The sequence below is a fragment of the Rhinolophus sinicus genome, linkage group LG01, assembly GCF_036562045.2.
Source record: "Rhinolophus sinicus isolate RSC01 linkage group LG01, ASM3656204v1, whole genome shotgun sequence".
NCBI lineage: Eukaryota > Metazoa > Chordata > Mammalia > Chiroptera > Rhinolophidae > Rhinolophus > Rhinolophus sinicus.
Genome location: NC_133751.1, coordinates 207,179,008 through 207,239,955, shown reverse-complemented (window position 1 = coordinate 207,239,955; position 60,948 = coordinate 207,179,008). Strand labels below are relative to the sequence as shown.

Below are 60,948 nucleotides of genomic sequence, written 5' to 3'. Positions count from 1 at the left end.
GCGAGTGTCACTGTGGTCCCAGGACAGAGACCCCTCCATATGGGACTTCAGTCCACCCCCACCACGACCCTGGGTGTGGGCAGGCCAGCATGGCACCCATTTTACAGATGAGGACGTGGAGGCTCTATGGGGCTCTGGTGGACCTCTCAGTGGAGCTGAGGACTTGGGCCTTGGTGCCCATCCAGAGCTGGGCCCCTCTCTGGGCACAGGCGGTTCTCCCCGGCGACAACGAGCACAAGTGTGAAGGCAGCCAGAATTACGTCTTTATTTAGCAAACTCTTATCCTCCCTTCCCAGCTCTGGCAGTCCCCGCCGGCTGACACCCCCAGCTTTGTATCTCCCCGAGTGTTCCTCCCTGTGGGACCCCAGTCGGTTGGCTGGGAGGACTCTGTGTGCCATTCAACAATGTGCCTGCCAGCTTCCAAGCTCTGCAGGTGGGTGGGGTCACGCCTGTCCCAAGAGGCCTGGCTGCAGGGAGGCAGTGGCCAGAAGATTCCTGAAGCTTCCTCCCCACACACTGTCTGTTGGGGCCATCACACAGCTGCAGGACACCCGCCCCCACAACCCCCTGGACTCTGGGCCCACCCTTCTCGGCCCCACAGCCTGGGTGGGGCCAATCCTCCTGGCTGCTGCAGTGGCTGGGACAAGCCAGATGCCACGGCCCGCCGTTCGGGACTCCATCCCCAGAAACTGTCCACGAGACACTGTGCAGCGCTGGAGGCTCTAAGGGAGTGTCCATGCCGTCCTCAGTCCCTTGTGGAGAAAGAGGTGGGTGACATCCGAGTGACCACAGGAAGTGGCCGTCCCTCATGGTCTGGCTTCGTGTACCCCCATCCCTGCTACAAGTTCTCCTCTGGGTCTGGCAGCTCACTTTTGAGGGCAGGGTGGTGGCCCCCTCCGCTCAGAGTCCCCTTTCAGCCACGGCCTCTCTCACCGACGGCCCTGATGCCATAAGCCTGCAGGTGGGGCCCTGCTCCGGCCTCCGCTGTGTGGCCTGAGAGGGGGCTGCTCAGCTGATCTCCCACAGGGAGCCTTCTCTTTGGGGACCAGATCCCCTGGAATGCCTTGGGGGGCAATCTCACAGCGTGACAGCAGAACACGTCTGTCAGTGGGTCGCTGCCTGTGCCCATCCGTGTGCCCATCTCCCCGACCGGAGAATTCGGGAGGGCCGTCCAGTCTGAGAGGAAGACCTCTTGCCTGTCGCACCCCGTTTTCTCCCAGCGCCTGGGAGGTGAAGGGGCATGGCCTAAGGTCACCAGAAGAAACTGAGGCGGGACCAGTGGGGGGCAGATGGAGGCTCTGGACAGGCTGGGACCACCAGCACCGGAGAAACTGAGGGACAGGACACCTAGGCTCTGGAAGGAGGGTCCACGGGAAACACAGGCTGGCAGGCTTCCCAGATGCCCAGGGACAACCAGGCAGAGGGATCTGGGGCTGGGACGGCAAGTGGTCAACATCGGGGCCGAATGAGACTGAGAGGGCTTCTTGGGTTTGGTGGTGAGAAGGATTCTGATGCTGCGTGGAGAGCCGAGGAGGAAACTGTGTCAGGGGCAGAGCTGGAGGACACAGTTAGCATGGGAGGGTCTGCTGGCCTGGCCTCGGGGCTCAACTGGCCACCAGGTGGGTGAAAAGGACAGAGAAGAGAAAGAACCCCAACCACCCCCAACCCCCTTTGGGAAGGCAGGCTGCCAGCCCATCTCAGTCTCCAAAGCTGAACATCTCAGCTTCTTTCTCCTTCCAGAAGGCGAAGCTCCGGTCTATGTAGCCACAGATGTCCTCGCCGTTGAAGCTGCCCCACTGGGAGCCGGGCCCGAGCTGCTGCGGCTGTGCTGCGGGCTCGGGGCCACCGCTGGGGGCAGTGGCGTGGGGCAGGGGCCCAAGCGGGGTCAGGCCTGACTTGCGGCCCGGCTCCGTGTCCCAGGCGGGACCGCGGCCGGAGCTGAAGAAGCGGGCTTTGATGTCCTCGAAGCCGTCGGTCCAGGCGCGGCGGCCAGCGGCCACCTCATCGGTCACGGCCTTGTGGAAAGCCCGTGCAGCCTCCCAGCCGTGGGTGCCCAGGTGCTCGAAGACCTCGAAGCACAGCAGGTGGCGTACCTTGCGCTCCTCAGCGGGCAGCTCGCACTCCAGGAGCTGGAAGTAGCCCAGCATGAAGAGGTCCAGCGTAAGGCTGCCGTAGGGCACGGGCGCCCCATCCACATGGGGCAGGAACTGCTCGGGGGACAGGAGGCCGCGGGGACGCCGGCTCAGTCGCCGCAGCTGCCGGGCGGGCACATGGGCCATGATGGCCTTCCAGTGACCCAGCAGGTGGGTGATGATGTTCCTCTGTTGCCACAGGTGGCCAAGCCGGGGGCCCTCGCAGGGCGGTGGGGAGGGTGGCCTCAGGCCCCTGGATGCCTCCTGCCCCCTGGGCCCAGCACGCCGGGCCTCCAAGGTCCTGCAGGCAGCTGTCTTGAGGGCAGGCGTGTAGGCCGACTTCTTCCAGTGGCTGAGAAACAGCATGACGATACGCTCCTTGCGCAGGTTGGCCAGGTCGGGACCATGCCCGGCACCCATCTCCGATGGCACCTCCTCGCAGCTGATGCCCGAGTCACTGGCCTCCTCTGTGTCGCCCGGCCCAGGCTCCCCGCCCATCCGGTCACCACGGGGCTGTGGGGAGGCTAGCCAGCAGCCTCTCGGGCACTGCCCGGGCTGGGCCCCCACCTCACAGGGCCCCGCGTTTGGGGCGCAGGGCAGGCCAGGGGCCGACTCGAAGTTGCCACGTAGCGTCCGCACGGACACCCCACACTCCTGGATCTCGCGCTGCGCCTCGCTCTGCAGGGGGCTGGCCGGGGCCTCAGCAGCGGCCTCCTGCAGGGGCCCGGGTGCCGGCCCCTCCTCAGCCTGCACCAGCCCGTTTACGCCCTTCAGCAGCAGGGACATACTGCGCACCAGCCGAGCCACGTGGCTGCACCAGAAGGGCAGGGGCTGCCCGCCGGGCACGGGCACCACGGCGCCCTCGGAGCCCTCGGGCTGGGGCTCCGGGCTGGGGGCCTCCTCGCCCTCCAGGCCAGGCGCCCGGGGCAGGAAGTGGCTGTTGACAGTGATGCTGACGAGGGGTGCGGGCAGCAGGGCCTGCAGCTCGGCTGCCAGCTGGCCCAGCTGGCTCTCGTACTCCTGGCAGCGGCGCCTCAGCTGGAGGTCAGCGATCTGCTTCTCCAGGTACACCAGGTCATCCTCCGTCAGCAGCTCTCCGAAGGGGCCCAGGATGGCCTGGTGGGTCTGCGAGTACCGCCAGGCCGCTTGCTCTGTGGGGCCCGCGCTCCCGCTGTCGTCCTGGGCACGGGGAGGGCAGGTCAGTGGGGCAGCGGGAGATGGCCTGTTCCTGCCGGATGCAAGCTCCTCGCAGGGGCCTGACTAGGTGCCCCCAGGCACCCCAGACCAGCCTTGGACGCCAGCTGGCCCTTGCCTGGACTTAGAGAGTAAACAGGGGGTTTGGCCAGCCCGTTCCAGGACTGAGGTTCTGGGGCCGGGGTGCCTCTGCTCTGCCACCCTCTTTCCTTCCCCCTCATCTCCTCAATGTTTAATCCAAAAGCTCTCTCCCCTGAGAGCCCTCCCTCCCCCACCAGCCCCCAGAACCTTCTTTGGGGGGAAGGCGGCCCTGGAGGAGGGGCAGCCTCAGCCACTGGTCTCAAGGTTCTTCAGATGTTCACCCCAGAACACCCCCGGGCTCGTCCTGCACTAGAGACAGCCCTGCCCCCCAGTGCTCACTGTCTGTGGGGGGACAGACACGGAGGGACCCTGAGCAGGGCTCGCTCCGGGCCCCGGCTCTGTGCCAGCCTGATGACGTCTTAGAGCCCCGAGGGAGGTGCCCACTTCACAGGGGAGGGCACCCAGTCACCTCCTGGTTGCCAAGAGGCCTGGGGTAGTCTGGTGCCAGGCGTTGCTCTGCACTGAGTTCTGATTCCTTGTCCCCGCAGGCCCAGGGCAGGGAGAAGATTTGGGGGGACAGCTGCTGTCCTAGGCAGTGCCCAGCCCACGAGGGGCCTGGGGGTGGGCACAGGGACGCGAAGCGTTTGGCCAGGCTGTGACAGCCAATCCCCTTCTGCCCATCCTCCCTCCATTCCCTGAGTTCTCCGCGTCTCCACCCACGCGCCAGCCTCCTCTCAGGGCTTCCTGGCTGTGCAGGAGGCCCGCCCCACCCCTGCCTTGTTCTGCCCTCAACCCTGCGCTCTTCCAGCCCAAGAGTGGAGGTCAGGCTGTGCCATTAGACCAGCACTGTCCAAAACTTCTGCGACATGGAGATGGCATGTCGCCACGACACACCTATGGCTGTGGAACTGAAACGTGGCTATTGCAACTGAGGAGGGGTTGACTTTTAATTTTATATTAATTAACTTAAATAGCCACATGTGGCTGGCATGATTGTAATATATTGGACAGAGCCTCTCTAGACCAAGGGCTGCAGAACACCTACCTCATTCAGACAAAATCGTACCCCGTTAGGGTAAGACTCTAGAACTACAGTCCACATGGCAGCTAGAGGGAGCCTGGTAAAATCCAACTCAAATTGCAGCCCTTCTCTGCTCCGATTTTCAGTCCTGTTGACTGCCTGTCCCTTCTCTGACCTCACTTCTACCCATCACCCCTCATTCACTCCTCTCCAGCTGCCTCCCAGTTCTCCCTTGGGCCAGCTACTCTGCCTCAGGACCTTTGCACTTGCTGTTTTCTCGGCTTGGAATCACTTGTCCCACATTCCCAGAGACCCTCTCTCACTTCTTTCTGGCCCCTGCTCAAGGTCACCTCCCTAGACAGCTGCCCTGAGCACCCCTAAGGAATAGCCCCTCCCCTTTTCACGGCTTTGCACATGGAATGGCCCTTTCCGCCCCCACACACAGCGCCGTTGTCTATCCACCCGTGTTCCCTGCTGGCATACAGGCACCAGTGAGGCAGGGATGGTCCCCTTCACTGCAGGGAACAGGGCTTTGGCACAGGGTCAGGGTGACACACAGCTCGCTAGATCAAAGAACATGTGGCAATCACACTTCTAGCACAGGTGAAAGGGCACTGCTCACAGCCCTCTGATCTGGTTCAACTTCATCCTCTGGCAGAAGAGGAAGCTGAGGCCACACGGGCACGCAGTGGGGTGCCTGGGTCTCAGGACTCGAGGTGTGGGCTCAGGGCCCCCAGCTTCCATACCCACCCGCCAGAACCAAGCTCCCCTGCCCTCCCCGCCGCCCCCCCTCCACCCTCTGGCCCCACCCCTCCCCATCTGGCCACGCCCCCACCTGCTACACTAAGCCCGGAGGGCCCCTCCCCGACCCCCACACTGGGCCCCACCTGAGCCTCTGGCGCAGGGTCTGCTCCCAGGCGAGCCTGCAGCTTCCGTACCATCACCTGCCGCTTCCACTCGGGGATGGGCCGGCCGCGCTCGTCCCGCGTGGGCACCAGCCCATCGAGGTCACCCGAGGGCAACCCATCCAACCGCATCACAGCCAGGCCCTCCTGGGCGTCCCCTGCTGCTGTCTCCCCCGCCTGTGCAGACGCAGGAAGGTCACTCAGGGCCCCAAAGGGATCCCACCCCGGAGAGAAGGGGTAGGTCTGCCATCCAGGGCCAGCACAGACCAGGCAGGAGGGGCGGTGGGGGCCGGCCAGGGAGGGTGGGGGAGACCATGGACAGGAACCCCAGCCTGTTAAGTTTGAGCTTTCTGAGGGCAGGGACCCAGTGTCCCCTGTGGGACTCGTGTGTGTGTGTGTGTGTGTGTGTGTGTGTGTGTGTGTGTGTGGTGGGGGGGGTACGGATTGCTAGCTGAGAGGCAACGAGATTCCTCCCTTTCTGCTGTATCTGCTGGGGAAGAGGTGGCCCAGGACATGCCATATAGATGGGGACAGTTGCGTAGAGAAAGTCTGGTGGCCAATTCTGGACTGCAGGACTTGTCAGAGCCTTTAACGTGCATTGCGCACTGTAACTCTGCAAGAGGGGCAACACTGTGCGGCATTTCCCAAACTTGCACAGAAAATCTCAGCAGCTGAGAGTTCCTGGGACCCATTCAAGGAAAGATTGGGCTGGGAGTTGTAGGGGCCTCATGCCCAGAGAGAGGAAAATGGAAGTGCACCTCCTTCTGTGGGTCCTGGGCTGGCTGGGAGCCCCCAAGGAGGGCAGCGGGCTGCCAGGCCCACCCTCCCCCATGGACTCCTGCTTCCTCTGAGGAGGGGCAGGAAGCATCCTGAGTTCAGAGCTCAGGAGGAGGGGCTTGGCATTCCCTGGAATGAAAGAAGGGACCCATGTCTTCTAAGCTGCTTGTGGCCCTGAAATTCCAATGTCCTCAGAACTCAGGGGTGTCCTCCAGAGCCAGTCTGTCCCCCCAGGACCTGCCTGACATCCAGGCGCAGGGAAGGTGCTGGCTACCCTGGAAGTGACCTGGCCTGGGTCCACATAGGAGAACATGGTGAGAGGGCAGCTGGGCTGAGGGTGGGCCTTGGGAGATAGTGATGTGGAGAGTGGGGACACACCGTGGCACTGGTGGCGACCCTCGGGGGTGCTGTGTGGGTCTTCTGCTCCCTCGGAAGAGGCTGGTCAGGCCGGCCAGGCCAGGTAGAGCTGCGAGACGCTGCTGCTGGGAGGAAGCGGGAGGTGGGTTCAGAGGGGCTTCCAGAAGGGACAAGGGCTGGGAGCAGAAGACTCTGCACCTGGGACAGAACCAGCCTTCCTGAAGGACCGCTGGACTTGGGGCGAGACCCAGCCAGCCCCCCACCAAGTGCCCAGGGTCTGGGCAAACTCATTCATCCCTCGGGCATCCATGGGTGTGCAGAGCCTGGCGGGCTGGGGAGTCTGCATTTTACCCCCCTCACCCCGTCCCAAGCCCATCCCACGCCCCCTTGCCACCCCCACCTCAAGCCTGGAAGGAGCTAAGAAGGGCATCGTGTTCAGTGGTCCGCAGACCTGATGGATGCAGCCCATCGGACCACAGAGCCCGTCCTTTTATCGCCCCAACGCCCCGTCCCGACCACGGACACACATCGCAGGGCCACACCCCGAGTGAGAAGCAGGTTCTGCGTGACACCGGACACACAGTCCTGCGTATGCCACATAACTACCATGCAGCCCACCGACCAGCGCTTACCCTCACTACGTAGGGGGCCTGCGGACCGTGTTCATGCCACTCCCTTCCATTTGGATAAATACTGCTGCTCACGGTCCCCTAATGGGTGGTGACCTGCAGTTTGAGGACAGTGCCTGGCGTCCCGCCAGCCCCTGGGTGCCCCACCTGCTGGAACCCCAGAGAGCAGCAGCACATCGGGAGGGGCCTGGGCCCAGGGCCCTGACCTGCCATGCACCTCTGGACAAGCGGGGGCCCAGAGGGGGGATGAGGCTGCCCAAGCTGGCACTGAGCTGTGCCAGGCAGGAGGGCCAGGCTCCAGGGGCTCAGCTCACAGAGGGTCACTGAGGGCTGGGCAGGAGGCTGCTTGACTGAGACTGTTAAGTGCCCATCGTGGAAAATGTTGATTTCACTTTAAAGTAACAAAGACAAGAAAGGAAATCTGGAAGAGCTGGGGGGCTGGGTGATGGGAGGGGTGACCCCAGCCCTGTTCTGAGTGTCCTGAGTGTGCCACTGTCTGCAGTCAGCTACTCCCCCTCCATCCCCTCAAAGGACCTCGGGGGCGAGGCCCACAGGGCCCACTCCTGTCACCCATGGCCCAGGCCAGTCCTCCCTGGAGACGTGTACTCACAGGTGGGGCTTCCAAGACCTGAGCCCCCTCTTCCATCCTCCAGGGTGCACCTGGCAGCTGAAAGCGGAGGTGGGGGAAACGGCGGGGGCGGGGGCGTCATCAGGAGCGGCACCTGGGGGTGGACAGGCCTGGTCAGTGGGAGGCCCAGGTGGGCCTAGACTTGGGCTGCCCCTCCCACCTGGTGGGAGTGTGGGGTGTCCAGCGGGCTAGCCCCACCCCATCTTACAGCAGTGGGGAGGGGCAGTGCATCCCGGAACAGGGTCTGCAGAGGGTCAAGTATGCAGGCGTGCAGGGCAGTGCCCCTCCAGGTTCTGTCCGTGTCTCTCCACCCCTCTGCACTAGGTGTCTAGGGCTCCCAACACCCCAAGCCACTGAGGGCCACCACTCGCTGTGCCCCCAATGCCACCGCCACCAGGTGACCCCCCATCTTAAGGCTTGGCTCACGGGCTCCCTCAGGAGGCAGTGTAACCGGCATCTCCGGGCGCTGGGTTAGGGGGTGTCCAGCTTGTGTTCACCAATTTGGCCTTACGAGAGGGTGTGCATACACACATGCACCCGTGCACCCATGTACACACACACGCACACGTGTAAACACATACACACACATACACATGCACAGACATGTATGCACACATGCACACACCCCCTCCCTGCCCCCGACTTCTGTGCTGAGATGAGCCACCTGGACGGCCCCCTCTCAGAGCAGGGCAGGTGCCTGGCCCCTGGGAATAGGGGAAAACCTCAAGGAACCTGGCACTCTTCTCAGCCCCATAAGCAGGAACTGTGTGGCTGTGACCCCATCTCAGTGAGGTGGCACTGCACCCAGGACCCATCATGCAGTGTCCATCCAGGTCAGCCTCCCCAGGACCTCTGGGAACAGAGCGCTGAGATTGGCCTGTGGGGCCTGGGGTCAGGGAATCCATGGTGGGGCCTGCAGGGGCACCACACTTCACTCCCACACCCGCCCCACATCTGCGGTAAGGCACAGGTGGGCCTTGACCACCTCTCCTGCCCCCAAGCAATGACAGGTGTGCAGCCAGGAGTCTTGACCTGGACATGTCCCCCCAACTCAGCCCTGCTTGGCCTCAGCCTTTGCACCTGACCAGCGCAAGCCAAGACTCCTGGCCCGGCAGACACACAGGGCTGGCCGAGCAGGGGACATGAGGCTGCTCTGACACCGCCGGCGTGGTCACCAGCAGGCTGTGCTCACCTCCCTGCCTCCACCTGTTCCTCTTTAGGTGGCAGAGACACTCTCCAGGAGGACACCTGGGGTGTCCTCCCAGGACCCCAGAGCCAGGCCTGCTACCTTGTGGTTTAAAGCTGGAAGTTGAAGGCTGTCTGACCCTGCCTTGCAGATGGCAGATGCCTGGGCTCCCGGTGGGCCAGTGGGCCTTGAGGCCCGTCTGACACATAGCCACCCCGGTTCCCATCTCAGCTTGTTCCCTCTGAGCACCCACCCTGGCCGGCGGCCCGAAGCTCCTCGCCCTCCTCTCCAGTGGGCGCCCCAGGTTGGCGCTGGGGAGCCCTCAGCAGAACAGAGGACCTGGTTCAAATCAGCCCCCTGCCGGGTATGTGGCCTGGGGCCAGGGCCACATCAGGATTGTGGGGCCTGGGCCGCAGCTTGGTGCAGTGCTCTGCTGTCTCTGCCTTGAAATGCTGAATTGTTTTTGAACAAGAAGCCTGTTTTCATTTTGCACAGGGCCCTGCACGTGAGGCTGTCAGTCCAGCTGGGGCCAGCCCCTCGACCACCCTGAGTGTCCCCTTGCTCATCCATAAGGTGGGCCAGTCCCACCTCCCACCAACGAGGTGGACACCCTAGCTGGCCATGCCAGCCTGGGCGTGCCCTCAGGTGAACCCTGGGTCTGCATCCACCACCTCTGGCCCCAGCCACCCTCCTGTCCAGGACCCTCCACCCGTGGAAGCCACTAGAAAGGAACACAGCCTGAAACCCCGTCTGCCGGCCACCACGCACCTCACACCTCGCTCTTGCGGGAATCCGTGCCGAGAGCCCAGGAGCCCCAGCACACAGGCCTGGGGAGCTTCTGCTGGCCCCCTGGCCCAGGAGGACCTGCGGAAGCAGAGGCTAGGCTGCAAGCATAGGGAGCTGCGGCCGACCTGGGCTGTTGGGGGCTGTCACAGCTGCTGCCCCTGGGAGTGGGAGGTGTCACATTAATATTTGAAAGCAGAGGTGTCAGGTGGCCAGGCGGGCTTGAGCTGGGTGTGGGATCTCTTACCTCATGCCTTAACCTTCCACAGTGCAGAGCCCAGGGGAATGGACCCTCTGGGGTGGTGGGGGAGACCTGAGATCCCAGGTCACAAGAGGGAGAGAACATCTAGAGAAATGCCCCAGTACAGCACTTCCACACCCAATGCAGCCCCACGGTGCAATGGGGAAACCAAAGCTCAGAGAGAGCAAGGGGCTTTCTCAAGGTCCCACAGCTGGGAATAGGCGGAGCTGGGATCAGAATCACTCGAGACCCCAGTCCTTACTCCTGCCAGGACTGGGAGCCGCTCCTTTGTGGAGCAGGGCCACCCTGATTAAGGAGGCATAGCTCTGGCTGCTCTTTACCTGGTGTTTCTCAAGGCGGTGTCTGCAGGGAGGGACCTGAAAGGACGGGCAGGCAGCTTACTGCTCGCTATAAAAAGCAGGATTCCCAGCTCTGTAGTCCTTGGCTGCGACACAAACTTCCTGTGTGAGCAGCAGCCATCTGTGGTGTGGCCCATGTCACATCATTCTGGGACTTGGCGGGCAAGGGGATCCAACCAAACATGATGCCTGCTCTCTGTGGTGTGTCTCATACCTAAGAGTCTCGTGTCTTCTTCCAGCGACCACATACGCAGACATAGCTTGGCTTAGGTGTTTTCAATATGGTCAAGTCTGAGCCCAGACCCCGCAGCATGGCAAGAGAAGCTGCCACTGACAGTCTGACAGGGAGCCCTCACTTCAGGGCCACCCCAATGCCCCGGGTCCCCACCAAGCCAGGACAGGGCTGTGGGCCCTGCTCCCTGCCCCCGCCGGGGAGCCCTCAACCTCTCCCCCCATGGAATCTGCTCTCAGGGGAGACGGGCAAGAATCTCCCGTCTGTGGGCAGAGGGGGCAGTTCAGCTGGGGTGGAAGCAGCCCCAGGGAGGCGGAGACAGAAGAGGCAAGAAGTTGGTCTGGGGCTCAGAGGAATGGACTTTGGCCCCAGGGCAGCACCTGCAGCCTGGGGGACCTCCTGCCACCGGGTCCCTAGGGTGGAATCCTGCTCCACTGCACCACAGAGAAGCCCTGGACCTCGGTTTCCTCGCCTGTAAGTCAGGGAAACTGCGGTTGTGGAGAAGATGAGGGACTATGGAGACAGATCATGGGACACAGCCCATCGCTGCAGGGTCACGAGGATCTCTGAAGTTCAGCCGGGAGTCTGCAGTGGGGTTTCCCTGGTGACAAGAGTACCCTTGTTCCCGTGTCCCTCGCTTAGGCCTTGGACACTAAGCAACCCCACAGGACTGCAAGGAGGTGTTGGGTCCCAACCTTTGGGGTCCTGACATGAGCGTGTGCTGCCCCCACATCGGGCAGTTGCCCCGAGGTTGGCACCCTTCCCATGGCCTGCAGTCCCTTTTCCTGTGTTTTTGGTGAGATTTGAGCGGTGCCATGCCTGCCATGCATTATACATTGAGGACAGCTGTGTCGAGCTGGGTTACAAGCCTGTAATGCCACCCGGGCCGAGAAAATCATGACCCACAGATGGGTGCCGGACACTGGTCACCACAGCTGAGATTCGGTTACTGGCTACATGGCCAGGCCTACCCCTCCCTTGAGGAGGAGGCTTCCCAGGGGACAGGGGAGTCCCTTGCCCTCTCTGGGCCTCAGTTTCCCCATCTGTCAAATGAAGGTGTCCTAGGGCCATTCTGGACCTGGGGGAGGGGAGAGTTAGCACCTGCTGGGTACTCAATGGGTGTTTCCTTTATTCTCCAACTAGGTTCTTCAATCCCACTTTACAGATGAGAAAATCGAGGCTCAAAGATGCTCAGAACTTGCCCCACAGCTCGGTGGGAGTCAGTACCAGGGTAGGGCAAGTAAGACAGCCCCCATGCCATGGAAGATGCTGGGGACTAAGCCCCCTGCTTGGGGGCCATGCTCACCATCCTGGCTGCAGTTCCTAACTGCTTCTGCCTGGCCAGGATCTCACTCAAACCCGACCCTCAGCCAGGAGCCCAGCTAGTTGCCCAGCCCACTGCAGGAGGGAGTTGGGGTGCCGGGGCCCCCTCTCGCCCCTGCCCCAACCAGAGCAGAGAATCCTAGCCCCTCACTGTGCAGAGGGGGTGCCCAATCCCTAGGGAACAGAAGGACTTGGCCAAGGTCAGGGTGGGGAGACCGAGGCAGGGCCTGGACTTCCTAAGCTGCATGCATGGCCTGCACTGGACAGGCCCCCCGGTGTCCTGCAGACCCGCCTACAAAGGGGACACCTCCCACAGGCCAGATGTTGCCACTACCTGTCCAGTCTCATCCCCCAGGCTTTCTGTCATGGGATGCGGTGACTACTTAGGTGTGGGTGCAGGCTGCCGTGCGGCAGGGAAAATGATGGCTTTCACCACCTTCTCGGAGCCCGACAGGGGAAGAGGCCAGCGCAGGTGACCTCTGGATATTGCGTTTCCATCAATATTGCATCAGCCACACAGCCTCCCGGCCTCGGCCCCCAGCTGACAGCCTGCCCTCCCACGGAGCCAAGCCTCGGAATGTGAGGCAGGTGGCCTGGGGGAGGGGGGATCGCTCCAGCTGGTGGTGAGAGGCTGGCACCCCCTGCTGCCCAGGGCGCTCACTGAGGGAGAAAGAGGCAGAGGCTGCAGCCCGACTCCCGAGGCCCAAAGGGGTTCCTGAAGCTCACTGGACACACTAGCCTGACAGGCTGTGGAGGGTGTGGACAAGCCCCCACCCTCCACCACCACAGGCGGGGCAAGTGGACGGGCTGGTGGGAAGGCTGCACACACAGCCCAGGCCGGCTTGGGGCATCCTGAATGAAGGGGACACTGCCTTGAATCCTGGGGTGACACCAAGAAGATAGCCAGGACCAGAAGAACCCCCAGGAAACCTCAGGAGTCAGGAGAGCCCTTGGAATCCCTGTCCACCTAAGAGAGTTGGGCACAGTGGCTGGCGGGGCTGACACACATACAGGGCAAAGGATGGAAGACAGCCCTCAAGGTCAAGGGCACGGGGGGGTGGCTGGGCTGGGGTCGGGCCAGAGACCCCAGCCAGAGGCTGGGTAGAACCTGGCAGCCAAGGAGCCGCTCAGCCCGTGTCCTAATCTCAGCTGCCGGCCCGACCCCGGTGACCACCCAGAGGCCTGGTAGGGACCCAGGTGGCCGAGGCATCCCTAGACTGTGAAGCTGTGTCCACTATACCAGGAACCAGCTGAGTTCCACCAGCTTTTCAAACCCAAGCCAGCAAGACAACCTTTCACCAAACAATACCCAAACGTTTAGTAAATAAACAGTAAATAAATTACTTCAGCAGTAACGGTAGTTCTTGTTTCTGAAACTGTGACATCAGGACAAACCAGGACACTGGTGTGTGCCCCAGAGCCTCTGAGCAGCCCCTGAGTCATGGCAGGTACTGTGGGCTTCAGGCCGTGGTGACAGGGGCTCTTTGCGGTGGCTGGGTGAGGACTGTCCCGCAGGCCCAGGGCCAGGACGGACTGCAGGTCTGCCTCAGCTGGGCCTGGACGCCCCTGAGACCTGGAGGCACAGCAGCCTCGTGGGGAGACCAGTGTGGGGGCACCTCTCCTCTCTGAGCTGAAAATGGGTCCAGCCATCCCTGGGACAATTTCTGAAGGGGTGAACACTAGAGAGAACTGGCAGGTTGGGACGAATCTTTCACGGTAACTGCCTTGGGCCTAGAATAGGGAGGGGACCACAGGAGGGCTCAGGGAGCCTGGCTCCCGGCTGACCAAAGAGCAGACTCCACCAACCTGCACAGCCGTCCACCTACCCACTTGTCTGTCTGTCCATCCACCATTTGCTCACCCTCTGTCCGCTCCTCCATTCATGCAAACACTTGCAGCCTGTCACGTGCTGGAGTCTGGGGCCAGCAGGGCAAAGCCCTGTCCTTACAGACGGGGAAACGGCTCGCTGAGAGGAGAGCAGGGCTGAAACCTGCCGCTTCTGGACTGGTGGGGCTGACGGGGCCTCGTCAGGTCACCTCACTGAGAACCCATGGCCCTGTTCCCACCCCTGGGTAACCTCAGGCTGACATAACATCACCTTGGGAGCCATGGCCATCGGGGTCCCAAGTCATAAGCAGGGTGCAGCCCAGGTGGATGGCAGGCCTTGGCCAAGGCCCAGCCACAAGCCACCCCAGTCCCTGTCACAGCCCCGGCCCTGTCACAGCCCTGGCCCGTCACAGCCCCTGCCACAGGCCCAGTCTAAGCCCCAGTGACAGCCTGTGGCTTAGCCCTGGCCCAGGCCCCCTGTGCTGCAAATGACATGGTGTACACAGTGAGCTTTCTAGCTCACTCAGCAGTCAGGGCAGCAGGGAGCCCTGCCACCCCAGCTCCCCAGGAGGGACAGGGACCACAAGGCTTACCCGCCGGGCCGTCTCCCGCAGGTACTGGGCGCAGTCCTGGTGTCCGTGGTACTCCGCCAGGTCTGCCGCCGTGTAACCATCCTCATCCCGCAGAGAGGGGTCCACATGGTGGGAGACCAGGGTCTGGCAGCACTGTAGGGAGTGGGCACGTGGGACGGGTGCACGCCCGTGCCCACAGCACCCCCCAGGTGACGATGGGGGGCAGGCACCGTGCACACAGGTCACTCTGCCCCATCTCCCAGGTGGGGACTGAGGCTGCTGCCAGCTGGGGGACCTGCCCAAGGCCCTGCACTGTTCTATGCAGGGAGGGGCTGAGTCCCCGAGCCTCACCCCTGCGGCCCTGTCCTGCATGGGAACTCATGAGGTAAGGAACTCGCCAAGGGCTCAGCTGGTCCCTCAAGGATCCCGGCCTAGAGCCTGACTCTGGCCTGGCCCTTGTAGCCCAGGTCCTGGGCTTTAACTACAGAACCAGTTTCCATTTTCATGGCCACTCTCAGAGCTGTGTGTCATTTCCACGTGAAGAAACCGGTGCAGAATGATGGCCCGACCACTGCTGGGACTGGGAGCAGAGGGCAGTGGTTCTAGATGACTGAGGCTGCCGTCTGGAAATCCGGGAGGTAGCCGTGCCATGGCAGAAAGAGCTGGGCAGGTGGATGCACGTCAGGGAGTGACAGAGCCAGGCGGGTTACACCCAGCCACTCTCACATCGCCGTGAAAAACAGACTAGACGTAAAAGTTCCCTTCCTAAAGCATCACAGAGGTGACAAATGAGGGATTCCCAGGCTAAGCTCAGGAGACAAGGACACTTCGTGGGGATAAGCCTGCCACTCAGAGTCCTTCTGCGTTAACACATTGCGTACGGATTATGAGAATCTTCACAAGGGATTTAAACCCCGCCGTACGCAACGTGTTAAGAGCGCACAGATGTAGGAGAAACGATCGTGACCTGGGTGTTTCTTTCTCAGCCTCCTAGGACCAGGGAGACCATCAAAAGCCACGGGTGCTCCAAAGATGAGACTCTGATTCCCCACCTCCCACTGTGCGCCAAGCGCTCCAGCCTCAGAGAGATGGTACCCGAAGCCAACCAGCCCACTGATCTGGGTCACACGGGGGCTCCAGGGGCCCTCGTGCCTACAGTGTGAACTAAGTGACCCTGGGCTCGCAGGTCTCACGTGTACCTGACAGGCAGAAGCAAAGAAGACCCCATTCAAAGCCTCGATGATGTCTACGAATCATTTTTCAAATATAGTGCGCACCAGACAGTCAAAGAAAACCAAGAATACAAGGAAATGAGACCAGAAATGAGACCGGGAGATGCAACACACAAACAAACAGACACCCAAAGACAGAACGTGCAGACTGTAATGTAACCATGCTAACCACTTTCAAAGAAATAAAAACCAAGCTGGGAAATTCAGGCGTGGAGTGATAAACTATAAAAAGCGACACACAGATTTGAAAAATGACTAAGTAGAGGAGGTTGAGACCATAAACACAGGAACCAAGTTAAAAACTGAAGCTGAAACATCAGTAAACAGAAAACGGGTCAGAAGAAGTAATCCAATTACGGCACAGTCCGTCAAAAAGATGACAAAAGGAAATCAGTAGCTACAGTCGGAACCACTATTAATCCCAGAAGGAGAGAGAGACAGAACGGATGCATAGGTCGTACCTGAAGAGAGAACAGCTGAGAATCTGACAGAACACATTAAGAACACCAAAGCACAAACTCAGGAAGTCCGACCAGTCCTGAGTAAGCTGGATAAAAAGGCATCCGTGATTCCGTATGGAAAGCCTTGAGATACCAAGAGGAACGAAGAGGGGAAAAGGGGTAAATTTGTGGATATGGTTGAATTAAGTCTATTCATTGGCTGAATGAAAAAGAACGATTTTTCTACATATTTGTAGAAACTGTAGAAATAACATATTAAAAATGGTCACCTCATTCCATTGGGCCTCACCCCCAATCCCTCTGCTCCCCTCTCTCCAGCCACAGCAGCCTCTAGGCTGTGCCTTGGAAAGCCCAAGGCCATGCCGGGAGTCAGGGCTGTTGGCACCATCACGCTGACCAGGTGAAGAGATGAGGTAGGGAGGCCTTCCCATGTGCCCTCACTGTGCCAGGCACCGTCTGGGCTGGCACGTGGACCACTTCGTCCGACCTCACCAGCCACCCTGTGAGGTTTATTATCAGGCCTGTGTTACACAGGAGATGAGGCACGCAGAAGTACCAGAGGCCCCTGCAAGGTTGAAACACTCGAAGTGGGCAGCCTGGATCCAAAGCCATGGCGCTAAGAGCGCAAGACCTAACCTCCACCTCGGACCACAGCGCGTCACAGGATGAGAGGCTGGCAGGCGCCTCGGAGCTGAGCCCGTCCAGGGACCTCCATTCCATCAGACCCAATGCCCTCTTTTTACTGCAAATATTTCCTGACACCTCACTCACCGTTCCCACATGAACTCCATAGATGCTATAAGGGACCTGCACACACAGTTTTTAAGTAATTAGCATTCCACTCTAAGTCCAAGATCTGGGAGGAAAGAGAAATAACTTATAACGTGAAAAACATGCACTGTAAAATGTGCGAGAGTGCTGACGCTGAGGACGCAATTCCACGGGGGACTCTGGAAAAATGAGAAAGGCACTGAAACGGTCAAAATGGTCATGACTGAGTGTCCTGTGCAGCACACGTTTCTGCTTTTCCTTCACTGCCTTCGACCCAACAACTCTGTAAGTTGTAAAAACACCTGCTGTACCACAAATGACTTGTCCAGAGAAAGGCAAAATGTCTGTGTCTGGGGAGTGCGGTCGCTTATTTCCCTGTCAGTATTGACTGGTTTGCATCCCTCAGTCTATTTGTAAACTCACCTCCTCGTTCCTTACTTGTGTGTGTTGTGAATTACTGGTTTCCTCACTAATTAACGCGTTCAGTAAAAACCCCACCAAGCTGCCTTACCTCCGTCTGCCCGTTCTCTGCTGCATCATGCAGGGGGGTCCCACCCCAGGAGTCTCTCATGATGGGGGCGCCCATCAGCAGCAGCCGGTCGAGGATGGGTGTGTGACCGCCTCGAGCTGCAAAGTGGAGGGCTGTGGCCCCCTCATTATCACGAGCTGTCAGGCCGATGTCGGTGAAGGTGACCTGGGGAAGGAGGAGGGAGAGAGACAGAGCAACTGAGGTCCTAGGAAGGAGGACATGGGGGGAGTCGCATGTGGAAAGCCTTTCTGGCCCTGGGACCCCCTGCCCCCTGCTCCTCCCCTGGGATGAGCCCCTACGGTGCTTCGTGGGGCTTGCCGGACCGTCTTCCCTCCTGCCGACCCCTGGTACCACCTTGGACACCCCGCACTGCTCTGACTGTGTCTTCTCCCCCTGCACAGCCCACCCACTCGCTTCCATATGCCGAGCACCTGCAGCCAGAGGACGCCAGGGTCCCAGTGCGGGGACAGGCACATTTCTGGGGGGCTGAGGTCTGAAGCAGACAGGGTTAGAACTACAGGACAGGGTATGGGCTGACGACTGGAGAGCAGGAACAGGGTTTTGTCCTGGAAGAGAGGCCACTTTGTCATGAGGAGCCCAGGAGGGGATACGGCCTGAGCAAAGGTGTGGCGATGGTGGGTGCCTCAGGGGTGAGGGGCCAGCCTGGGAGATGCACCGGCAAAGGGATGCGGCCGGCAAATGCTGGCGGCCTGCGAGGCCTAGGTGAGCACCTGGACTTCACCCGGGGCTGGCGGAAATCATTTGTTCCTTCATTCATTCACTCACTAAACATCTTGCTGAGTGCCAGGCATGGGGAATGCAGCCCCTTCCACTCTGGGGCGGAAATGGACAACCAGCAAATGAAGTCAAATGCACAGTCTGTCAGGTGTTGGGGCCATGGAGGGAAGAGAGCAGGAGAGCAGGATGGACTGCTGGACGGGTGGCTGCCATCCTAACCAGGTGGGCAGGGAAGGCAGTGGGGGGTCACCTGGGGAGCTGCCTGCCAAGCAGAGGGTACAGCACGTACAGAGGCCCTTGGGGAGTGGGGCCAGCCTGCTGGAGGAAGGGCTGGAAGAGAAGGTCCCCCAAGAAGTGGGAGGTTCTGAGTCTGGAAGGGCTCTCCCTTCTCCACCAGAGGCCAGCCTGACCTTCAGTAGCTCCCAGCGCCCTCAGAAAAGAGCTCTGGTCCTCGCGGAGCCTCTGTCTGCCTTTCCCACCTCACCCCACCCGCGGCCAGGGGATCCCCAGTGCTGATGAGCTATGCCCCTTCCAGGAACTTGTTTCGGCCCCACCCTTTGCCCTGCCACCTCCCGTCCCTCCTCAGAGAGACCTCCTTGCTCTGACTCCATCAGGTTTCTGATGGACCCATAGAGCTCGCGGAGACCCCACTTGGTCTGGTTTTCTGTGGTGGAGGTAGGAAGTCCCCAGCCCACCCCAGAAGAAGGCATCCCCCACCCCCACCCAGGCCACTTTATGCTCCAGGGTCTCAGGGCTTCCTTCAGGAAAGAGGCCTAAATGACCCCTGCGTGGGTCCAGAAGGGGAGAGGGGTGGGGATTAACCCTGCTCTGAGGCAGCTTGGCATGAACAAGTGGCCAAATGACCAGGGCCAGGCACTGCAGGTGACAGGTACTGACTGGTGACAGGGCACCTGGGTGCCACCAACCCTGAGAGCACCCAGGAGATGCAGTAGGACTCCTGGGGGAGGGGCAGGAGAGCCTCAGGGGTAGGTGCGGCAGGTCCCCACAGCCTTGCAGGGGCTCTGACGTCCATCCAGGCCATGGCCAGCCACAGCCAGTTAGAGCTGTGAACGCCCGGCTGCACCCCGGCCCGGCCTGGCCCTGGCGACCACGGGTGCTTGAAACGATGGGCGGGTACATCCAATCCCCAACGACCCTTCTGGTCCCCAGTTCTCCGGAGGGCAAACAGACCCATGGGTGGAGCGCCCACCACAGCCAGGCCCTGCTTGCTCGGAAGGACTCTGGGCGTAGGCAGGACCTTGCGGGTCCTCCCCTCCCCCACCCTCCACGCCCACTTACCAGCCAGACGACTAGCGAGTAGTGGCCGCGGGCTGCGGCAGCGTGCAGCGCGCTCATGCCGTCCAGGGCACGCAGGTGCACGTCGGCGCCGCAGTCCTTCACCAGGAACTGGGCCAAGTGCAGGTGGCCTTCTTGGCAGGCCAGGTAGAGTGGGGAGGCGCCGCTGCGCGTCCTACGGTTCACGCTGCTGCGGGGGAGGAAGGGGTGCAGAAAGCGATTGGCCGGGGTCGTGAGGGTGGGGACTGTTGTAGCCAAGGGCCCAGATCGAGGGGAGGGGCGGCTCGGCAGCTGGCCTGTCTTTTGCGGCCACTCTCCCTTGCCGGCTGAGGGGCCCCAGCCGGTCACCTGTAGTGTCGCACAGGTTGCGCACCGCCTAAATGCACCAGCTTGGGGGACGGGAAGGGGCAGGGGAATGGGGAACGCTGGCCGCAGGCATCCTACTCCGCCTACTCTCTATCAAGCTGTGCGCGCTGCCGGTGCTTGCCGGCAGGGGGCGCTTCGTAGGGGGTGGCTAGTCCAGTGGCCCGCAGTGGGCAGGTCAGTGAACTCCAGAGCAGGAGCCTGCACTGCAAAAAGGGGCGTTGTGAGCAGGCCGCTAGGCGGTCGGTGGGCGCGCAGGCTGGCGTTCGTGCAGGTGTGCATGGACTGGAGCAAGGTCCTGCGACTTCCCACATCTGCTCTGCCTCCACGGGCTGTAGGGCCAGGTGACTTCTTGGTCCCTAGTGACCTGCTGCAGGGAGGCGTGGTCCCCTACCCAGAGCCAACTGACCCCATCCCCAGATGACACAGACTTCATTTCTGGCTCTTGCAGTAGGTGCCAGGTGGAAAAGTGGGCCCCGGGGCACGGAACCTTCGTGTGTGTGTGTGTGTGTGTGTGTGTGTGTGTGTGTGTGTTAATGTGAAGTCTCCAGTTTTCAAATGGCAGAAACCAATTTATAAAGCTGCGGGTCTGTGAGACACTCTGGCCCCCAGGCCCGGGCAGCCAGTGGGCACACTCTGGGAAGCTCTTCAGAGGCAAGTCCCAAAAGCCTTGGCCAAAGGGCGGGATAGGGGACCAGGAACAACGCACGCTGTTCCACAGCTGAGCTGTCAGGCTTGTTGGGAACACGCATGGGCCAGCGGGACAGCAGGCTGGCCCCGCCCCATCCTGTCACCGTGCATCTGCACTGCAAGGCCCACCTCAAAGGCCACCAGCCCATTGTCCTCTGCCCCCGGGGCCAGTGCCCTGGACTCCAGCTCCTCACCTGCTGTGGGCAGCCGTCAAGAGCTTCAAGCAGGTCAGGTCCCCGCTGACGGAGGCATGGTGCAGCGGCAAGGCCCCCTCCAGCGTCTCCAGCGTGGCCGCGTGGCCCTCTCGGAGAAGCCACTCCACCAGCACGGGGTGGGAGAAGCGGGCGGCCAGGTGCAGTGGGGACACGCCCGAGGCGTCTTGGTCCTACCGTGGCACAGGCAGGGCAGTGAGGGGGCGGCAGGCCCAGACTCACTCCTGCTGGGCAGCACCAGGTGGGCCAGGGCCAGCCTTGGGGTTCACACTGCGGGGAACCCCACCTGCCTGACAACTCCTGCTCCTCCCCCTCCCCTCCCCCACTGCTGTTTGCTCCATCGTGGAGGGAGGCCCTCAGGCTGAGTGAGGCCACCTGTTCAAGGTAAGGCCATCTGCTTCCGGGTCCAGGTCTTTTGGGCCCAATTCTGAGACGCTGCCACATCTTGGGTCCCCTTGCCTGAGCGCAGTCATGCCCCTTGCCAATCTCTGCTCAGTCAGAAAGGCTTCCACTTGCCCAATAGTGCCCACGCTGGGCTTGGCGGCCAGCTGCATGTCCTGGAACACTGACTCCTGGCTTTGGCCCCCACCCCCACTGAGTACCTATCTATCTACCAGCCACACATCCTCGCGGGGGCATTTCCCCCAGGGGATTGGCAGACCTGGGCATTCCCCGTCACAGAGACGGCACCACTCTGCCCAGCAGCCTCTTGGGGTTGTGGAAAGGGCTGATGAGGACAGCGGAGCTGAGGCCATGGCACTCCCAGGCTGTGACTGGTGAGTCTCCATCTCCTGGGGCCCAGCGGGTTCCCCTGACGCCCACCCAGCTGTCAGAGCTTGCTCACTGTCCTCCCAGTTCTTTGCCCACACAAAGGGGCATGAGGAATGGGGAGAGTGTGGGTCCTGGTAGAAATGCCCCGACAAGCCCTGGACACCCGTCTCTATCAAGGCTGCCGGCCCAATGCCCCCCAGAGCTGGGCCTGTGCTGTCACCCACCGGGGCCCCCAGCTCCTGAGCCCACGTGCCCACTGCACTTATTCTTTGCTGGACCCTTTGGGAAACAGGCCCCAGGGATCAGGCCCGATGAGAACACTGGCAGGCCCCCCACCAGCAAGACCAGGCGCTCCTGTGGGGCGAGAGAGCCGAGTGGCTGCTCTGTGCACTGGGGGAGACCAGGTGGTTTATGAGGTGGCCTTGGCTTTCAAGAGCTTTGTGTTGCTTTGGGGGGGGGGGCACAGAGACATATGGCAGAGACCTAGCCGTGGGGTTTGCGTGGTGGGTCCCTAAGAGAAAAAGAAAGAGCCCGGGGCCGAGGACCTTCTGGCTCATGGCTCCCGCCTCCCTTGAGGCACATGGACAGCGGCTCTGCGTGTTGTCCCCACTCACTCAGCTGCTGTCCCCACTCACCTGGAGCCCGCAGCCCCCTTCGCGTACCAGCCAGCACAGCTCGGCCAGGCTGCCGGTGGCAGCAGCGTCATGTACCGGTGTCGCCCCGTTGTGGGCCCGTTGGTTGCTGGGCAGCTTGGCCCGTTGCACCAGGAACTTGACACAGGCTAGGTGGCCAGCCCGGGTGGCGTGGTGCACCAGGCCAGCCCCCAGGGCATCGACAATGCCTGGGCCCAGGGCACCAGCCTCTAGCAGCCGCTCCAAGGTGGCCAGGTCCCCGTCCTTGGCGGCCGCGAGCGCCCGTTGCTCCTCCATCCTCAGGCCCGGCCAAGCGGCCGGCTCTCAGGGCTCAGGCACAGGCCTGGCTTCCTGTTTCAGGTGTGGACGCAGCTCTGGGCTCCGGTTACCCGATAAGCAACACACAGGGCAGATGGGAGGCGGCGGGGTTGGGGGGCCGGGCCCTGCAGCCTCGCCCGAGCCACTCCTGCGGTGCTGCACTGTGGTGGGCAGAGGGTGCAGGGGAAGGGCCCACACCGGGCCCAGGTTGGTGTGGGTGCCAGCCAGTGGACACTGCCCCGCAGCTGGACCGTGCCTGTTCCTCCCGTGGTGAGGGCTGAGGAGATGCGTGTGTGTCTCAGCCTGAGTCAGACTTCCCACATCCAGTGGGTGTTTACAGTTACAAGTGTCCTTTCAAGAAAGTAGCAGGCTCTTCAGCGTCTGCTTCCCCCAGTCTGGGCAGCGGCCCTGAGGCCCCTGCTGGCCTGTGGGGAGGTCACCTGGAAGGGTAGACCCATCCACAGTGGGGCTCTTTCAGGGAACTTAACCACCAGGTGTGTGGCAGTCTAAATGTTTGGCTATGTCGTCCCACAGGGAGCCAAGGGCCCATCTCCCTCTGGGAAACCTACGCTGGATCCTGGCCCTCAGCTGGCCTGAGGCTTTGGAAGGCCAGTGATGGGCGCAGGGCCTGACACTGGACGGGGGCCTCGGAGGTGAGAGTGCGGGTCTCGAGCCCCACGTCAGCCCACCCTCCAACCACAGCGACTGAGTCTGTGGGGCTGCGGCTAAAGGTCCCAAGTGCATTTTCCAGACTGTTCTCTTTAGTGGGGCTGGACACCCACAGGTCTTTGCTGGGGAAACCGGGATTGTAGCCTGAGCCTGGAAGCCACAGGGCACTGCAGGTTGGGGACCTGCTTTCTAGGGGCTTCCAGAGACACAACCTCAAGCTGAACTTCTTGAGCTAAAGCGTGATGTGTCGGGGTTGCTGCACAGCCGCCAAATCCACCCCCTCGCCGCTCACACACACTGGTGCCGCTGAGAGAAGCAGCCACTAGAAAAGCCTCAAAACATCCAACACAGCGCTGAAATCTTTTATTAGTTCATTTAATTTCTCATAATTGTTTCTTCAATATCATCGTGTAGCTTTTTGCACCTTAAAACAACACAATAAATGTTATTCAATTAAAAAGTCATTCCTATGTAAGTGACATCTGATGTGTGTGCCACAAGCATTTGTCACGATAAAAATTCTTCTGCAGATAAAATCAAGGTGAAGGCCGAGTCAGGGGTGAACTGGCTTTCCACCTCAGGAACGGCCCAGAGCCACCTGGGCAGCGGCCACCCCAGACTCAGTGCCGTCTGGGCCGAGAACCTGAGTAAATGATCAAAGGGGAAAAGACAGGAGGGGCCTGGAGACTCTGGGTGGGGAAAGCGGTGTGACCCACAGCCTGAGAGAGGGGCAGGGCCAGGAAGTGGGGGACACTGAGCAGAGAGCAGGGCCTGTCTGGAAAGAGCGTGAGGAGGGCCCAGAGGGGAGGGCGCAGGGGCAAACCGACCGCCCTGCGACATTTACAGGGAGGCTGTGAACGAAGCCAAAAGTTGGGGTTCCTGTTTTCATGATAGCAGCTGGCAACTGATTATAAATACTAAGATTTTATCTTCAGGATAAAACCACCACATCCCAGAAAGGGGGTGCTGATGACAGGTTCAGCCTACTTCCTGGAGGGCAGCGCGGTCACATTCCACTTCAGCCTATGCTACTGGGCAGCAGTAACAGTGACAGTCCATGCAGGCATTTGTGTCCTGGACCTATAAGCACCTCTGGGGTCTGTGTGCCCAGCAGACCCACTCCCCACTGACCCGCATATGGGGGTGGGGGAAGCCCAGAGTACACACAAACCACCAGTCACTGCACTCAGACACTCCAGGACAAAATGAAGACATGGACGAAGGAAGGAGCGTCACCCTGGCACAGCCCCCGGAAGGGCTTCCTGCGAGGCGGCCGGGGCGCTAGGCCTGGCCCTCCAGCCGGGCCACCGCCTGCTTCAGGTCCTGCACCACGAGATCCACCTCGGCCAGGGTGGTGCTACGGCCCACGCTGAGCCGGAGCGCATTCCTGGCCACCTCAGCGGGGATGCCACAGCTCAGCAACACCGGGGACGGCCTGCAGGGGTGAGCGGAAGTCAGCCGTCACGGAGAAAGGCACAGGACGGGGCACGGCCCCTGCTGCTCTCGCCAGTGCCCGATCTCCCCTCTGCAGACACGGCCCTGAGCCCACACTTCTTCCAGGCCTCCTCGTTCTCCCCGCCCTGGTCCTTTCTAGCTGGGAAGTCCTACACGGCACTGTGGCCTCTCCCGGCACAGACCATCTGTGCAGAGCACGGACAGACCTCTAGTGGTTGTGTCCAGTGAGGCCAACCCTGGGATACAGGGGCTTCCAGGTCTCAGAAGGAACACACACACACACACACACACACACACACACACACACACACAGCAGAGTGTCTTGCCTCCAAGCACAGCATTTGAGGCCGTGGTGTGCCCAGGCCTGTTTCGGGCTTTTCACAGCACCCATCACAGAACTTTGCATACTCAGGGTCCCGGCCCATATTTACTGCCTGAAGGGGGCTCTGAAGCTGGGCCCCATGCGGCTCAGCCCCATCCTCAAATCCACAAGCAGGGTCCGTATTCAAGGTCCGTCCTCCCAAGCGGCCCACAGGCCAGGGGCTGAAACGGCCTGGCAGACTCTGCTGTCAGACTACAGCCCCTTAAAACTGCCAAGATAAATGCCCTTCGTGTCCAGGGGTAGATGAAAGGGAGTGCACTTCATCACCTCCAGTCACCAAGTGTCAGAGCTGGAAGCCCCTGCAGTCCATCCTGTCACAGGTGAGAGAGCAGGACAGACTGGGCAGTGACACCGCCGACAGCTCTCAGCCCCTGTCCTGTACCCCCCCTCCCCCCCGCTGAGTGATCTCACTTCCTAATCGAGGAGGCACCACCAGAGGGGCAGCCCCATCTCCCACAGGGCAGTGAGCGCCTGCCTCTGCCCCCCTGTCCCCCCCTCGCAGGGGCCACACTGGATACTGGTCCCTCTGAGCTGTGCTGCCAGCCCTCCTCATCCCCTCCACCTGCACTGCCACCCCTCCCTTTCCCACTTCTGTGGCCCTTATGGTTGCAGAGTGCACCTGCCAGCGTGACCACTCTGCGTCAGTTTCCTTGTCCTAGAAATGGGCTACTCAGATCCTCCCGGAGGTGGTGGTGAGCATTCTGCGAGCGATGGCACACCTGAGTGCTCCGTAAGGGACAGCCCCCATGTGCCGTTTCTCTGCGCTCCAGGCTGGCCTGGCTTCACTGCACCTGATGGTGACTCTGGCTGTCACATCTGGTCTGCTGGCCCCAACTGCCCTCCACAGCTGCAGGGCGCTAAGGCCTTGAGGAGCGGCCTCCTGCAGGCCACAGGCACGGCCCCAGCCCGCTCTGGACAGCCGTCCATTCCCATCCACGTCGGCTCTCTCCGAAGCCAGGCGCTTCATCCAGCTCCACTTCCCAGCTCTGCAGCCCCACACTCACAGCAAACCAGAAACCGAGCCCCTTCTCCTCCTCCAGGTGCCTGATGCCCGAGCCCCAGTCGCCTTGTGCCTCTGCCTGGTTCTACCCATCATCACCATCTGCCTGGGCGGCTATCCCATAACCCCTCCTGTACGCGGCAGGGAAAAGCAGTTATCTGAAACCCAAACTTCATTGTGTCACACCCCTTCAGGAGCCCCCATTTTCTTGAGGACAAAGTGAGCACGCTGCAGTCCGCCCCTGCCCCTTCAGCCCCGCCCTCCAGGCCCCGCCCCTGCTCCTTCAGCCCCGCCCTCCAGGCCCCGCCCCTGCTCCTTCAGCCCCGCCCTCCAGGCCCCGCCCCTGCACCTTCAGCCCCGCCCTCCAGGCCCCGCCCCTGCTCCTCCAGTCCCGCCCTCCCGGCCCAGCCCCTGTTCCTCCAAGCCCATTTGACACTAAAAGTCTCCTGGTCACTTGCGAGCCCTGCTTTAGGCTGCAGCTTCCACCCTCCTCTCCCACAGAGGGGACTTCACAGGACACAGCGTCAGCCCCTGGCCCTGAAATGTCTGGTCACTTTCTATGTCCCCACCAGGCTGCACAGCTCCGTGAAGGCCAGGCCCAGCGCCTGGACAGCACTTACCGGTCCCCCTGGTCCGAATGGCACGCAGCCCCCACGCTGGCCAGCAGTGTCCTGCACTGTCCCAGCACCAAGCGGCCTGAGGAGACAGCACACGGCCCCTGAGGTGGCAATTCCAGGCAGGGCTCACCTGTCCCGCCCCCGCTGCCTCTTCTGTGCTGCGAGTCTTGAGGCTCCCTTCATCGTGCCGCCTGGCGGAACCCCGAGCACAGGTGACAGAAAGTGCAGCAGGACCCAGAGAAAATGCTTGCTCTCTTCCTGGGATGCAGAAAAGCAGGCACTATTCGCTTAGAACTGGCCTTGAAATCGTTATTTCCAATAGGCTGTCTAGTGCGACACCCAGAATTCCGATTGGCTGCCTCACTTAATATAAACGTACAAGGGCGTTTCCCAAAGGTAGAGGCACGTGGCAGCTGTCTTTATGAAGCCAGAAGGCACGCCCAGGCCTCTCACCCGCAGACAGAGAGTAAAACAATAAACCCACGACCGCAGGTTTAAATAAAAGGGGACTCTGCCTCATTTAGGTTAACGCCAGTCATCACTGAATACAAAGTCCGCCCCCATTAAAAGGGGGAAGGAGGACAGGAACTGAGCTTCCCACGACAAGGACACGCTGCTTCCGCCCCAGTGAGGACGCTGCAGCCCGAGGATGCGCTAAGCGATATGCTGCCCGCTGCTCAGTCCGTGACCCAGGACGACCAACCAAGCCCCACCGGGTCTTCGAAGGCAAATGTGATCTGCAGAGGAGGATCACGCGGGCTCGCGAGGCCAAGGGAATGTCCTCGCGGGAAAACACGGCAGGTCACGTCCTGGACGCGGGCCCCAGGGACTCAGGACGAGCCGTTTTCCCAACAGCTTCCTGCGTGGGAGGCGGCTGTCGCAGGAACAGGGAAAACGCACAGCTCTACACTTCGTCCTTACCCTGAGCCCGTTTTTGAAGTTGGCTGCCTCTACTTTCCCTTACCCTCATAAAATATTTTGTAAACATGGCTGACAAAAATAGACCAACTAGCCTAAATGCATTGAATTTGATTGCCCTCCCTAATAGCTTTCGGGTGGGCGCACCGGCTGGTGGAGCGCTGGGCACTAGGTCATCGAGCTGGGGGGGCGTGGGCAGAGCCGTCACGGAGCCCCGCCCACCACAGGACACCACCCACTTCTGCTCCCCGAGCCGTGGTCCCCCCCACAGCAGGCGTCCTGCCAGCCCCGCCACACCATGGGGAGACCAGGAGGAGACAGTCATCACCTTGGAGCTGGGGTCCCCGGATGGAGAAGTTACACGTGTTCGGGAGTCGCTCAGTCCCTGGAAACTGGCTGTTGAGATGGATTTTCTTATCAAATTCAGCCTGAAAAACCAATGAAATATTCAGTAACGGCTTCAAAGTCCCTCGCTCATGAATTTTAGACTTCTGGGAAACAAAACCTCAACCTCAACCTCAACACATAAAATAGTGATCCATACGCATCTACCTACAATAGGGGACTATAGAAAGCACAATTAGGAGAAAAATTCAGAGTATCTATGGATCTTCCACACAGTCATTAAATGTACCGTCTCCGGTGTGTCTGTATCCCGAGTCTGAAAAGATAATCCACTGGGTTTGAACTCCGTCTTTGGGGGTTTCTGACTCCAGCTTACGTCTAGCCATTTAATTCTTCCCTCTCCGCTCATGACCTTGGTTGTTTCCAGAGCCCCTGGGCAGTGGGTTCCAGCCAACACAGCTCCTTTCGTCCAGTGCAGTCAAACCCCATGTCCTGCCTGCCCTCTGGGGTCACGGGTCCCCTTCCTCACTGCTCACTGGCAGAGGAAACCACTAGGCCCGACAGACAGCCGGCTGCCCCTCAGCTGACCGCCACTCACCACCAGCCTCGTCTCCAGGTAGTCGCGAACGGCTCTCATGTGGGCCTCATAAGCCTCGCAGTTCTCCGTCACCAGCTCGGCGGCCTACGGACACAGGAAGGTGACAGTGCAAGAAAGCATCCAACTATTGTCAAGCAAAGGAGAGCCAGGAGCTGTGAGTAATGGAGGTGATGATTCCTGATGGGACAGAGATGACATTCCTCAAACTGCTCATTTTCTAGAACATCATAAATAGTACTTCCCAAGTGACCTGTGACAGGGGCCATGATAAGTGTTATCTGCACTTTTCCGCAGAAATTTACTTTATCGGGCACTTCCTGATATCTCCAGGCACGAGATACCACAGCCCTTAAGACCAAAAAGAATCCCAGTCCTCGAGGAACATTTTGGTTCCAGAGAGTGAGGAGGGATACACAAGGGAAGAGGTGAACCGCCTCCTGCCAGCGCTCTGCAGAGCCCGAGGCACATGGAGAGAGTGCCCCACAGTGAGGGAGGGGACAGGGCCCAGAGGCCCTGGTGACAGGTGGGACCTGAGCCTATGTGCAACCAGCATGGGATCCAAATGCCCTTGGATTCTGAGAAAGGGGCAGATGATCCGATCTGCGTGCTTCACCATCATTCTGGACACTGTGTGGAGAATGGGAGAGCCTGGCAGGTGTCCACAAAAGATGGGATGACCTGGCCGAATTGGTGGCCGTGGAAATGGACAAGATCCTGCATATGTCATGGATACAGTAGAGCCCTGGCTGGTGCGTCAGGTGAAGGGGACAAGGGTGGTGTCAAGGGCACCTCCTAGATGTTGGAAGTGAGAACCTGGATGGCGGGAGGCACCCCAGAGAAAGAAGGGATGATGAAGGAGAGAGTGGAACACTTTGTGGACCAAGAGGAAATGTCAAATAAGCAGGTGGGGACATGGGTCTCCCGGGAGGAAAGTCAGGACCTGCCGTGAGATGTCCAAGACCTGAGCACAGGCTGGCGTTAGAGCTCCAAGGGAGCTGCTGTGGAGAGGAGGCTGGGATGGTCCTGGGGGCCCGAGGACAGGTGACAAGGCACAGGGGGAACAAGCCAGGGAGGAGTGTCCCAGCAGCAGCCATGCAAAAAAGCTGCCGGGAGGCGGACGAGGACATGACAACATGGCTCAGCCAGTGTCAGGGCCCAGAACAGGCAGAGACTGTGTCAGGATGGGAGGTGGGGTGAGCAGGCCACTCCTGGGGCAGAGGAACCCAGGAGTTGGGGTGTGGGCCAGAGCACAGTTTCAAAGACTGGGGGAATATTCTGGAAGAGGGACATGATGGGACACAGAGGCGACAACAGCAGGGGCTCTCTGGGCAACAGGGAAGGCTGGAAGGCCGGGAGCGACCTTGATCTTGATGTGGCCTGGGTGGCGAAGATGTCCTCCAGGGAAGACAGGGCCTGTGCCAGGTTCAGACTGCATTGAGTCCAGGCTGGACATGGAGGGAGCGTGGAGGGGATGGCGGTTTGTCCCCGAGTGGATGATAGATCAGAAGATCTGGGCACAGGTACAAGCCAGGAGTAGGGAAAGGGTCACCACAGGGCTAGGGGCCCCCAGTTGGGGCACCAGCATTCAGGTGAGCCCCCATCTAATCATCAGGAGAAATCTCTTTAGGAAGCTGCTACCACAACCCCCATCCTGCAGGCAGGACGGCCAGGGCTCAGGGAGGTGGAGCCACTTGACTGAGGGGACCCAGCAAACCTGCAGCCTGACCTTTCTCTGCTGTGATGACATCACTGCATTTCTTTCATGAGAAGACTCGGAAAAAGAGCTTTTCCCTGTAAATGCCCAGCATGTGAAACCCACTTCACAGATCCCAAGAACACCTCCTGGTTGAAACAGAAAATTGGAGGGTTTTCCTTGCATGTGTCACTTGTGGGGGTTGTGACCATGACCTCCATAAAGCGCTGATGCCTGGGAAAGCAGGACTGACGTGAGACGACAGGACAGGTGTGTGGACTCTGCCGGTTCTGGCAGAGCTCCTGAAAGCCTCTGAATTCTAAGGTGTAGGAGCACCTGGGTCTATTGTTCTAGTACTTGGTCTTTGGCTCCTAAATCCCTTGGAATAAAGCCCAGGAATTCCCTGGGGAACAGGGGTGTCTTTTGTTCTAATGAGGCATCTCTGGATGGCTCCTGAATGGAGGCTGGTTGCCTAGATGCTTGGAATTTTCAGCCCCACGCCTCATATTCCAGGGAGGGGACAGGGGCTGGAATGGAGTTAACGATGGATGGAAGCCTCCGTAAAATCCAGTACAGGGTTGGGAGAGCTGGTAGGTAGGTGAACACGTGGAGCAGCTGGGAGGGTCAGCTGTATTCTTTATCACATCCTTTTACAAAAACCCGGTAATCTAGGTAGGAAAACAGTTCTCTGAGTTCTGTGAACCGCTCTAGCAAATTATTCGAACCTCGGGAGGGGATCATGAGAACCTCCAATTTGCAGCTGGTTGGTCAGAAGCACGGGTGACACCCTGGATTTGGGACTAGAGTCTGAAGTGTGTGTTGGGGGGGCGTGTCTCGTGGGACTGAGCCCTTAACCTGTGGACCTGAGGCCACCTCCAGCTAGACAGGGTAAGAATTGAGTTAACCTGTAGGGCACCCAGCTGGTGTGGCAGAGAAACCCCATATCAGTGGCACAAGTGTTGTGAGTGTGGTAGGTGAGGGAGAGGGAAGGAGACCAAGGTCATCTGTCCAAGGTCACCAAGGCTTACCTTCCCAAGGCCGGCAATCATCGGGGTGTTCTCTGTCCTGTAAGAGAAGGGATTCAATCCTATTGCCATGCAAAGACAAGAGTCCCAGGAAGGAATCCTGTCTATATAAAAGTCATGTGTTCAAATAAAAACAGAATCGCACCACCATCTTTCCACATGTGTGCTGAGGGGTCAACTGAATGGCAGCTACATGCCCCAGAGGCCTCCCTGCAAAGTGTACCCGTCCTGCCCAGTGACAGTGGAGACGGCCGTCTGTGGGCAACACATCGGGTGTCCTCAGTGACAATTCCATCTGGACCTTTTCCTTCCCTGGAGAAGCCCGTCCTCTGACTGCAGACCTGAGCGCACCTCTTTGGTCCCTACTGCCAAGGGGGTCTGCCCTCAGGCTGTCCCCTGCAGCCGCATTCCCTCTGAAGCCTCTCAGCCATGAAATGGGACAAACCCTTTGTTACTAGACTTTGGGGCGTGACAGACATGCAGGAAAGGGACACGAGAAGCTGCATGACCAGGGGCTCTCGTACACAGATCCAAGAAATTGGGAAACAAGATTCTTCGTTCCATTTCAGGGGGAAAAAAAACCAACACCAACTTAAGAATTTCCTTCATTTTAAGTTTTGTCTAAATCAAGTTTTCTTAAGCCTTTGGAGCTGGCAACTGCTTGTTTCCCTGTGGATAACAAGACAAGTGATCGCACAGCTCAGGGATTATAGGAAACCCGATCTCACCCTCTTCCTGTAACTAGTTTACGGGCCTGCTGTCCCAGGAGGCGGGCTCTGACACGGACTGGTGGTCTGGAGCTCTGGGCCAGGAGCCAGAGGCCTGGGTGTTGTCCTTCGCCCTGTCTCCTCCACCAGCCAGGGGATCCTAAGCACTCCCCTCTGCAGGCCTTCCCCTCATATGCGGACAACAGAATCAGACCAGGAGCGTCTGAAAGGCCTGTGACCTGTGCCTGCCTAGCGTGGCTGCAGGGTGGATGAGCGGGGCCCGGGGAGGACCTGGAGCCTGCTGTGCCAGCCCAGTCCTGTTACCAGGCCGTCCCCACTACCCCACCCTCCCCTGAGTGGTCAGCCCTCCTCCACTGCCATCGAGGGTAACTTGCACTGATTCCCACACCCCATACACATACAGAGGTACTTGTTTTCGCTTCCGACACCTGATGTCCCACCTTTTCTTTTTTTAATTCAACTTTTTATTTAGAGATAATGCAGATCGACTGGTGGTTGTAATACACAATATAGACACGCCCTGTGTACCCTTTACTCAGTTTCCCCCCAAGTAACACTACAGCAGATATCAACTAGGCAGAGAATGCATTCACTTTCCTTGGGCCCACTCCCCCCCCCCCTTAACCCTTAGCTCCACGTCTATAATTTTGTCATTTCAAGAATATTCTAGAAATGGAATCATAGTTTATAACTTTGGGGCTGGGCTTTTTTCATTCACCATCATTCTTGAGATTCCTCCAGGCTGTAGTTTGTGTGTGTCAACAGTTCGTTCCTTTCACTGCTGTGCAGACCGCACAGCTGGTTTAGCTATTCTCTCATTTCAGGACACCTGGGCTGTCTGCAGTTTGGGGCTATTAGGAGCAGGTCTTCTACAAACACTCATGTATAGCGGGCGTTGTGAGAAGTCTGCGTTTCTCTGGGATAAACGCCCACAAGCACACTTGCTGGGCCTTGTACAAGTTGCATGTTTGTTTGGTAGGAAACTACCACACTGTTACGAACGGTTGTACCACATACATCCCACCAGCCGTGTACGAGGGTCCAGCCTCTCTGCGTCCTCACAGCATGTGGTGGTGTCACCGTACTGATTTTAGCCATTCTGATGGGTGTGGAGTGATGGCATCTCAGTGTGGTTTCAGTTCGCATTTTCCTAACAGGTAATGACCTTGAACATCTTTTCACGTGCTTGTTCTCTATCTGTGTGTCCTCGTTGCTGAAATGCTTGTTCATGACTTTTGCCCATTTTCTGACTGAATTGTTTGGGTTTTTTTGCTGTTAGATTTTGAGAGTTCTTTATATATTCTAGATACTAGTCCTTTGTCGGAGCTGTCATCTGAAAATATTTTCTCCTAGCATGTAGCTTGTTTTCTTATCTTCTTAACAGTCTTTAGCAGGGCAAAAGTTTTAAATTTTGATGAAGTTTGACTTATCAATTTTTCCTATTATAGATGCTTTTAGTGTCAAGTCTAAGAACTCTATGCCTGGCCCTAGAGCCTGAAGATGTTTTCCTGTTTTTTTCTTTAAGTTTTATAGTTTTTTGTTTAACATCTAAGTTCACGATCTATTTTAATACTTGATAAGATGTGAGACTGGGTTGAGGTTCATCTTGCCTATGGATTCCAGTGGCTCTAGTACCATCTCTTGAAAGGCTATCTTTCCTCCACTGAATTGGTTTTGCATCTCAGTCAAAAATCATTTGGGCAGGGGCCGGCCCAGTGGCTCAGGCGGTTGGAGCTCTGTGCTCCTAACTCCAAAGGCTGCCGGTTCGATTCCCACATGGGCCAGTGGGCTCTCAACCACAAGGTTGCCAGTTCAACTACTCGAGTCCCGCAAGGGATGGTGGGCTCCGGCCCCTGCAACTAAGATTGAATACGGCACCTTGAGCTGAGCTGCCTCCCGGATGGCTCAGTTGGTTGGAGCGCGTCCTCTCAACCACAAGGTTGCCAGCTCGATTCCTCGACTCCCGCAAGGGATGGTGGGCAGCGCCCCCTGCAACTAAGATTGAATACGGCACCTTGAGCTGAGCTGCCACTGAGCTCCTGGATGGCTCAGTTGGTTGGAGCGCGTCCTCTCAACCACAAGGTTGCCGGTTCAACTCCCACAAGGGATGGTGGGCTGTGCCCCCTGCAACTAGACCTGGAGCTGAGCTGCACCCTCCACAACTAAGACTGAAAGGACAACAACTTGACTTGGAAAAAAGGCCTGGAAGTACACACTGTTCCCCAATAAAGTCCTGTTCCCCTTCCCCAATAAAATAATAATAATAATAATAATAATAATAATAGTAAAAATCATTTGGGTATCTTTCTAGTCATGTCTATTCTGTTCCAATTATTTACTTGCTGGGATTTTGATAGACAGAAATTGTGTTAAAATTGTATGTCAATTTTGGGAGAATTGACATCTGAACTATATTGAGTTTTGTCCATGAACATGGTATGCCTCTCCATTTATTTAGACCTTTGTTTCTTCCATCTGCACTGTGCAGTTGTCAGCATATCTGAGTAGTTTTTGAGTGACTGTCAAAGGTAACGTATTTTTAATTTGGTTCTCTGTATGTCCATTATCAGTATATAGAAATACAATTGATTTCTGTTTGTTTATCTTGATCCTGTGCCCTTGCTGAACTCACTTATTTTATTCTAGTTTTCTTATCTATTCCATGGGGTTTTCTTCATAGACAATCATGGGATCTACAAATTGGGAGTTTTGTCTCTTCCTTTCCAATCCATACACCTTATGTTTCCTTTCTTGCCTGACTACATTGACCAGAACTCCCAGCACTATTGACTTACAGTGTGAAAGGAGACACCCTGGCTTGTTCCTGGTCGTTGGGGTAAAACCTTCAGGCTTTCCTCCAAGGAGCATGATCTTAGCTGTCAGGATTTTTATAGATGCTCTTTTCAAGTTGAAGTTCTCCTCTAATCATATTATTGTGAGACTTTTTGTTTTTGTTTTTAATTTTATTGGGGAATATTGGGGAACAGCGTATTTCTCCAGGGCCCATCAGCTCCAAGTGGTTGTCCTTCAATCTAGTTGTGGAGAATGGAGCTCAGCTCCAAGTCCAGTCGCTGTTTTCAATCCTCGTTGCAGGGGGCACAGCCCACCATCCCATGCGGGAATTGAACCATTAGCCTTGTTGTTGAGAGCTTGCACTCTAACCAACTGAGCCATCCAGCCGCCCCTCCAGCAGCTCAGCTGCAGCTTGTTGTCTTTAATCTAGTTGTGGAGGGTGCAGCTCACTGGCCCATGTGGGAATCAAACCGGCAACCCTGTTGTTCAGAGCTCACGCTCTAACCAACTGAGCCAGCCGGCCGCTCCTATTGAGAGTTTTTAATGAATGAGTGTTGAATTTTGTTACATGCTTATTCTACCTCAAATGATATGATCATGTTATTTTTCTTCTTTAACAAGCTGGATTACATTGATTGCTTTTTGAATATTGAACCAGCCTTGCATCACTGGAACGAACTCCACTTTGTCATGGTGTATACATTATTTTTATATATTGCTGAATTCAATTTGCTAGTATTTTGTTAAAGACTTTTGCATCTAAATTCATGAGGCATCTTTGGTTTGCAGTTTTTTTGTATTTTGTCTGGTTTTAGTATCAGGATTATACTGGCATCAAAAAATGAATTGGGAAGTATCCCATCCTTTTCAATTTTCTGGAGGAGATTGTGTAGGAAAGGTGTTAATTCTTCTTTAAATGTTTGGTAGACTTCACTGGTGAAACAATCTGGGCCTGGAAATTTTTGGGGTATGGAGTTTTAAAATTATGAAATCAATTTCCTAGTAGTCACAGAACTATGTAAATGATCTATCTCATATTAGGTGAGTTGTGGTCATTTGTGTTTTTTTTGACGAAGTGGTTCACTTTACCTAAGTTGAAAAATTTATGTGTATGGGGTTGTTTGTAGCCTTCCCTTATTATCCTTTTGATACTTGTAGGGTCTGTAGTGATATCCCGTTTCACTCTTGATGCTGGCAATTTGTGTCTTCTTTTATTTTGTCTGTCTTGCTAGAAGTTTGTCAGTTTTATCAATATTTTTAAAAAGCTAGCTCTTTATGTGATTTTTTTTAGAAGTCATTTTTGTTTTCAATTTCATTGATTTCTGTTCTTATCTTTCTTATTCCCTTCCTTCTGTTTGCTTTAGATTGATTTTGTTCTATTTTTTCTAGATGGGAGTTTAGATTATTGACTTGAGAATCTCCCTCTTTTCTAACGTATGCATTTAGTGCTACAGATTTCCCTCTCAGGGGTATTTTAGCTGTGTCTCACAAATTTTGATAAGCTGTAGTTTCATTCATTTCAATGTATTTAATTCCTTTGAGACTTCCTCTGTGACCCATGGATTATTTAGAAGTGTGTTGTTTTCTTTCCTAAGTATTTGGAGATTTTCCCATTATTTTCCAGTTACTGATTTCTAGTGTGATTCCATTGCGGTTAGAGAACACATTCTGTGTAATTTCAGTTTTTTAAATATATTGAGGTTTGTTTAATGGCACAGGATATGGTTGATCTTAGTATGAGGTATGATAAAAAAAAAATACGATGAATGTTTAAATAAAAATTATTACAGAAGATAAGTGTGTTTGAAATGAGGTGGAGTATTTTGAGAAGGATTAATGGCAATGTGTCTTTTATTGCAATAATTTTTTAAAATTTAAACATTCACCATACTGTTTGATCACAATTCGTATATATTCAGTGGCATTTGAAAAGAATGTATTTTGCTGTAATCCAGCTTGTTAAGGAAGAAAAATAACATGATCATATAATTTGAGGTAGAAAAAGCATGTAACAAAATTCAACACTCATTCATTAAAAACTCTCACAATAGGAGCGGCCGGCTGGCTCAGTTGGTTAGAGCATGAGCTCTGAGCAACGGGGTTGCTGGTTCGATTCCCACATAGGCCAGTGAGCTGCGCCCTCCACAGCTAGATTGAAGACAACGAGCTGCCACTGAGCTTCCAGAGGGGCGGCCGGATGGCTCAGAAACAAGGTTGCTGGTTCAATTCCCACATGGGATGGAGGGCTGCGCCCCCTGCAACTAATATTGAAAACGGCGACTGGACTTGGAACTGAGCTGCACCCTCCACAACTAGATTGAAGGACAACGACTTGGAGCTGATGGGCTCCGGAGAAACTCACTGCTTCCCAATATTCCCCAATAAAATTAAAAAAATAAAATACAGGTTAGATCCTGTTGATTCATGGGTTTATTGTTCTTTCATAGTCTTGTTGACTTTTGTCTACTTGTATCCATTGCTGAAGGAAGGGTATTGAGCCTCCGTCTGTGGGTTTGTCTAGTTCTCCTTTCAGTTCTGTCAGTTTTTGTCTCACATATTGTACAGCTCTATTGTTTAGTGCATCCACATTGAGGATTGTTATGTCCTCTTGGCAGACTGACTCTTTTTATCATTATATTAATATAATGTCCCCCGCCCCCCCCCCCCCCGTTCTCTGGTAATTTTCTTTGCTCTGAAGTCCCCTTTATCTATTATAACCATTTCTGCTTTCCTTTGATTAATCTTTATATGATACATCTTTTTCCATTCTTTACTTTCAACCTGCCTCTATGACTATATTTGAAGCGAGTTTCTTGTAGACAGCATATAATTGGGTCGGTTTTTTAAAATCCACTCTCCCAATCTGTCTTTGAATTGGTGTATTTAGACCACTTACATTTAATGTAATTATTCATGTTAAAACTTAAGTCTGCCATTTTATTTTTTGTTTGCTCTCTCTCTGTTTTTATTTCTAGTTTCTTCTTCCTGCCTTTCTGTGGGTTACCTGGACATTTTTCAGAAGATCAAGTAAAGAATAGAAACTTTACCTCCTTTTATATCCCTTTACCTTCCTGTATTTATAATTATCTTAAATATTTCTTCCACATGCATTTTGAACCATATGGACTGTGCTATTTTTGCTTAAGACATCAAGCGTAATTTAGAAAACTCAAAAGGAGACAGGAAGCCTATTTTATTTATCTGTATTTTTACTGCTCATGCTCTCTCTGATACCCCAAGGTTCCTTCTTTTACTGTTTCCTTTCTGTTTAGAGAACTTCCTGTAGTCATTTTTAGGATAGGTCTTCTGGTAACACATTCTACTAGTTTCCTTCATCTGAGAATGTGTTCATTTCCCCTCGTTCCCAAAGTTCTACTGTGTATAACATTCTGGCCTGACAGTTCTTTTCTCTGAGCACTTGTAAAACATTGTGCCATTTCCTAGCCTCCATGGTTTCTGGTGAGAAATCCACTGTCATTTGAATTAATTTCCCCTATAGGTAAGGTGTCATTTTTGCTCTGGCTTCCTTCAAGATGTTTTCTTTGTCTGTTATTTTCAGAAGTTTAATTATATTGTGTTGCATGGATTTCTTTCAGTTTATCCTGTTTGGGGTTTGTTCAGCTTCTTAAATCTGTGAGTTTATATCTTCTGTCAAATTTGGGAAGTTTTTAGCCATGATTTCTTCAAGTACTTTTTTAGCCCACCTTTTCTTCTCCTCTACTTCTGGGACTTCAATGAAATGAATTTAGATTTTTTGTTATAGTCCCACAGGTCCCTGAGGTTCTGTTCAATTATTTTTCCCCACTCTATTTCTTTTCTGTTGCTTAGAGTAGACAATTCTATTTACTGTCCTATCTTTCAGTTTGCTGATTCTTTTCTCTGTGACCCGATTCTGTTGTTGAGCCCATCCAATGAATTTTTATTTTAGCTACTGCAATTTTTAGTTCTAAAGCTTCCATTTAGTTCCTTACATCGTCTTCTTCTTTGCTGACACTTTCTATTTCATTTGATTCAAGTGTGTCCATTGAAGCGTTTTTATTATATCTGCCTTAAAATCCGTGTTTGATAATTCTAACATCTTTGCCGTCTCGGTCTTGGCAGCTACTGATTGTCTTTTTTCAAGTTTCTTACAAAATGTGTGCTGCTGGTCCCCCCTCATTCCCTGTATGCCACGGGGACACAAGAGCTATGAGAAAGAGACCAGGTGCCTCTGTGCGGCCCCCCACCCCAAGTCGGGAGACCAGCAGCACGTCTCAGTCAGGAGGGCTCCAGTGGCACGTCTGCAGGGACTGGGCCAGTTACAAGCAGAACCGGATTCTTTCAAGTAGTTGAAAGAAACAGAGATTTCCTTCCTCTACTTTGCATCCTTGCGGATCTGTGAGTGCTAAGTGTAGACTTGTGGAGCCCGTTCTGATAACGGCAGTGATGTGGACTGTGTCATTCGTGCTCCCAGAGACAGAAGCCACTGCCCTGCAGACACACAGCATGGCCAGTGCGTCAGAGACTTCGTTAGCTTCTACCTACCCTGGCCTGAAACCCCGTTCTTGTCCACCTCCAAACAGCATCGGGTACAGCGGGGTACGTTCACCGAGCCCACGGACGTAAAGTGCTCCAATCCTGGGACCATAGAGCTGAAAGGAAAAGTCAGTCCTGTATTCAGCAAGGACCCCCGGCCTTCTCTGTACGTGTGCTGACGGCTGAGAGGCACATAGACAAACACGAGGTAACATGTGGGCCCCATGGCGGTGCCACCCACCAGTGCTCGGACACATCAGCGTCACAAAGGCCTTTGGGAACAGAGCAGGTGCTGGGTGGCAGCAGGGCCGCCCCGCCCATCCCCTGGTAGAATGTGCAAAAGGAGAGGGGCTGGGACTAGAGACCGCCAAAGGCTTTTCCTGGGATGAGCCCATGTTTTCAAATCAAAATTAGGCAAAAACTTTAAGGGCCACAGTGTCAGGCCAACGTACACACTCCCCTGAAAACCAGCTGAGTGTTTGTTGTGCTTCAGAACAGGGTGCCAGAAAGACTTCAGGCCCTGGTCACTGCCAGAAAGATGAAAGAAGCTTCTGCATGACTGACCTTTCCCCCATTCCACCTGGAAGATAATTGCTGCTACAACTAAACTTTACACTCAGGAGCCACACTTGAAATCAAGTCAGAGGAAGCCGTCATTGTTTGAAGCCCACGTTGGGGTGGGAGGAGAAGGGTGGGCTGACCAGGGGTCTGCATACTCTCTGCCCAGTGCAGAGCACACACTACCTGGCTAACCCACCTGCCTCATATCTCACCTGAGACCTCACTGCCCTCCCACAGTCTTGCCAGGCCGCCCCCTCCTGCCCCGTGTGGGTTGGGGTACCTCATCATCCCCCTGGTGGCACTCGTCAAATGCCATCCTAGCTGACGCTGGTCTCCCCTTCTGAGGGCTCCCGAGGGCAGGGCAGTGAGCCGCTCGTCCCTGGGGCCAGGGCCTGGCTCTCAGGGACACTGAGGCCAGGTGAGTGATCAGCGGTGAGCGGGCTCTGCTCTAGAGCGAGCCTTCGGGTCACGGAGGCACCTCCCCCACAGGAGGGAAGGGGCCCCTGAGGACGCACCTTGTGCCCCACGATAGTCAGGAAGTCCACGCCCAGGTCCCGCACGTCCACGCGCCGCTTGCCCAAGGCCTGGGCGGCGTCCGTGTGCAGGAGCACACGCGGCAGCCCCGAGGCTGCCCTCTGCTGGTTGAGGGCGGCAACGCGCCGGCCGAGTTCAGGGATGGGCTGAAGGGGGGAAGCAGAACTGAGTGGGTTGCTTTGATTTGATGAAAACCGAAGGAAAGAAACCAGGAGGCGTTAACGCGGACAGACCAAACAATTACAAACCCCAAGAGCACACAGAAAGAAGAGGCCCGGCGCGACGCGAGCACCCGCAGAGCCTGGCCCTTCTCCCCCCCAGGGACGCACCATGATGACACCGGTCTCATTGTTGGCCAGCATGACGGTCACGAGGCACGTAGCCGGGCGGACGGCAGCCAGGATGTCATCAGCCTCTGCCTGCCCGTTCACCTTGGACACCGGGACAAAGGTGACCGCTGAGGCACAAAACACAAATACTGAGGTTAACCCCATCACGTGTCCTCTCTTGACAGGTCATTTAGATACAGATTAACGAAAGCATCTTCCACAAGTAAAAAGTAATTTATTGGAAAAGTTCAGAGTGCTATAAAGAAGGAATAGAAGTCCCTCATTATCCCCCTGCCCAGAATGAGCAACTGAAGGCTTCCTAAAAGAAGGTTCATTTTGTGGAAGACACTCCCCTTTCTGCTTGCAGGGGTGGTGAGGGGACTCTGTTCACAAGAACGTCTCAGCGTGCCACGCACTTAACCTTCACTCTCAGCGCTGACCTGCACTTGTCCCAGACACTTATCTTATTGCTGCAGATGGAAAGTAAGTGTGGCTGACTAAAGAGAGGTTTTTGACTCAATATGGTGGAAGACAAACACATCCACTGTCCCCTCAGGTGCCCCTGAAATGAGAAAACAGACCTACGTCCAAATAAGGGCTACATGTGGACAAGGAATTTGGGGGAATCCCCAGAAAGACAAAAGAAAGACAATGGCATTAGACTAAGAGGAATAATTCACTCAGAACACTAAAGCATGACAGATCCAGTGACCCTCCAAGTTCAGGGTGCACAGGCGGAGAGCAGCACGGAGGCCAACAGCTGAGGCAGATGGAGGACCGGCCTTATACCCAGCGAGCAGGTGACACCACAGGCCCAAGAGAGGAAGGGCAGCCCGCAGACTCTGGTACCGGGTAGGGACCCGCACGAGAAGGGCAGAGCTGAGCATCTGCTACCCAGGAGGAATGAAAACATGTCCTCACAAACACAGACAGACGCGCATACGGCATTATCATAACGCCAAATGTCCATCACCTGAGGAACGCAGGAAGAAAATGTGAGGAATGTCCATATAAGATGGAGCGTTATTCATCCGCACAAAGGACTTACGTAGTGACACATGCCATGATGTGGATAACCCCTGAAAACACTATGCTGAGAAGTCAGGCACCAAGGACCACAGGTCATGTGATTCCATTTACATGAAAGTCCAGAAGTGGGAAATCACTAGAGACACAATGCAGGTTAGTGGCTGCCTAGGGCTGAGGGAAGTGGAGAGCTAGTTAGTGGGTACGGGGTTTATTTTGGGGTTTTACATGTTCTATAGCTTATTGTCTGATGGTTGCACAAGCAGGTGAGTACACTAACATCTACTGAACTGCAATTAAATGGGAGTGCTGTACTGTATGTGAATTACATCTTTTCCATAAAGCTGATTCATAACTAAAGCAGTTGGGAGAGGTGACGGGGAGGGGGTGTGATAGTCAAAGTCTTCATTTTATATGGGGGGGGGGTAGGGGGCGGGGGGGTGTGTCAGCAAACAAATGCTCGAGCTGATAAACCAAGAAATGGAGATTATGTTTGTAGCGATGAAGTATTAAGTTGGAAATAATGCAAAGAAATGCCAACCACCAGAAAAACTCCAGGGGACAAGGGCAGCGTTGCCTCTGAGAAGCAGGACAGGACTGGGGGGGGGGGGAAAGGGGAAAAGGGGGGTTAAGGAGGATGGCGGGAAGAACCTTACTTTGTACTTTACACCTTTCTACCTTTAAATTATTTCCTCTACGTGGACGTTTATACTTTGTAAAAATCTGTGATGTTAAATAAGAGGTTAACTGCCACAGTAACTGATAACAATGCTACTAAGAAGTTGCCCTTCTCCAGAGAAGTGGGACACAGAGAAAAGACAGGAGGGGAACTACAATTTAAATAAGAAAGTGAGGCCTGATGTTTTTTTTTTTTTTTAAAGTGCTGCATTCAGGCAGGACCAGGAGGAGGAAAACCTTCCAAATAATCAAACAGGAAAATCAACAAAATGACTTCACATCAACTGAGCAGATCTGTTAGTTCTTTAGCTTCAGCTAAAAATACTCTCCCCAAGTCACCTTCAGGTTTCCAGGCAGATTAAGTAAGAAGGTTAATGCTGAGAAGAAACCACTTCCTTATGTAAAGGAGAGGTGTCCTGGGATAAAAAGGCTCTTCCATTTTCAAAACTGAGTGGCTACACCGTGTCTTGAGACGCTGTACCACAGAAGTGAAAAAAAGACCAGTTTCCGCTGTGTGACAGTGACAGGGCCCTGTCACCGCAGGCCAAACCTGACTCATCCCTTGGTTTGCCCAGGAGCCTGCGGCCAGGCCCTGCCACCCTGTCCTCTGTCCCGCTCACGCTGAGCCCCCGGCTCCTGCTGAGATAGTCCTGCAGCAGGAGTGCAATTACTCTGGCTTTTACCACCAGAAGTTGATCTCTGCTCGATCCTTTTTCCTCACATTAGAGGAAGTGAGGCCAAGTTCAGTTATTAAAATCAAACGATGAAAAGCACCATTTAGCATTTTATAGACATGCCATTTAAATATGTATATGTTTATCATACACAAGAGTCAGAAATATCACTCGGAAACACCCATGACTAGTTCTACACTTGATCACCCTTGTTTCCTTAGTGGAAACCTCGGGGCACCCATGACGCCCACGTGGCTCCCTGGAAGGGCAGGCTGGGTCACCTGCACCTGAGAACAGCCCAGAAGCCCAAGTGCAGGAGGGTGAGGGCTCACCAAGCCCACGGGCCGCTCCCCCCATGAATCAGTCGTCAGGGTCAGGGGAGTTGTCCCTGCTGGAGTCCAGCCAGGCTGGTCACTCACCAGCCACTTGTTCTTCCACCAGGTGCTCCAGGGGCAGACGGATGGAGTCATGCTCCACGGTGCAGGTGACGAAGTGGGGCGTGGCCCCCTCCACCAGGCGGTGGCGCTCAGCCGCGTCCCCCTCTGAGGCGTGGGCTTTGTGGAAGTGCCGCAGCACGGAATGGATCACCAAGTTATTTGACTGCAAAGACAGAGCAGAAAAATCAGTCACAAAACTTGTCCCGAGTGGGGAGTTAGAGTAGCAATCTGTCTCACTTGGATTTTCCTGGGGGTTCACATTTAGAAAGAAATGTGAACTGCGCCTTTCCATGTGAAAGGCCTAACCATGAAGATTTGGGGTTTTCACCCTTTCAAAAACTTCAGAACTCATTTCTGCTCAATTAAACAACATTGGGCTTAAATTTTAAATGTAATAAATCTGTCAAAAGAGAGGCCAGGCCCCCATCGCTGGTGGGGGTGCAAGCCAGCCCAAGGCCATCTGGCAAATCTGTCAAGTAACTTCTTCGGCCCAGCAAGTCTGTTTCAGGACGAGATCCTACACTTGCACAGAAGCAAATGGTAGCTATAGAGATCATTTATGAGGTATAGCACTGTTGGTACCAGCAAAACCTCGGCAAGCCCTTCAATGTCTAGCGGTAAGGGTACTTGTTAAATCAATTACACGACAGCATTCAGTGGAGCACCAAGCCGATAAAAATGCCAGGGAATGCTCTGGGGCTGGTATCAAAAGATACCTTGTTAAGTGAAAAAAGGTAGCAAATAGTATATACAGTATTCTACGGTTTGCATAACAAGGGCGAGATACATACTTGTTTGCTTACATATGCAAAACAATTCTTGAAAAGGTAGAAAGGGAAGCAGAGAAGAATATAGAAATCCACATACTTATTTGCTTTAAACGCATAGACTATCTCTGGAGGACACGAAAGAAACAAACAATACTGGTCTCCTGTGGAAAGAGAAAGTGGACAACCAAGGCAGTGTGTGTGTGTGTGGGGGAAGCCTTTAAAAAAAGTAACCTTTTCTCTTCTATTTAAATATAACATATGTACCGAAAAGTGTGCAAAATATAAATTAAGTTTAATAAAAAAGTATAACAGTGACTACCTGAGTAACTGTTACCTGGGTCAAGACAGAAGCACTGCCCACACTGCAGTGCCCTTCCTAAGCCCCCCCACCCCGAACTAACTACACCCCGATTTTATGCTTGTATTTCCTAGGTAAGCATCCTTCAACAACAGTGTTTATTTTACATCTTTTAGACCTTCATACGAATGGAAATGAAGTAATTTTTTTCAATTACAGATGCAGCCTCTTCAGGTGTGTGCACAGAGTGAGGGAGATGGGCTGCTGGCCTCGTGCTGCAGGTGGCACTCATGTAGCCGGTGCTCAGGGGATGGAGACACAGAGGGTGACACCGTGGGCCTGGTGGAGAGCTGAGGCAGCTGACACCACGGTTTTCTGGATCCGACACCCCTTGAATTAGGTATCGGCGAGGAGCTGGTCAGGGATGCCGGCTCAGGCGTGCTTCCCCAAAAGGTGGACGCTTCTTTAGAAGTCCCAGAAAACAGGGCTGCCCACATAGCGATTCTGTCCAGAAAAGAGGAGCCTCCTGGTCTCCATGTGGCCAGAGGAGCCTTGCAGCCCGCACGCCATAGGTCCCCGCTGGCGACAGAGTAAAAGATGACGACCCTCAGGCTCTGAACAAGAGGAAGGTGCCCAGGCCCCGCCCACGTCCACCTCCCTCCCTTGTAGGCGCCTTGCCAGGGCCACTGATGACGTCTGAGCAGCCTCAAGACGGCGGCTGCACTTCTGGCACACTGGGAGCACGGCAGCTTCTGTTGAGACCGGCAGGTCACTCCTAAAACTGCACCCTGTGCTTAGGCTATGACACTCCTAGGCACTGGGCTCCAGACCAGACAGGTGGCTGGGGCGGAGGAGGCTCCTTTCGAGCCACTAGGAGTCTGGTCCTGGGTTGGTGGTCACAGTGACCAGGGGTCTGGCGGCAGCCCCCTCCCCTTACTCAGCTCGGCTACCTCGGCTCTGCTCGGCCAGCCTCAGCGTCCTCTTTGGACTGACTTCTTTTGCCCCGTGTTGTTGCAGGTGGCTCGTGGTGTGGACAGTAGGGCTGCATCGAAAGGTATTAACATCAATCCATTCTAATCTGCAGGGACAACTGGGTGGGTCCCAGTTTCTGGCTGTCATGAACTGTCCTTACCTGTCCCCTGGTGCCCAAGCGTCTCGTCTGGCTAGGACACGCACCTCTGAGTGAGACGGCTGGCTGACAGGGTACATGTCTTCCGCTTTACAGCTAATGCCACCGTCTTCCAAATGCTTTTCCAGTCTGCACTCCTGCCAGCCCTGTCTGGGCGCCCACGGGTCCACGGGCCTTGTCCACACTGAGCGTCACTGGAACCCTTCACCCCTCCCACTCTAATGGGTGTGCAGAGGGGCTCTGGGCTGTTGACTCTGGGACTTTTCACACGTACGCACCGCCTGGCTTCTCCTCTGTGAAGTCGTGTTCAAGCTTCCTGTCCGTGTATCTCCTGGGGTACCTGCCAGTAAATTCTCGATGCTAGTCTTTTGTCAGGTGTGTGTTGCAAATACCTTGTCCCTCTGTCCATCGACAGACGAACGCATGGGCACAGCTCAGCTCCAGGTCCAGTTACCATTGCCATTGCTAGTTGCAGGGGGCGCAGCCCACCATCCCTTGCGGGAGTCGAAACCAGCAACCTTGTGATTGAGAGGACGCGATCCAACCAACTGAGCCATCCAGGAGCTCAGCGGCAGCTCAGCTCAAGGTGCCGTGTTCAAACTTAGTTGCAGGGGGCGCTGCCCACCATCCCTTGCGGGACTCGAGGAATTGAACTGGCAACCTTGTGGTTGAGAGCCCGCTGGCCCATGTGGGAATCGAACCGGCAGCCTTCGGAGTTAGGAGCACGGAGCTCTAACCGCCTGAGCCACCGGGCCGGCCCCACTTCCCCGTCTTCTTAATCTTCAGGAAGTCTTGACTATCCTTGGCCTTTTGTATTTCCATGTAAATCAGTTTGTGAGATTCCACCAAAACAAGGGCCAGAATTTTGGTTGAAGTTGCAATGACTCTACAGAGCAGTTTGAAGTGATGTATTTATGATGGCGAATCTTCCAGTCTGTGAACATGGTATGTTGCTCCATTTATTCAGAACTCTTCTGACACCTCTCAGTAAGATTTCTATTACTTTTCGGTGGTGGTGGTGAAGGGGGTGGGGTGGGGTGTCTTACAAATTCTTTTACACTAGATTTGTTTCCCAAATAGTTCACATTTTTTGGTGCTCTGGTAAACAACATTTGTTGTTGATATATAAAAATACAATTGCTTTTTCTATGTAATAACTTTGCTAAATTTTCTTATGAACTTGAATAATCTGGCTGCAGGTTCTTTTGGGTTTTCTTTTTCTTTCTTTTTCTGTTTTATTTGGGGAAGGGGAACAGGACTTTATTGGGGAACAGTGTGTACTTCCAGGACTTTTTCCAAATCAAATTGTTGTCCTTTCAATCTTAGTTGTGGAGGGCGCAGTTTAGCTCCAGGTCCAGTTGCCATTGTTAGTTGCAGGAGGCACAGCCCACCATCCCTTGTGGGCGTTGAGGAGTCCAACCGGCAACCTTGTGGTTGAGAGCCCACTGGCCCATGGGGGAATCGAACTGGCAGCCTTTGGTGTTAGGAGCACAGAGCGCCAACCTCCTGAGCCAACGGACTGGCCCTCTTTTGGGTTATCTAGGTGGACGGTCACATCGTGAGCTGGTGGCCGTCATGCCTGCCTCTGCAGTACCGAAACGAGGTGCTGAGTGCTGCTGACTGAGCAGGGGCCGCGGTCTTCGAGTATCTTCTACCAATTTAAAAAGAAGCACCTTTGGAATGGGTCAAACCTCACACTCCTAACGAGGAGAACAACTTAGCAGGGCTTCAAAGGGAAGATTCTAGCGCAAAATGAAGGGGAAATTGTCTTCACAGAAAGAGTAGTGCAGAGAATTCAGACATTATGTTACACATTACATCACATATTACGTGGAATTCACTTATAGGATAATGGCTACTTATGTCAAGTGAATTTGCAAACTAGCAAGACCAAGCATTATTCTTTCTTTTAAAAAAAATAAATAAATAAATAAATAAATAAATAAATAAATAAATAATAAAATAAAAGGGAGCACTTTCTATTTCTTACTGAACTTATAGCTAAGAGATTGTGAGACTGTTTAGAAACATTACCTCCGTGCCCCCAGAAGTGAAGATTATGTCTTGAGGTTTCCCACCTATCATCTTCGCAAGGCTTTCCCGGGCTGCACTGATAATATCCTTGGCCTTCCTACCTTGAGAGACCAAAACGGAAATTCATGAACATTGCTTTCCCAAGCCCAATCAACATGTTTAAAAGAACAACCAGACACGAAGGAGCGAGAGAGCTGAGTGGGCAATTCTAAAACGAAACATGTCCTGTCAGCGTAACCACGGTAACAGGCTACAACCTAGAAATGACTTGGGGAAGGGACAGCTGTGAGATGTTAGCAAATCAGTCAGAAGTACTGAGATTGAAGTAACTTAGTGAGAGCCAGAAATAAATATGGGAGGACGCCGGGGAACCCGAAAATGCCCTCTGTCATGCTGTTCCTCTTACCGGATGCTAGAGGAGGGGAAGCTGTGGCCATCTGCCTTGCTTCCCATTCATCAAGACAGGAAAATGAAAGGATGGGATAATTTGCTTAAGATCACACTGCAAAACAACAAAAATAAGCAAAAATAGAACTCATCACTCCTCAACACAAAGTCCAACGCCATCTCACACAGCAGGTGCCCAGGTGAATAGGGGGGTTACTGCCTCAGGGACCCCTCTGCTTTCCCACAGGGGCCATGCAGCCCAGCCTTTACCAGTTTCACTGGCTCGTAGGAAAATAGGAACCAAACCTCATGAGACAGGGAAAGAAAGGCTCTGGGATGGGAATCCTGAAAATTTCAACAACCGTTCTTACTTAAATAGTCCACATGCCAGGAGCCTTCAAACTGTTTTGACTATTCAGCCTGTTTGTAAAAATAACACCAAAAACCAAAAAACCAAAAAACAGAGCATGAGCAGGCACCACCAAAATGTGTGTGTGTGTGTGTGTATATATATATATATATATATATATATATATATATATATATATATATATATATAATAAAACATACATAAAAGTAGGAATGTAAAAAGATGTGGTAAAAGTAAATATACAAAGTAGTTCACACACTCCCCTTAGGTTCCAGCGCTAAGTGGTGGTGGTCTGGTAGTCAGGAAAACCTCGTCGTTCTAGTTAGTGATACATTAAAAGACTGCAGTGAATGTCAGCTCAGGCAGGACAGCTGCCTGGCAACGCTCCTGGCTCCTCTCAGAATGTCGCTCATCCCCATGCACCAGCTACCCCGGCTCTTCCTCTAGGATTCGTGGAGCCACCCCAAGGAGCCCGCAGGGGGGCTGATTCCAAAGCAGCACGTCCTTCTCTGCTTATTCCCCCACTGTCCTCCCAGGGCAATGGCTGTGGCCCGTTTGGTGTATCATCTCCGCACCTTTTCCAGCACTTAAGCATTTCAGAGAGCTCTCTTTTCAAAAATGGGTTTCATAATTCACATGTTGGTTAGTAAAAACTTCCCTTTTCTACTTATCTACACTCTTGGCGGCCCTTCTAAGAAGACTCATGGGGCTATGTTGCCGCCATCCACACCTGTGAGGAGGGCTAAACTGAAGGCCTGACCCCTGCACAGGTTCGGGAGGACCTGCAAGTACCTCTGCCGGCAGGGACAGAAACGTACAACTCCTCCGGGGAGGGGACAGCAGCTCCCCAGGAAGTCAAATGCACACTTATCATAGGACCCAGTTGTTCTCCTCCTAGGTATTTATGGAAAATATTATTTACCTGAAACAAGAGAGCAATGCCCACGCTTTGGGCACGAATATTCTCAGCAGCATTAGAGCCCCGAACTGGAAACAGTTCAAGTCCATCAACAGACGAGCGCATGGGCACACTGGTCCCACACACCGCGGCCTGCTCAGCAGGAAAAAGCCATTGCCCAGACACCCAACGACCTGGATGAACCATGCCGCCTGGAGGAAGCCAGACAAAAAGGCTGAGAGTCACTGTAAAGCACACTAATCCAGTGACAAAGCACATTGCTGGGTACCTGGGGACTGGTCGGAAGGGGTTACAAAGGGCACCAGGAGACTTGGGGGCAATGGAAATATGCGCCCTCTTGATTGTGGTGATGGCTTCAGGGATGTGAGTCAAAAGCTGTCAAATTGTAGGCTTTAACGCGCAGGGTAGCGCATTTGAATTGCACGCCAATAAAGCTGTCAAAAGGGGCGGGGCTCTGGATGGTCTAGTTCCTTGTGCGTAGGCAGAGACCCGCCCCAGCGAGTCCCCAAAGCACAGCTATGGGACACCACATCCTACTTGCAGGTGGGAATGCTACCGGAAACAACCATTTAGTTGCTCTTTTCATTTACTTATAATTTAAATGTCCAAATAGGATCTAACACCACTTGCAATAAAAGTGCATAACCAAGGAGGTCATTATATGAACGGCAATTAGGCACTGTTATTGGAGTAACGTCCAACTTACTTCGGAGTGGGAGACAGATCTGTGGTGAGACAGGCAAGGCTCTTAGGAGACACATGCCTAAGAATTCAGAGGCAAAGATCAGCTATTTATAACTTCCTTTCAACTGATTCAGAAAAAATGGGGCAATGTTAATAACTGGTGAATCCAGGTAAAGGAAATGCGGGTGCTCATTACACTAGTATTTCAACTTTTCTGCAGATGCTACATTTCCCAAGATCAAACTTTGGCAGAAGGCGTTAGAACCAAAATCCATCACATATGTTTGACAGCAATGGTTCCTCTTCTCTCTCCCACCCCCAGCACATGATAATAATTGTCTTATTTTTTAGAAAAACAATGAAATAGAAATATGGCCTGAATATCAGACCAGGAACTTGGTTTGGTTCACTGCTCTCTCCAGCAGGCACAGAGGAAACACCCACGGAAATCTGATTTTACGTGTCATTAAGCAGGACTTGAGTCCTTGGAGATGAGTGCAAGTCTCATTAAGTCACAGCCCCTCCATCCTGGGGCAGGTGGGCCTTGAGGACGTCAGAAGATGCTACTGGCACAGGTTCTTGGGAGTGGCTGACCGCAGTAAGAGTGGTTATGGTGTGAAAAGCCCAGAACCCAGAGCTAGGAGCTGGTTCCTCTGGGACCAGTGAATGCCACTTGACCACTCCGAAAGTGGGCGCCCTCACCTGCACACCTGGGACCCTACCCCTGCCCACCTCACAGTTTATCCCCAATAACAGAGATGGGGGCATGGGAAGGGAGGACAATCTAACTCACGGACACACTAACACCCGCCCATCGTCTGCAACAATCAAGGGTTTGCCTAAGTGACAGAGACGAAGAAGCAGGAGCACATTATATTAAAACATGTGCTTGTTATCATGTAAGAACAGAGCAGTGAAGCGATGTCACCTTAAATTGTAGCTTTAGGAAGCCCTCATTTCCTTACAGTACGCATGCCGATTATAGAAAAATTCAAAACCAGGAAACAAAAAGAACCCCAAACCGCCCTCTGTCCCCTACTCAAAGATAACTGCGAAAGAGGTATTCGTGCATCCCGTCTGTGCTGAGGCTGACAGCTGTTCTCTCTGCCACTCTCCCTTCCTACAGTAACATTCTTGCTGAATTAAGACCACATTTAGATTAAGAAATTCTTTGATTGATTAAGAATTAAGACTGAATTTCCCAGCTGCCATTGCAATTAGAATGCCAATGAGTGGCCATGGGACCAACCTCCAGCAGTGGGTTATAAGCCAGAGTAGTACATGAACGTCCAGAAGTGTCTCTGAAGGACTCAGACCTCCCTTTTTCCTTCCCACAGGCTGGACTGCTGACATGATGGCTTGAGCTGTAGCAGCCATCTTGACACAAGGGGGTTAGAAGAATAAGACAGGAGCTGGGGCCCCTGGTGATGGCTGAGGACCACATGGGCCCTGGATTGAGAGAACAGACTTCAAGCTGCTGTCATTAGCAGTTTTCTGTCTCTCACAGCTGTGTTTCCCATCCTTGCACGTACACAAGTGTGTCTATGGGAGCAGGTAGGGGAAAACGATGAAACCGTATTATACGTCCTATTGTATAACGTGCTTTACCACGGGAACCAGGTGCCACTGCTCTCCTATGGGACAGTGACACGGTCTACACGGTCACTTTCTCAGGGTCCGACTCCAGTGCAGGGCCTCAGCATCCTTACGTTGATCAACCCCTGGAAGGGCACTGAGGCCAAGCCCCGGTGTGACAAACGTGTGGCATGTCCACTTCCCACACACCCTCAGCACCGCCCTTAAAATAAATTCCCCCGAAGGAATTCTTATTAGTACTATTAAGTCACAATCATGTGAAAGTAATTAAGTCATTCTGTCACAAAGGTCATTGTCTTCCTCCCTTTATTTTTTTGACTTTCTACCTGAGTATCAAAAGAAAGTGAATCGCCATGCATTTTTTAGTTATGGTTCTTAATTTGTGTAGACACAGGCTGTCCAGGCAACTGAAAAGCCACTGCCAGGCTACATGGGGTCAAGAACATGATTTGTCCCGCGGGTTATTCCTAAACTTCTTCAGGACAAACGCATTTTATTGGCATTTAATTGCTCCCCATATTGTCAAGTCTAATACACCAGGAAGTTTAATTTTATTAGAGGAAAGATTAGACACATGGAAATGTCCAGAAGGTTAGTCAGAACACATGTACCAAATAAACCAACAAATATGTTAATGCATGACTAGTACCCGATTTTGAAAATGCTTTTAGGGTGAAAAAGGTGAAGGGATTAAGAAGTACCAATTGGCAGTTAAGAAAATAGTCACGAGACATAAAGAACAGCTTAGGGAAGAGAGTCAATAATACGGTAATAAGTATGTATGGTGTCAGAATGGTACTAGACTTATGGGGGGATCGTTTCATAAGGTATATAAATGTCTAATCACTGAAACTAATATAAATATTGTATGTCATCTGTAATTGAAACATGTTAAAAATAATAAAAAAAATAAAAGAAAACGTTTCTAGTTATCAAGTTACTGTGAAACTTTAACTAAGTAACCAGCTATGAAAGCCCGCTGAAGCTTGTGAAGTTGCACACAGGTATTAGGGCAGGGGACTGCTTGAAAGGGATTTTAGTTCACCATCATCCACAGTTAAGATAGTTTATGTGAATTATCCCTGATAAACATTAAATAAGAAGGGTACAACCTGAGGTCGCCATCTGTAAAACATAATGGAACGCTACTGATTTGAAGCAAATTATTTTCCCAAACCTCCAATACAACGCGCTGCATTAAAACAAGAATAAATAACAAGAATATTTATAACTAAAGTAGAGACTTTAAAAGTAATTCTCATTTTTTAAAAATGCTGGGAGTATGGTCAATCTTGATGATTTAAAAGATTCATTTTGCAAATTTTGTAAGGATCAACTGAGAGATACGTGACAGGGTTTCACTAGGCAGTGTTATTACAAATAACTCAATAAAACATCTTTTTCACCCGGGCAAGGAAGACGGGTGTGTTCGTTAAAGATTAAAGATTATGGTATCAACAAGACTCGACATACAAATTCGATTTCAAATTTGGAAAACTACAAAGAATTACAGTGAAAGACTTGCCGTTAACAGAAAATCTATCCAAAACCAAGCGATCCCATGTGGTGTACAACTGCCCCCCATATGTCCCATCTGTGCGCTTCTAGAATTACCTGCAGGGTAAGGACTGCTGGGATTTCCCCAGGCTTCCCGCATGGCCTCGGTCATGGCCTGGATAACCTCTGGCTCCAGGGGGGTGGTTGCATTATAGTCCATATAAACTTTCCTGAAGGAAAGAAAACAAGGATGGCCTCATATGGAAAAGCAGATGGAGTATGGAAACACCGCTGCACTTGTCTGTCAATCATATCAGTAGGAGCAAACAAGGTCAAGGTCAGGCTGCTCCTCTGCATAAACTTCCATCCACCCCTTGGCTGCACTGGTGGTTCACCCGCAGCAGCTCGCAGGTTAGATCTGTGCCCCCAGGGAGCCCCACGTTCCCAAGGGCGTTTCCCCCAGCTTGCTTTTTTGACTTCACCAGTTTTCCCTTATTTCCCTGTGGTTTCTGTGAAGCTGTGAGACTGGGTATGATGGGGAGCCCATTCTCCCCACTCACCTCCCTCTTCACTTCCCCGACACTGGCAGGCTCCCTGGAGCAGAGGTGCTGCTCCTGCCCTCCAACTTTCTTTGGTTTTCTTTGCCTAGAGTAACCAAGCCCCACCTCCCCATAACTTTTTCTGTTTTTGCTCCAACTTGACCTTCTAGTAATGCTCCCTGCAGCTCTATTTAAAATTGCAGCCACCCACCCGTTCCCAGCACTCTTCTTTCCCCCTTCTCTCCTCATCACATGACACCCTAGATTGGTTCCTTGTTCACTGTCTGCCTCAACAGAAAGTAACAGCCGTCAGCCCAGGCAGCTCCATGGTCTCACAGCCTGGCTCTGCTGGCTTTCCTCACTGCTCTGTCACCAACACACAACAAAATCCTGCCTGATACTAGTAATCATTTTTACCTGATTTTTAAATCAACAATAGTGTTCAAACCGATCTACATGAAAATTCAAACACAATGACCATCCATGGTTGTTCAAACGGTTTTTTTTGTCTGTCTCTTAAATCAGGATGTGTTTTAATGCAGCATCTTGTCTATAAGCTGTTCGAAGTCACCTGATAGGTACAGGGCTTTGGGGCTTTGGGAAGTTTGATTAGACATCCTTGGCCACTCGTGTTAGGAATCCCGTCATGGTGTGACTTAAATCCACAAGCGCCCCGACTTGGCTCTCAGTCCCACTAAGTGCCCGCAAGATATTAGTGCCGCTGAGTGGCTGCAGCTTTCCAACCTGCTGCTTGGCTGAGCTCATTTCCGGCCTGAATTCCAGATGAACACTTTGTAGATCACTCCGTTCCATTATCTGCTCCTTCCTTAAAGTGCTATCAATATTGGATGGAAAAGCCGAACTCTAGCTTCACAACCAAAACGTAAAAAGGCATCGTGAAACTCCTCTCCACTCAGTCTCCTTTGGGGACATTCTTCAGCTCCCTGTCGCTCTCTCCCAATCAGAGTAGAATGCCTCAAGAAAGAGCTGGTCTGATTTAGACCTGGACCCAGATTTTAAAGGCACACACATCTTCAGGTAAAGAGAATTACGCTCCCCCCACACCCGCAAAGGAGTATTTAACACATTTCTGAATTAGATGGAGAAGACTCACAAACAAGACAAAACATCACCTCTGGCCCCTCCTCCATCTCCCCCCAGGGGAAATGGTTCCAGCAGGCTGAAGAAGGGGTGGGCTGGAAGCGCCTCCCAGTCTTCACCCCCTTTCCCAGCTCAGGCCAGCTGCCTGGGAGGCATCTTTCTTAATTCCTCCCTTCCCTACACCAATGCTTCGGCAGGTCCTGCGGTTGGTTCTGCCTCAGTACATCCACTTCTCCCGCCAGCACCCTTCCCTCCTAGATTATAAAGATCCCCAAGTGGTTTCCCTGCTTCCTCCCCTGCCCCACGCCCCTCCCTACTGTCTACAAGGCAGCCAGAATTCCTTTAAAATATGACTAAATTACATCATTCTCCTATTCAAACCTTCAAGATCCCCATCACCCTTAGCATGCACCCCGAAGTCCCTCCTGGGCTCTGTAGCTCTGCCGCGTCACCCGGCTGCCAGCTGCTCCGACAACCCCTGCTCCCCAGCTGCGCGCGCTCGGCACTCTTAGAGGCCACGCATCCCAGCAGGCTCCTTTCTGCCCTCGGGGCCTTTGCAGAGGCTGTTGCCTGTTCCCGGCGTGCTGTGCGCGTTCTCAGAACTAGTGCTGCTGACTCCTGGATGTCACGCAGGTTTCAGCCCAAAGACTTCCCCCGGAGGGCGCCCCGACCCCTCGCCCCGCGGTGCCTGGAGGGCTTCCCGGAGGAGGGCGCCAGCGGCTTTCCTCGCCTTCCCCGCAGAGTGCACACCTCTCCAGCGGGCTCTTCTCTTCGCAGCCGCCGGGCGGACTCGACACGCGAGTCTGCGCGCCGCAGCTCAGTTCGGCAGCCGCCTCCATCCCAGTCCCGCCGCTGCACAGCTCCGCCCATACGCCCCAGGCGCGGTCCAACTGGCCCAGCCGGTCCTGCCCCCGAGAGTAGCCTGGAGGCGGGGCCGCGAAGCCCGGCTCTCGTCCGGATTGGCTGGGCTGTGCCCTGCAGGCCAACCCCCGCGCTTCAGCGGGCCTAGAGCACTCTGAGGGGGCGGGGCCTCCCGCGCTGGGAGAGTAGAATGCTGATTGGCTGCGCGGGGTCAGGAGGGGGCGGGGCGCCGAGCGCGTCACAGAGGGCGTGGCTATGGAGCGCAGGCAGAAACCGCGAGGGAGCATAGTCTCCTTGGTTGCGGGGTGTGCGTGTCTGCCCTGCTCCTCAACCCCAAGATCCCTGCGCTGGTCCCGCGCATAGAGAAGGCGGCGCCCGATAGCGGGGGTGGCGGACGCGGCACACGGAGCTCGCATGCGTGCGCCCCGCTGTCCCCCCCATGCAGGCGGGCCACACTTCTGCGGCGTCGCAGTCCTGGGTGCTCCTGAGACACGCACCGAAGGCCCAGCTGGAGGGTCCGTCGTGGTCCTGCGCGTGCGTGACTCGATCTTCTCCATAGGTGACTCTGAGTGAACTGAAGAATCATTTAATGAGGGTGGATTAGAAGGGTCTGGAGCAGAGGCTGGGAGCCCATTTGGGCAAGGCAGGAGCGGGCGTGGACACGCAGGGAAAGTGGGTTCAAGATAGGTTTCCGAGGAAAAATGGGAGTGGGGGACAGCTGAACATGGGGCAGGAGGCAGAGTGAGGAAGCCATGACTAGCAAGTTAGCGCCTCATCTGGAAAGGGAGGAACGGGAGGGGAAGGTGATGGGCTGGGTTTGGGAGGTTGTCTGTGAGACGGCCCAGTGGAAAAGACTAACGTTCGTGGATCCCGTCAACAGTAACAGAAGTCAGTTGTGAAAGTGGTGAGAGGACGAAGATCCAGATTCTTAAATTCTAGCGAAGCCATCGACTGGCCACCCCTTGTGTAATTACAGTCTCTACGTTTCGGTGAGCCTTGAATGTGCCAGATACTGTTTGTCGTGTGGGGCGGCCTGTGGGGGTCTCTGCTCCCGCTCCCCACATAACGCAGGATGTGGCCAGGCCCAAAAAGGAGCACCCACGGAGCCATAGGTAGGGGAGTCATATCACTATATTCTCTCTGGTCGGAGACACACACAGTAGTAGCCACACCATCTGCAGTCCACCCTTCACTTCTCTGCCTGCCAACCAACCAACCAACCAACGCAGCCCCACAGTTACATCAGTAGCCAATTGGCTGCAACCAGTTACAGCTGATGGCCAACCAATCACAGTTGATGGTCATTCATGCCCCGAGCCAGCACCTCCCCATGCCAGGTTGAGAGCCTGGAAACTGCTCTCAGGGACTCTGTCCCCACACTCCACCCCTCCAGGGTCTCACCTCACAATCTAGGCAACAAGCATAGAAAAAAGCATTGGCCAAGTCCACTACGTAGTGATATGTTCCCAGGCAGACAGTCAGACGATCCATTAAATCATGAACTGAAGGCACTGCCGTGTGCAAAGGTGGCGTCACCTTATTTAACTCCCTATAGTCCACAGTCATTCGCCAGGTCCCATCTGGCTTCTTGACAGGCCATACTGGGGAGTTAAAGGGACTGTGCGTTGGCCTCACAATATGTGCCTTTTCCAATTCCAATATTGTACGACCAATCTCCTCCTGCCCTCCTGGCAGGCGGTACTGTCGCACTTTAACCATGTGCCAGGGCTGTGGCAACACTTGAGGAGGGTGGTGAGCATGCCCGCGTGTCACTGCTTTCGTCACTTGGATCCGGAGATGGAACTCTCCTACCGATGTCTGTAAGCTGAGGCCATGTAGCACATCCACCCCTAGAATATACTCCAGAATGGGGGAGACATAAACCTTGTAGGTACGAGGGGGAAGCATTCCTATACCCAGTGGTAAGGAAACAGCTTTTACAGTCACAGTCTTTCCCCCGTAGAAATCAATGCAGGTTGCTGGTCTGGGGAACAGTTCTGGGTTCCCATAAACAAGACTGCAGTGTGCGCCAGTGTCAACTAGGGCTAAAACCCTCTGCACATTAGAAGGGGACCAATGTAGGACAGTTCCACGTGGGGCCTCCGGTCCCTGCTCGTCCCCTCTGACCGGGTACCTTGGCCCCACCCCTAATCAAGCTGAAAGGAGTCGGCCTCAAGCGACTGCATGAAGTCCTGGAGGGACACGGGTCGCGCTTTCCCAGACTCCTCCTTTAGGCTTCTCTGGAATTGCTGTTCCAGACGCAACTGTTTCCAAAGTTCCAACAAGAGTACATTGGGTTGTCGGTCTATCTCCTCCTGATCGACCCCTGCTGCCACGAGATCACGCCACATCTATGCGCGTGTTACTCTCGGAGACCCGCGACCTCGCCCCTTTACCTTTGGTTTGGACTTCCAGATCTCAACTGTTCAGACGTCCTGTCTTAACTTTCTTCGCCTCCGGCTTCCAACATCCCCTAGGGTGGCCATGGCAGTTGTAACTTCATGGATCCGTCACCCCACACAGGGCGTAAGAATGGCGACCAGCGCTGATGTCTCCGATTACCTCTGACCTCTAGGCTGGCCAAGGACGAAATGGGCACCCAGGCCTCTGAGGCTGCTGGCCGAAGCGGTAGCGTCTTCCCCTGTAGGGAGTGGGCAAGCACAGTGGCCCATCGGAACTTGGGCACCAACCATGCTGAAGAAAGCCCGGGCTCTTCGGATAATTCACAACTCTGACTTCCAGCCGGGCTTCATGTTTCCCTGCTACAGCTTTGGAACCGACTCCTTTCTCCACCCTTGCGCTGTTCACAGTCACCGTGTGAGCCATTTAAAGGTGATTAAGAGCACTGAATCCTCTTTCCCTTCCCACCATTCCAGCCAGATGGAAAACACCCCCAGCTCGGCCATGTCCGCTGCTATCATCCCCCAAGTTGGAGAGGGCATCTCCGAAGAAGCCTTTAGACTTATAGGAAACTGGGACCCTGACCTTGCCTTCCATATTCAGCTCATCCTCAGCTGCTTGAAACTTCTCTTCAAATGTGTCCATATTTGCAACCTGCATGAATTCACCTCATTAGGCCAAGCCAGGCCACCTGAACACCACATCTCCAGGGCGCAGGTAGTCTTCCACCACCTCGCTCCCGGGCACCCATCGGACCCACTGCACTTCGTCTCGGCCAACATTTCAGTCCAAGAAATGTTGCCCCTGCTGGTTCTGAGCGAGTTCAGCCGGCTCCTGAGGACGGCGATGACAGGATATGGACATTTTGGAAAACTTTCTGAGGACAGTTATCAAGATGATGGATTGCCTTGGACACGAGGTCACAAAAAGGTTAGATTTTTTCTTTTTCTTTCATTCTTTTTTTTAATGCAGCCCAGAAACATGGGTAAGGGGGTGAGAGACTCAGGATTTGGGAGAGATTCTCTAACTTGCAGAGGTTTCCAAAGATACATTTGCTTCTTTCAAATGTAGTGCATTGTATAATCAACTGAGAATATGTTAAAATAGACTGGGACAACTGATCAGGTATTTTTTAGAACATTTCTTAATTGAAACATTTGTAAAACTTGATCATGAATGGGTATTAGATTTTTCAAATACTTTCTTTGGATCAATGAAATCAATGAATATGATCATACATTTCTTTTTCTTTAACCTGTTGATTCAGTAGAATACATTTATAGGGTATGAAGGTAGAAACAGCCTTTATATTTGGAATAAATCCCTTAAAAAAAAAAAAAAAAAAAGAATGGCTACCAAAGATCCAAAAGCACTCGCAGGGGCAGTACCCAAAACCAGATCTCTCATGCTGGCTGTAAAAAGATCATCATCCGGCCCCTGCATATTAGGGTTGAAAATAGCATGTCTTATACCCATTTCACGGATTATTTGAGTAAGTTCAGTATACGACTGCCATTGACTCACAGTGTCTGGCAGCTCGCCAGCCTGTCCCCATACTGTGCGTACCGAAGCAGTGAGCCACTCCATTAGAGAGTGGTTGCCCTGGTCATGGGCCAACCTATGGCAATTCTATAACCTTTGTCGCAGGGACGGATGCACTGTCACGAAGGCTAGCTTTTCCATCTCGCCTGGGGAGCAGAGAATGTTGTCTGCTCCCTCATCCCATAAACGTAATAGCCAAGCCGAGACTGGCTCTCCAGGGCGCTGTCTGTACCGCCTCCCCAGCTCCTGCAACTCAGTGGGAGTGTAAGGGGTGTAGGTCGTGAACTCAGTCACAGCTGGGTTGCCGGCAGCAACGCCCCCGGGGCCCAAAGGTTGCTCATGTTTTACCCTTTGCTTCAAGATTGGCCGGGCTTGGGGGTTGGGACCTACGTTGTCTCCACTTGCTTCCTCCGCCTCTGCCTGAGTCTCCACTGTGGGGCCCCTCTTATAACAGGAGGACCCAGACTTCCAGCGCCTCCAACTGGGACACCTGTTTGGGCACCTGGGCCATTTCATGAAGCACATTTTCCGTGTTGAGACTCAAGGCCGTGAGGAACATCCAGCCCACGCGGCCGGCTGTAGCCTTCGCCTCCTTCGGCAACTGCTTAGCCAGAGCCTGCAGGGCCCTCTCCACGCTGGCCGGAGAGCCGTCCATGTCCTCCCACCCCTCCTTGGGGGTCCAACTCCTGAGAACAGTGGCCACTGGGCACCACACACTATGTGGGGGCCACACGTCCTTCTGCCCAGAGTCAGACTCCTTTCCTACCTGGCCGGCATTTTGCTCGCCATGCCAAGCATCCATCCGATTGGGTGCACGCCTCAGTGCAAGATGTCCACAACCCTCGGAGCCTACAGCAGCAGCACATTACTAAAAGGAAGGTGACGCCTTCTATGGCCAGGAGGGAGGTGTACCATCTGGAGGCTCGAGTCTCCCAGGCAGACCGCGCCTCCCATTCCGGGCGCAACTCCTCTCGGGCCTTCTGAAACTGAACTTTTACATGCACAAACTGTGCTCCACCATGCTTCGGTAGGTTTTGGCCGGCACCATACCCTGCTCGCTGCGCCATTTGTCATGTGGGGTGGCCTGCGGGGTCTCTGGTCCCTCCCCACATAAGAACGCAGGATATGGTGAGGCCAAAAAGGAACACCCATGGAGCCATAGAAAGGGGAGTCATACCACTATATTCTCGCTGGCAGGTGGGCGAGACACACGCAGTAGTAGCCACATGATCCGCACCATTTACCTCTCTGCCTGCCAACCAACCAACCAATCAACACAGCCCTGCAGTTACATCAGTAGCCAATTGGCTAACCGGTTACAGCTGAAGGCCAACCAATCACAGTTGATGGTCATTCACTACTCGAGCCAGGACCTCCCCACGGGAGGCCAGAAGCCTGAAACTGCTCTCTGGGATTCTGGCCCCACACTGTTCTAAACACATTTCATATATTCAAACTAATCTTAGTAACACTCTTATCAAGGAGATACTGTTACCTTCACCTTACATATGAGGACATTAAGGCACAGGAAAGCATCTTTCCCAAGCTCACAAGGGTGGTGATGGAGCCAGAATTTGAATTCAG

At 54.4% G+C, this 60,948-nt stretch overlaps 2 protein-coding genes across 3 annotated transcripts; both read right to left on the bottom strand.

Moving 5' to 3' along the window:
* Nucleotides 1–241: 241 nt before the first annotated feature.
* On the bottom strand, nucleotides 242–22,353 carry ESPNL (espin like). Of its 2 annotated transcripts, XM_019740873.2 has the most exons (9): nucleotides 21,946–22,353; nucleotides 20,522–20,712; nucleotides 19,278–19,464; nucleotides 17,223–17,405; nucleotides 14,269–14,400; nucleotides 7,707–7,818; nucleotides 6,489–6,589; nucleotides 5,316–5,510; nucleotides 242–3,311 (listed from the first exon to the last, which is right to left on the bottom strand). In XM_019740873.2, the coding sequence occupies exons 1-9, from the start codon at nucleotides 22,237–22,239 to the stop codon at nucleotides 1,698–1,700; spliced, it is 3,009 nt and encodes a 1,002-aa protein (XP_019596432.2). In that variant the 5' UTR covers nucleotides 22,240–22,353; the 3' UTR covers nucleotides 242–1,697. The 2 variants fall into 2 exon arrangements, with proteins under 2 accessions (XP_019596432.2, XP_019596433.2); XM_019740874.2 differs by lacking the exons at nucleotides 14,269–14,400; nucleotides 17,223–17,405; nucleotides 19,278–19,464; nucleotides 20,522–20,712; nucleotides 21,946–22,353 and adding an exon at nucleotides 9,679–13,061.
* A 924-nt stretch (nucleotides 22,354–23,277) lies between these two features.
* On the bottom strand, nucleotides 23,278–55,853 carry SCLY (selenocysteine lyase). Its single transcript, XM_019740917.2, has 12 exons — nucleotides 55,312–55,853; nucleotides 53,039–53,151; nucleotides 47,469–47,569; nucleotides 43,220–43,400; nucleotides 40,423–40,550; nucleotides 40,075–40,239; nucleotides 39,008–39,114; nucleotides 30,966–31,002; nucleotides 28,245–28,328; nucleotides 27,630–27,729; nucleotides 26,387–26,462; nucleotides 23,278–24,364 (listed from the first exon to the last, which is right to left on the bottom strand). The coding sequence occupies exons 1-12, from the start codon at nucleotides 55,836–55,838 to the stop codon at nucleotides 24,211–24,213; spliced, it is 1,773 nt and encodes a 590-aa protein (XP_019596476.2). The 5' UTR covers nucleotides 55,839–55,853; the 3' UTR covers nucleotides 23,278–24,210.
* Nucleotides 55,854–60,948: the final 5,095 nt, after the last annotated feature.

Coding starts and splice junctions, on each gene's coding strand:
- SCLY (XM_019740917.2), bottom strand. CDS start 55,838: ATGCGAGCTCCGTGTGCCGCGTCCGCCACCCCCGCTATCGGGCGCCGC. Junction 31,003..39,007: donor GAACGGGGTTTCAGGCCAGG/GTAGGTAGAAGC, acceptor CTTCTCTTACAG/GACAGAGAACACCCCGATGA. Junction 28,329..30,965: donor TGATTGCCGGCCTTGGGAAG/GTAAGCCTTGGT, acceptor CTGTGTCCGTAG/GCCGCCGAGCTGGTGACGGA.
- ESPNL (XM_019740873.2), bottom strand. CDS start 22,239: ATGGAGGAGCAACGGGCGCTCGCGGCCGCCAAGGACGGGGACCTGGCC. Junction 20,713..21,945: donor AAGGGGGCTGCGGGCTCCAG/GTGAGTGGGGAC, acceptor GTGCCACGGTAG/GACCAAGACGCCTCGGGCGT. Junction 7,819..14,268: donor TGCGGGAGACGGCCCGGCGG/GTAAGCCTTGTG, acceptor GTCCACCCCCAG/GTGCCGCTCCTGATGACGCC.